Below are 72,089 nucleotides of genomic sequence, written 5' to 3' on the forward strand. Positions count from 1 at the left end.
TTCATTACAGTCTTTCATCCCTATGGAGCTGCTTTAAGTTACTAACAGCTAGTCATGAAAAACGGTGCTGCTTTGTTTCCATGCTTGCATGCCTGAAATTGCATCTTCTCAAAGTCAGACAGTGTTGTCTTGAAATATATTCCCAATTTGTTCCTGAGTGTGTTGATCTTTTAAGTCAGAAATGTGAAGCATCAGAGTACGATAATAAAGCTACTAAAAAAGTGCATCAGCAACTAATTTGTAATTGTGGCTCCTGTTTCTAAAGAGTTTTTAAAGAGAATTTGCAGAGCCAAAGCCACAGCTTGCTGAAGAACAGTAGATATAATCATTATTTTGCTCAAGCTGTTGACCTGAGTTAGGAACTTGATAGGTTGTGCCTCAGGTTGCACTTATGCAGAACAGCCATCACCCAGGGGGTGGCCCTTGAAAATTTATAATTGTGCAATATAATTACAAAATTCTATAATTTCCTTGTGTGTGTTCTCTCCTATATCTTCTCCTTTTTTTGCCCTTTATTTTTTCTTTAGTCATGTTTGATATAGACTGTCATGGTCCTTTAACAAAGAAAATTGTCATAGCCATGACCTGATGATCTGAAACTTTTCTTTATTCAACACAGCAGTACTCTCTATTTACAGATATCATCTCTAGCATGTTGCTGTTAGTTCACTTCTTATATTACTCCAGCAGGTCTGGAGACACTGCCAGTTTCCTTTGCCTTTCCTTCCTGGGATAAGCATCTAAACACAACATTTCCTGGCTATTTCTCACCATTACTATGAAATAAGATTAGATTCCTGCTTTTATCTTGGCAGCTAGCTTTAGATATCCGAGCCATTGCGTGTAACTGAAAGTGAAGGCCTCAAGCTGTGTTCTCTTGGCTGGTAAAATACTTCACCAGCAGCTGGTTTATATATACGTCTTAAAGTGACTTGCTATCATTGGTGAAGTGACCTTTCATCTGAAATTACAGAGCCAAATTCTCACCAAACAGCAATCATGTAATGACAAGATATCAGTTTGTTGCAGTTGAGGATACAGCCATAAAAAATAAAAATAAACCATTCATAGAGCTTTAAAAAATAATCTGTTACAGTCAAGGTAGATCAATGCAAATTCATAGAAATCACATAATATGAAATGCTACATTAATTAAATTGAGTGAAAACAAATAATATTTTTCTGATCCGAACTCTTAACATATATTAAAACACAATCAGATTCTCTCTTCTTTGAAAATAAATTAATGGAAGAAATAAGATTAGAGCAAAACCAGAAAAATCAGGATGCGAATGCCCTAGGTCTAATTCAGTAATTCTTTACATGTTGTGCAATTGTAGACACCCACATGTATATATGGAAATAAAATCTTTTCACATCAAGATGAGAAAGCCTTTTGCATCAATCTTGCCTCCATAAGTGACAGTGAAGTGAAGAGAACAATGGCAGTGCCTTCAGGAATTCTGACGGCTTGTCAGGATGGCTCCGTGAAGGCAAGTCAGCACGGCAGGTCTCAGGCCAGATTTGACTTTATTGCTAACTAGCTTTAAAAGGGTAAAATAGATTAAGAGGATAATAGAATCTTTATTTACTGAAGGGAAGATAAATAGCTGTATGCTTTCAAAGCCATGTTTCAAGCTCAAGGTGCAAGTGGAAGTGCGGCAATAGGCTCTGAAGTTCCTTACTCATTGCTCAGGGTACAGCTGGTAGGTGTGCCTTCCCAAGGAGACACGTTTACAATTGGATAGGATGCTCTGCCCTAGCCCAGGAGGTCAGGATTGCTCTCCCTAGCTGAGAGAAGAAGAATGGGAGCAGCTAGGAGAGTCAGAGAGGTTCACAAGTGAAGTCCAGGGACACACCCCTGCTTCCCCCAAAGCCTTGTGACTGAGGAGTATGCAAGTCTCAGAGTAAGAGGGCTCTTGAATAAGATCTAGCACCCAGTTGGTGCCAGGGTGTCTGTGCTGAGGGCTCTTCAGGGCTGGGAGAAGCAGGTGGTGGGAACAGGGCTGGAAGAAGCAGCTATGAAGCATATCCTTGTTTCATAGGCATGTGGATAGCTGAGGTTGTGGCATCAGAGAAGATCACAGAGAATTTTGCATTGGGGTGCAAAGGCAGCAGACCTCAGAAGGTCTTAGTTTACTTTGATTAATTTGGTTCAAGGAGCAGAGAAAGAGCTGCTGATCTGGGTCCATGTTGCTACTTACCTGTGGAAGTACAGGAGAACCATTTTTCTCTAGTCATGTGTGGTGTAGACTGCCATGGTCCTTTAACAAAGAAAATTGTCATAGCCATGACCAGCTCTTATGGCAAATGCAAGGACACTGGCCTCTGTGACCTCCTTGCTCTGAAATACAGCCAATTCCAGTGTAAGGCACACGGGGTGGGAAGGTCTAGAGCCTCAGGGCAGGGTTGATTCAAAGGTATAGAACAGAGGGATTTGCTTGTATTAACAGCTGATAAATATTTGGGTAATGTTGTATACTAGAAAAATAGGCTTTACTTTAACCTGAGCTAGTGGCACTGGAGATAAAGTAAACATGGAGGGTTTTCTGCACTAGAAGCAAGAGAAAACTGACAGGCATTGAGGAACATTTAGTTCAGTCCTATGCAAAGAGAGTGTGGCTAATGTCCAAAGCACCTCCAGAAAGGTCAGGAGGGAGGTAAACAGAGAGCTGTGATGAAAGGACAATGGTAATCAGTCTGCTTAGAGTGCCAGTTCAGTAGCATTTGCAACACTGAGCAAGACAAAAAATTACAAATGCTTCTGCAGCAATAGTAGAAATCTAAAAATGATAGAAAAAAATAGAATGGTTGGCACCAGTAGCAAACCTGGCAGAAAACACATCACAGAGCCTGTTGAAGGGAGGTAAACAAGATTATTATGGTGCTAGGACATCAATTTCATAAAAAGTAAAGAGGGGATAAGAGGGTGTGAGAGAGGCACAATACAGGCGGTATAATGCTAAGTTCAAATATAATATTGTGGGAAGTTCAAGTATAATATTGTGGGAAAAGAAGAGAACTGAGGAATCTGTTGGTGAAATCCAGCACTTTGATAGCAAATAAATAGCATTTTCTTCAGCAAAACTGAGGAAGTTGCAGTTAAGATAGATAGCAATATAGTACTAAATAATAGTTGATTTTAACTGTCTAGATATAGTTCAGTGCCTCATAAGGATGTGATGAAAAATGTTTTATAATGCAATATAAAGTTCCTTCCTACATTAGCCTGTTTCAGAACCAGAGGAAAAAAAAGGAACCCAGACATTGCAGTAAGGGCACAGGATCTCACTCAAGAGTTACTAGTGGGTGAGCCACTCTGTAACTGATATAGTTGAAGTTAATTTTGTATCATGAGAGAAAAGAACAAATCCTGCAGATACCCAATTTCAAGAAAGAGCACGAAATAAAAAAAGACATTAAAAAATAAACCAAGATGAACAATTCAACCAGCCAACAAAAATGTCCTGTAAGGAATAGTTCTACAAGCAGGAGCCTGGAGTATGTATTGCAAGACAAGTTAAACTGTGCACTGCAGTTCCAGGAGAAAATGAAGTCATCAAATGCAATCTCTTCCAGGCTCAGGGGAAAATCTATCATAGAGAATTATGGGAAATGGAAGAAGTTATTATCTTAGGGAAAAAAATGGCAGTTAAAATATGGCAGTCGCACACAAAGGAGAAGAAAGAAAAGTCCGTAATACATGATACATAAAAAAGATTAAGAGGAATAAGAGAATGTGACGAGTATCATAAAAAAAATTGTAGTCTGTTGTACCAGAGAAGTGGTGTTTAAGCAATGCCATCTTTAAAGAGAGGTGTGGATAGGCAGGTCCTGGGGCCTACAATCTGGTGAATCTGCTCTCCCCCCATAACAATGCCGCTGAGTCTGTGATGAGTAAAAAGTACCTGACCATACTAAGAAGGTGATGTTTTGGGATGGTTCAAGTAAGGGTTATTCCTGCTTCACTGTTTCATCATTCTGGTGTGTCAGTAAATCTGTGGGAAAAAAGGGGCTAAAGCGGTCTGAATGCACTTACTTTCTAAAACTTTTTGACAGTTTTTTTAACCAAAGACTCCTGAGGGAATAAAACTTCTTTAAAGTTGAATAAAAAGTCCTTTTGTGGATTGAAAGATGGTTAGATAGGAAACTGGAATGGTTTAATACTCACTTTTGAAGAGGTCAAGAGTTGGTACAGGGGTCAAAAGTGAATCTGTATTCAGACAAGTTTGGTTCAAGATCTTCATCAGAAAGATGATGGAATCTTGAGCCATCTGGAAAAGGGAGTGAATTGTGAAATTTCCAATTTCACAGATGATTGTAAGTTATTTTGGGAAATCAAATACCATGCTGCTGGTCAGGATCTTCAATAGAACCACAGCAAGTAAGTAGGAAAAAAAATCAACAGATTAGCTTGAGAGTAGATAACTTTAAGGTAGAAAAAAAAATAATCCAAATCATGTTTATATGATGCTGTGCTCAGAAATGAGAGGTACAACTCAGAGGAGTGATTTAATTTATTGTCACCAGTTGAGTGAAATTATCTGTATGAAAAGAAGTGGCATCATCAGGAACAGTACTGAGAAAAAACAAACCAGTATTGTAACAAAAAAAGTATTCTTTTATTATTTGAAACATGAATATGTCCATATCTTGACTATTGTGAGCATGTGAGGTTTCTGCATCTCAGAAAAGTCACTGGAGTTTGAGAAAGTACAGACAAGAGCAACTAAAAGGAGTAAGGGTGTAAAGCCATTGCATTAGGAGACACTGAGGAGTCTGTGACTCTTCATTTTCAAGAGAAGACAACAGACTTTGATAAAGGTTTGCAATATCTACAAGATGATGAATAAGGTATAATGAACTGTTATTCACTAATCCCACTCTACCAGCTGATTGAGCAGAAAGTGAAGTCAACAAAAGGTAAGTTTGAACCAGACAATTAATAGGATTTTTTTACACAGTGGATACAGGGCTTCTTCAAAGTTTGGAACAAGAAGTTAGGAAGAAAAATAATATCAGCAGGATCATAAAGAATCACAGGAAAAGTTGTGGAAATCCAGTGTGGGAGAAACAGATACCAAAGAAAATAGTCAGGGACATGCTATCTAAATCTCACACAGAGATTTTGGATGCTTTGTATCACCAAAAGGAAGGGACTACTGCTACTCGCAATTAGTCTCAAAAATAGCATCTCCTATTACTTCTGTTAGAGATAGATTATTGTCCTTAATTGGCTAGTGTTCTGTGTCTGTATGGCATTTCTTTTTTGTAAATGCACCACAGTTTGATATGAAGTTTCTTTCAAAAAATATTCTTGATTTTAAATTCTTTCTTTCCCTTATTTTCAATAACTGATTCAAACTTCACTAACAGAACCTGAACCAAGAATAGAGATCTATTTCCACATAATAAATAATATATCAAATAAGAGCTGGAATTTAGAAGAAGGAAGGAAGGAAGTGTTGGAAGGAAGGAAGTGTCGGAAGGAAGTGTCGGAAGGAAGTGTCGGAAGGAAGTGTCGGAAGGAAGGAAGGAAGGAAGGAAGGAAGGAAGGAAGGAAGGAAGGAAGGAAGGAAGGAAGGAAGGAAGTGTCGGAAGGAAGTGTCGGAAGGAAGTGTCGGAAGGAAGTGTCGGAAGGAAGGAAGTGTCGGAAGGAAGGAAGTGTCGGAAGGAAGTGTCGGAAGGAAGGAAGGAAGGAAGGAAGGAAGTGTCGGAAGGAAGGAAGTGTCGGAAGGAAGTGTCGGAAGGAAGTGTCGGAAGGAAGGAAGTGTCGGAAGGAAGGAAGTGTCGGAAGGAAGTGTCGGAAGGAAGTGTCGGAAGGAAGTGTCGGAAGGAAGGAAGGAAGTGTCGGAAGGAAGTGTCGGAAGGAAGTGTCGGAAGGAAGTGTCGGAAGGAAGGAAGTGTCGGAAGGAAGGAAGGAAGTGTCGGAAGGAAGTGTCGGAAGGAAGTGTTGGAAGGAAGTGTCGGAAGGAAGTGTCGGAAGGAAGTGTCGGAAGGAAGTGTCGGAAGGAAGGAAGGAAGTGTCGGAAGGAAGTGTCGGAAGGAAGTGTCGGAAGGAAGGAAGTGTCGGAAGGAAGGAAGGAAGGAAGGAAGTGTCGGAAGGAAGTGTCGGAAGGAAGTGTCGGAAGGAAGTGTCGGAAGGAAGTGTCGGAAGGAAGGAAGGAAGGAAGGAAGGAAGGAAGGAAGGAAGGAAGGATCTTCCTACTTATTTTGGAAGATTTAGCCAAGTTTTGCTCTTATTTGATCGTGCTGTAAATATTGTGGTGTTTAACACAGTATTTTCAATAGGCTCAGTAAAATGGTACCAAGACTACATCTACTTAATAACTGTCCTCCCTTCCTGCTAACAGGTTTCCATCCAACACACATTTCCATTTCTCTACACATTATGACAGCCCGTGTCTGTGTTTGGCCAGTGTAGGCAGGTTTTGGCATTTCCTCATTCAGTTGCCAGATTAATAATAGAAAAATCAAAAATGCAAGTAAACTCTCCACTAGTAAGTCCAAGTATATTTTGAGATAGGCTTAAAAATTATTTCAAAACTAATGAGACAGTTAAAAAACTTGTGAGATTTTTAGTGGAAGCAAATACAATTGTTCTTATGTTTTTATATTGGGGGTGTTGAATCCAGTCAAGTTAGATCTTTACACTTTTCCACAATCCTTGCAGTATTGGACACTTCATTTTTAAGGAAAATGAAGCTTCTCATTGCTCCAGGAAGTGGAGCTATGAAGATGTCAAAACCCTAGGGATGTGGTAGCAAAGGTGGCTTCTACATGCACCCCAAAGGAGTAAAAAGTGTCCCAGGAGGAATTGCTTCCATATTTGAGTTTTTAAATATTATTAGCTCTGTTAATAACCTATCCATAGACCTGCAGAACAGCAGAAGCAACAGGGGCTGCACAGCCTGAATTTCTAGTTAGCCCTTTTCAGAGGATAACATGCTAATACTTCATGCTTTTATGCAAACCTGCACAGACTCCTCACAGCCTGTGCATAATCACATATGCAAACCTTTAAGCTCTCAGCTGTATTTTTTTTTCCTTATATGCACACATATGCTCAGTTCCCATGTTTTATACTGCTTCTGTGCACATTTTTACATCTTATTAGTGATTTTGAATCATCTGTAGGCAAAAAAGCAGGAAATAAGTTTTGAAATAGGGCAGACTGGTATGACCTTCAGCAGCACAGGAACAATTACCTCCTCTCACAAATATATTAACAAATGAAATGTTGCAACTTTCTCTTCACCTCACTGATTTCACAGGGATGCCAATGAAGTAACTCATGACTTAATGGAAAACAATCATGACTTTTACTTATTCTTCTACTGGCACCAAACCCCAGAACAGGATTTAAACAAAGAAAGCCTTATTTCTTAGAGCAACCCCATTCCACTCCTCCAGACATGTTTATACATGCATAAAATCTCCCTAGGGAATTATTTACTACCTTTTTTGCCTTTAATCACACAATCTGCAGATTAAAGGGAAGAATGTTGTCCGGAAGTGTACCTTATTATTTCATGGTGACTGAGCACCATTTCTGTGAAACCTGAAGTTCCCAGGACAAATTAAAATGAATAGTGTTTGCTCCTATTAGTGGGTTCTGGAAGACAAATCAGTATCTAGTGTTTGTGAAAAATGCTTTCAGAAATCATTGGCAGAAATTAAATTGCTTAATTCTGCATAACTTTTCATTCAAATGATAAAAATGAAAATATGCAAGGTGTTCTTTTATTTTCTGATGCTTGGACATTAAAGGGCTGTCACCACTGTGAAACACCTAAAGCGTAAGGAGAATTAGAGTTTTGTCTTCACATCCTGTAAGGGAGAAGTTGGAGTTACACTTGATTTTTGATATAAATATCCTTTAAATACTGATTGCAAATATTGCCACTTGGTAGGTACAATCTACAGACAGGACAAACAGATGCTGAGTCTTAAAAGTGCTGTTGAAGTCACTGATATTCACATATGCTCAAGAATTCAACCTCATGCTTTTGATATATACACTTTTCTTTCAGTGCTGATTGCTGTGAATAGCTGATAAACTCTTTTGTTTTGTATAATATTACCTCAGTGTTACACTTTCCTCAATCACATTTTGAAAATGTGATTTCTATTTTTCAGAAGTACTGTCTTGAGAGAATATATAAATGTGACTTCTATTTTTCAGAAGTACTGTCTTGAGAGAATATATAAATGTGACTTCTATTTTTCAGAAGTACTGTCTTGAGAGAATATATAAATTAGGGGGGAAAAGGGGGGATATAAGCATATTTAAGTATGACTCAGATAACTTGTAATTAAAATGAGAGACATTTATAGATAAAAAAGAATTTATTGTCTTTTTCAATTACTATCACACAAGATGGCTGCCATTCTGGGCTACATTCCTGGGTATCTCCTAATTGAAATACCACAAAAGTGAATGCAAAATGAAGTATATCTATATAAAGAAATCACATTTTTCTTTAGGGAAACCCAAGATGTGGATGCAAAATGGGTATTATTGCCCAGCTCAGTGTTTGACAGAAGAGGAGACAAAACAAATGGCACTTGAAGATGGAAGAACTCAATTAAGATAAGAATTCTGGCATAATGCAAGCATCAGTGACAGGGTCAAGAAGGAGAATAGTGTTAAAAATCAGGTTGGGTGGAGCTTTGAATAACTCAATCTGGTGGAAGATATTCCTGCTCACAGCTGGGGGTTTGGAACTGTAGGTATTTATAGGTCCCTTTCAACCCAAACCATTCTGTACTATTCTGTGATATTCCAGAATATCACTATTCATTTAAAAATGGTGAGGGCACAAGAGAAGCAGAAGTCACAGCAGTCACAGCAGTCAGCATAAGAAAAGATGACTGGAGAAATAATCTGTAAAATATCACAGAAAATCACATTAAAATATTCCTGTTTGTTAGAAAGTTTTCATCACAAGCCAGTAAGATTGTGTGACACAAGCATCAGTCGTACTATGATCAAATACTGTGGGCAGTATAACCTGTTACTGATTTTATGAGAAAAGAAATCAAATAGATCTGAAAAATAATGTCAGATTCTGAACTTAACTTTCTAACTAAGGATCATAAATTTATCCTAAATAATACAATACCTGCACTGGTCACATTCTTATTTTGATAATTGAATGAGGACTAAAATTTACATGTAGATTTGTAAGAACAATCGCATGCTTTCACAGTACCAGCTAGGCAAATATTTTATTTCATGTTTATATTTTTTCTCTTGTTTAGATAGAATAACATGTAGTAACCACAGAATGCATTATGTTGGAAAAGACCTCTGAGATCATTGAGTCCAACCAGTGACTGAGCAGGACCTCGTCAACCAGACCATGGCACTGAGTGCCAGGTCCAAGTCTTTCCTTAAAAACCTTCAGGGATGGTGACTCCACCACTGCTCTGGGCAGCCCATTCCAATATCTAATCACCTAACCCTCCCCTGGTACAGCTTAACTCTGTGTCCTCTGGTCCTGCCACTGGTTGCCTGGGAAAACAGGCCACGTCCCCCCTGGCTACAATCTTCTTGAGGAAGTTTTAGAGACAGCAATAAGATCACCCCTGAGTCTCCTCTTCTTATCTTCTTCATCATTTCCTGTTATCACATGTATAGAAAAACAAAATTCCACTTCTAACAATGCTTCCTGAAAAAATTACAACTCAGTTAAAGGAGTAACCAGAGCCAGAAGCCAGGAATTTGTAATGGCATTCACAAAAAGGATCATACTGGTCTTTCTGCTCCCTCTAGAAGTTTTTCTGAATATGCAAATGATTGTCCTCTTAGATCTGTGTATGCAGGAGTTATGCCCATGGAGTTACACATCTGTAAGTGAGCAGAGGCACAAGAAGCCTAGCTGACTCTATGAATGGCTAGATTTACATTTACATGGAATAAAAATCTTCACTCCACAGAGAAACTGGATCATCTCAGCACTCATTGTCATAGCAGATTAACATAATCAAAAGATCATAGTACTTTTGGTTGAAAACTCTTCTGAAAAATCTAACAATTTGTGTCCCAGTACTAGGAGCTGCAAGTTGAAAACTTGAAAATCTGGCCCCTGTTTTGATACGTTGATGAGAGCAAGAGTTTCAGAAAAATCTGGTCTGTGCTGTCATTCTGAATACTAAAAATACAGCTTCATACATGCAACTCACATCACTTCTGTATTTAACTGTACCCAACACAGCAATGCCACCATATGGTGTAGTCCTCTTAGCTACATCAGTATTTAATTGACAGCACCAATGGGAGCCCATGGAAATAGAGTGATTATGAGTCAGTATGTGGATAACAATGCCAGGTACAGACACCCTCAGAGGGAGAGTGGGAAATGCCTGAGGGAATTCATTAGCTTCTAACATCCTTTCCCATTACTTTCAAGCCCCTAATTTCTGTCAGTAGGACTCACCAGCAGGTTCATGTCTCCTGTCTTTTGAAAACTGCAGGATGAAATTTCCCCACGCACAGCTTGGAATAAAACAGGCCGTGTGCAGTAGAGCAGGCAAGAAATGTGTAAGACTAAATGTAGTTTGCACTCAGTTTTTTCTGCCCAGGCATCGTACCTCTTAGGGGAGAATACTATGCAGTGAGTATGAAAACTATCATCTGTTGTGCTGGAATTCTCATCCAAGTACATTGGAAGTTTCTACTAAATTCTGGTTTGGTTTTTTTTATTGGAACATTCATGAAACATATAGAATTTTTTTATCGACTTACAAGAAAAGAAAAACTCAAATCTCATACAGATTATTTTCCTTCTTACATACCTTATCATTTCTGAAAAAGATTTGAGACTGGGAGTTAAAATTGTTCCACCCTGTTTCTTAAAAATCTACTCTGACACTACTTGCTGTTCACAAAAGATCACAGAAATCAAAGAATATACTGAGTTGGAAGGGACCCACCCATCAATATCATGGAGTTCAACTCCTGGCCCTGCACAGGACCATCCCCAATTCACACTATGTGCCTGAGTGTGTTGTCCAAAAGCTTCTTCAACTCTGCTATGTGAGAAACCTTTTCCTGATATCCAACCTAAACCTGCCCTGACTCAGCTTCATGCCATTTCTTCAAGTCCTGTCACTGATCACGAGAGTGAAGAGATCACTACCTGCCCTGGTTCCCCCCACAAGGAAGTTGTAGACCACCATGAGGCCTCCCCGCAGTCTCCTCTTCTCCAGACTGAGCAGACTGAGTGACCTCAGCCATGCCTGATACAGCCTCCCCTCCAGACCCTTCACCATCTCCACGGCCCTCCTCTGGACAATCTCTAACAGCTTTGTGTCTTTTTTATACTGTGAAACCCCAAACTGCACACAGGATTCAAGGTGAGGCCACACCAGTGTGGAGCAGAGCAGGACCATCCCCTCCCTTGTCTGGCTGGTGATTCTGTGCTGATGCACCCCAGGACAGAGCTGGTCCCCCTGGCTGCCAGGGCACTGCTGGCTGATGTTCAACTTTCCAGGTCCCTTTCCATGGTGCTGCTCTCCAGCCTGTTGCCATTAATATTTTGGGGATAAAAGCCCTCTTTTTATTTCCCTCCATCGTTCTTTCCAGCTTTAACTCCTGTTGAGCTTTAGGCACCTGAATTTTCTTCCTACAGTGATAAGCAACAGTTCTCTATTCTTCTCATGTCACTTGACCATACTTCCACCTTTCTTTTATTTCTTGATTTCCAAGAGAAATTTCCCTATTCAGCCAAGCCAGCCTTCTCCCTCACCTCCTTGACTTGCAACATTTGGGACTTGCCTGTTCCTGTGTCCTGAGGAGGTAATGATTGGGGTGGACCTCAGCAGTGATGTACCCCAGCAAAAAACATTTTCCCCATGGTCCTTATTTACTAATTCCCCAAGCAGCCTAAAGTCAGCTCTCCTCATGACCAGAGCTGAGGTTTTCCTATCACTTTTCCTCCTGTCAACAAATTTTAAACTCAATCACTTTGTGGTCATTGTGGCTGCTGTGGTCACCAATCTCCACTCACGAGGTCCTCTCTTGTGACAAGCAGTAGATCAAGAGGGGTTTTTTTCTCAGTTGTCTCCCTTAGGACCTGTTCCATAAAGTTGGAACAGGTTTTTTGAGAGTCTTCTGACCCAGGTTGCAACACCTTTGTGATGTTTCCAGTTATTTCTGTGAAGTTGAATTTGCCCAGAAGGACAAGGGCACTTGACTTGGAAGCCTCCTTTAGTTCCACAAAGAATAATTCACTGGTGTCATTGTCCAGGCTGGGAGGTCTGTGATTGACTCCCACAGTGACATCCCTTGATTCCTATCCAGAGGCTCTCAACTGTGCCATTGCCAGCTGTGGGCTCCATATGTCCTAACCCTTCTATTACACACAGTGCCACCCTCAGCCTCTCCTGCCCTGCCTGTTCCTCCTGAAGAGGCTGTAACCACCCTACAGGGCTGTTTCTTAAAACTCCAGTCAGAGGACTTCTCTCACCAGGTTTCACTTATGCCAGTGCGGACCTTTGCCCACCTCATCACGTCTGTTCTTCTAGTTCCTGGGCCTCATACATGTTGTAGAAATTGCCAGTACTATCTGTTAAATTTTAAGAATTAAGAGAATCCTTCCTCCTGATATGTGAAGTGAGCTGCTTCCAGCCTTCATCTTCAGCAGACCCTTGACTAATTACCCCACAGGATTCTGAGTCCACCTGCTTCTCCACTACAGTCAAGGTTTGAGACTCCTAAGTGTCTTGAGCCTGTAGCTTCTCTGAAAATAGCCAGTCAATCTCTTGCTCGTTCACTCAAATACAATGTGGCTTATTCACTTTCTCCTGTAGCTCCTTCCCCAGGTGGCACAGTTCTCCACCACAGCACACCTGCAATAGAACTCTGTCAGCCCCAGCCTCAAGGAGAGGCTTCAGCCACCCCTGGAGCCTGTGTCCTGGACAGGTCCAGCTGCTGTCAGCAGGTCTGGCTGGCTGGCAGCCTCTGGCACAGCTGCCTCTGTGACTCCAGAGCTGAGGGGCAGGAGCTCTACAGTGTGTCAGTGCAACTGAAGAAGTTTTCACTGGAACATTAATAAGGCTGAAGGGGTCTTTTTGTGCTCTTCTTCACCACATACCAAGTCTGTTTATCTGCCTGTTGGCTCCTCCTGGGTGGTTGTAGAGGTGCCCTTCCTGCTTGCCTCACCTGCCTGAGCTGCCGTGCAAACACCTTGCCACGCCTTCACTGCCATGCCACACTCCTGCTTGTCCCACCCTGGATCATTCATGCTCCCTAGATCCATTTGAATTTCCCATCTGCTCCTGGAAATGCCCCTTCATGCCTGCTTGGCTGCCCAGGGCCTCCAGAGATGGGTCTCAGAGCTGCTGCTCAGGTGTCCTGAGCTCAGGAGTGCCCCTGTGCAGCTCAGTCTAAGCCTCACCCTTGGGCTTGCCTCAGTCACCAATGCTGCCCCCACTGCTGCCGCTGCTCCAACTGACCCAACAAATGAGGACAATACCAGACACTGAAATTCTTTTAAGTTTTGACATTTAAATAGAAGATTGAAACTGCATTAACTCCACTGGACAGCTCCACTTTGGGTATCCATTCTACCTTGTTTCCCTTCACATTTTCAAGTAGGTAATCAATTTTGTACAGTTCCTGTGAAGTGCCATACACTTTCAGAATGCATTTGAAGTGTATGTACACTTACAGTTTGCAGTATGCCTGGACATCCTTTGCACTGAAAGCTGATCTGTTAATGTGCTGTAACAGCTATCATGGACTTCTTCCAGAGCACATTAATGTCAACAGAGGATTCACAATAAACACTGAAATCCAGATCAAATCCTGTTTCCTTACTCTTGCTGTATGTATGGACACAGATAAATAATCTGTTCTCACAAAAATCTCCCGAACTCTTCTGATAGGTGCCACCTCACCTGTTTGTGCTGAGGGATACTTCAAATAGCATCTTAGTAGCACTGGCACAATGGATCTGCAGACTATTTCTCAGACAAAGACACTGTTTATGCCCCTGGACACTCAATTTTCTTTCTAAAAACATTCTGGGAGACCAAAGAGGGTTAAGTATAGATGACTGAAACTTTTAATAGAAAAAGAAATTGAAAATCTTTGGTTTCATATTTGCAAACTCTCCTTGATTTACCGGTTATGTTTATTTTAAAAAGAGGGATCCTATGATGAAAATCATGCTTTTTGCTTTTAGTCACATGCCACTCTAATCATATATGTGAAAAAGCTTTTTGTCTTTTATCTTTTTTCAAGTAACAAAAATACTATATCAGCTTAAAAAATCATTGATTGATTTCATGCCTGTTTCTAGAAAGTCATGAAAAATTAAGTTTTAAAAGGATTTCTTTCACACCTATTCCAGTATCATTAACTGAATATTTTTCAAAAATCTCCTTTGTATATATACAAAAGCCTTAAAATTTTGTGTGGTTTTTGATCCATGGCATTCACCAGCCATAGGAAGAAAAACATCAGAGATAGAAAAAAATATGCTTTCATGGGCATTTAGTATTTATACATTTCATATAAAGAATCTAGAATTATTGCTCTGTGATTGGCTTTCCATAACAGTCCAAGCAAGTATCAGGTTACCTCGTAACATTTTTGACATTTTTTCTGGAACTAATTACTACAGACTAAAAGAAAATTAATCAGTACAATCTGACTTCTCTTAGTCTTTCTAAACTTCACCTGTAACCTTCTAAAGATAATGGAAAGGTGCCTGTTGACTTCAGCAACCTGTAGGTTGAATCTTATTGAATACTTATTCCTGAACAGGCAAAAAAGAAAAAACATGGAGAAACAGTATTATTTGGTGCTACATTTTATTAAGTCTACTCTCTCAAAAAAATTTTCACCTCTCTCTGGGTTAACCACTAGTGTCAAGGAATAGAAACAAGACCAGAAGCACAATAACTGTGCTCCAAGACAGTTATTTAGCATTCAAAAATAAGGTGCACAAAATGAAAACAGTGCAAAAACAAAAGCGAAGTTTTACACTTTATTAGTAATTGGTGTAATAAGGATCTCTGGGTCACATTTGGGTCATAACAGGTATCTTAACGTCTCTGGTAATGCCTGGGTTTGTGAAGTGCTGTGACATTTGGCATTACAGATTGGGATTCATGATTCATCTCAGTATTTTGGTATTGTCAAAAATCCCTCAAGAACAGAATGCATAATTTGCATTGGCTGTGGAAGAAGAGATGTTGCTGTTCTAGCACAGGGGAAAGGCCACCTATGGCTGATCCACTGCTCAGCCTACAGGGGCAAAGCAAACTGACACAATTCCAGACACATTAGAAAGAGGACAGTGTGTTCAAAGCCAAGGTAGGTCTTTAGGAGAGTTTTTAGTCTTTTGAGGGTGAATTTCATTACAAGAAATGAGAGCAAACCATTAAAGATGGAGGCTGAATCATTCAAGGTGCTCTAAAAGAATTAGATATCCAGGTACCAAGCTTTCCCAGCGCTCTCAGAAATCTGAATATGTGGAGGGGACTTTTTTCCCTAGATAGTCCTAACCCCTATTGCAAGCTGGGGCCCTGAGAAATCATAGTTCCTCCATTCCATGGCTGCTTACAGGGTCTATTTTCTTCTTTAATCTTTTCATTGCTGAACTGGTGTTGATTGGAAACTCTAGAATCAGATATATTTGGGTTACATTCTCAGAAAGATTCTTAATTTTATACCTTGCAGATGCTTAACACATTCATTATAAGTCAAACTTGAGCTGTAAACATATTTCTGTCGTAGTTCAACAATTTTGAAATATCTAGATTTTAATTTTAATTTTAATATCTAGTTTTAATTTCAAAATAAAATCGGTTGACTTTCAACATGTCAAGGATAAGTGTCTATGCACAAGCACTTTTCAAATGTTTTGGAGTTACCTTTGTTCATGGCAGCTTGAACTATGAAAAACATGACAAAGGCATCAAGCTGATGTAAACTCATTATCTATGAATAATGTAAAACAAATGTGTCAGATTTGTACTTCTGGGTGGTGAGGATAATGGAATTATTTTCCAAGGTTTAAGCTAACTTATTAAGTCCAAAAAAGAAAGATTACATGTTGATGATTTTGTATTGAAAGAGCTGCAAGGAAAATTTCAGTATTTACATCCAAGATGCTAAATTCTGGGACAAGAGTGGTTTTAAGCCGAGCTCCAATTCAGTCTTTTTCAGAAGCAAGGATAAATACAGGATTGCTTGATGTATTCAAGCATGGAAAAATGCAAGGAGGCTGAAGCTGCTTTGATAAAAATGCCCTGTGCCAATGTATTGGCCACATCTCTGAATAACAAAAGAAATATGTGTCTCAATAACAAAAGGCATGGCAGAAAGTTTTTCTAGTTTTTGAAATTGTGAAAAACTGATTATTTCTTTTCACTTATCAATAATTTGATTAAGGTACATGAATCATGCTTCGAAGCTCTATTTTTGCAGTAAATAGTGGTTGCTAGAATGGTCTGACACAGACCACAGAACTGTGAAATAAAACTGGGTGGATCTAGACAGTCTGTGAATGAGAGCATTAAAATTCAAATGGCATTTTCCTGGGAGCAACAGAGGGTTCAGATAGAGTTTATTTTCTGAATGTCTAAGCTTCTTTAAGATGGCTTAACTGCTAATGTTAAAAGTGGTGACTGAAGGCGGTTAGGCTCAGCTGGTGTCACACAGCTCTGTATAAAACAATTACTTAAAGCTATGCTTTAGTTTAGATGGTTGAACCCAATAATTTATATGGCAATATCCTTTGCATAATCACTATGGATAAGCAATTTTCAAGGTGCTATAAAAGTTGGCATCTGGCAGAGATACACCATAACAATGTAGTACAGTCCTGTCTGAAGGCTGTGTGACTATCAAGACTATCTTGAAATTATTAATGAGTGGCTCTCTAGACAAAGCCCATTTGGAGTGCCCATTTAGTAATTTCTCTGTTTTGGAAACAGGAGTGCCCATTTGGTAATTTCTCTGTTTTGCTGTATTTAACAGGTTAATGGTATAAGTCAGCAATCTAATTTGATTTTGAAGGATTAAAAAATATTTGCCTAATTTTATTGCGTATTAATATCTTATTAGTTTTGGGAAGACTTTATCCCCAATTTTTTATCTCCTAAGAGTTTACCAATACCATAAACCCAATGTTTATTCAACCTTCAGTCAGCACTGCCTTAGAGGATTATAAAGCTGAATAAACCAAGCTATTATGCCTTTCATTATTACAGCTTTGAACACAATGATCTTGTTCCTATTAAAACAAAAAGGTAGACCCTTCTTAGAAAAATTAAGCAGAGTTTGGATTAGGCATCTAGTTTGCAGATAGTCCTAAATTATTGATATAAAATATTAAATTTATCCTCACAATCAAAAGAAGAAAATGCAAAATTCATGGTTTCATGTCTGGAAAGAGATCAACAAGCTTCAGTTATTTGAGAATAGCTTTTACAACTTCGTAAGCTAAATAAACTTGATTAACAGAATAAACAAAGACAGAGAGAGAGATGTGGCTGTAAACATCACAAACAACTCTGGTTGCAAGGACTTGCAGTGCAGTCAGGGAGGAGCAGTGGGTCTGCTGCAAGTGATCTCATAGTGCAGCAGGATGTTTGGTGCTTCCTGGCACCGAGAACTTAGTGTATGATGGTCTTTAAATGCACAAATAGTGAACTGACTGAAAAGTCTGAAGAGGGTTGAAATTTTTCAACATGGCCATTATGAGGTCAGGTACTTTCTATTTTTCCAGCTAGAATGAGGGTAGACTTATGAAATTGTGCAACTAGTAAGACATACTCTTTATCATGAACTAGCCATCCATTACACATTTAGGAAGGTAGATGATGTGTATAAAAAAGCATATATATAAAATTTGAGTGATATTGTGACAGCACTGGAATTGAACTTAAGATTTATAGTTGGCAATGCAAAGCCCTCTCCTCCTAAGTGAAAAGGCATGCTTTTCATTGCCATACTGTTAACAGAGACATCAACCTCTAAATACAACCTGTCTATCATTTTGGCAGGGAAGTGTATGATACTTAAAGAGTTCAAGCTTATTCTTCATTCTAAGATCCATAAAACTTGAATTCCTACGTACATTCTCACTTGCAAAAATGTTTTGGACCAGACCCAAAGAGCTTTCTTAGACGAATACTCCAGGATGACCTCTGACTGTGTGTTTAGTGTCTCAGAGTGTTGGTTTTCTTCAACACAAAACCACTTAAAGACTTTTTATGTGCAGTTTCCCAAGAAATTTTCTGCATTTTTTCACTTTTTTTTGGTGGAAAAAATAGACTGCTTCACTTTGCTAACTGTTATGATAGAGCACTGAGGAGTTTAAACAATCTACACAGCCGAGGAAGTAATTGTTAAAATACAAAATGCATGTTCCATAATATATCCTTATTATCATATGTTAAGTGTTCAAAAAGCCTAATATTTCCTTGAAACATTGTTAGTGTTATGTACTTTGCAGCTGTGATGAGGTTCTTTAACTATCATATGTCCTGAAACCTTGAAATAAATAACTTCTAAGTTGATTTTACAAACAGGAAGAGGAAGGAAGTAATAATTTTAACTGTACCTTTCATTATTATATTGAAATAATGTTCTGCTGTACCTTAGATAACTGATCAGGACTAAACACTACTCATTCCTTTTGGCTGGGATTTTTGGGTTGGTTTTGGGGTTTTGTGTTTTGACTTTTTTTGGTGAGTTTTATTTTTGTTTGTTTGTTTGGTGTGGTTGTTTTTTGTGGGTTTGTTTGTTTGTTTGTTTGTTTGGGGTTTTATCCTTTTTTTCAGGAACAAAAAACCAATCTCCTCATCCCTAAAAGTGTACAAAATAAATATAATGGAGTAAATCCATTATGATACCAATCACATGCTACATAGCTGTTAATAGTGGATTTGTGCATATAAACTGTTTCTGAATCTTAACTTAGAATAATTATTTCAATCTTTTTAAAACACAGGAATAAAAGTTAAAAAAGTGATATTATTTAATTAAAAAGACCAGGAAAATATTAAATACTTTTTTTTTTTGCTGTAGAAAAAGAAGACTTCTAAAGATTAAAGAGGTCTAATATTCTTCAAGATTTCTGTAGCTGCTTTCCAGTTTTTAACAGGAATACATGCACTATGCCAGTTAAAAACAAAAGTAAGGGGAATTATTCAGCGGGGGAAGTCTCAGTTTGGAAACAAAAGGAGATTATAAAGCGGGAAGGGATCTGCCCTCCCTGCTGGGTGTGGTGGCCCTGGGAGGGTGCAGAGCCCCTTGGAGCTGGGGCAGCGCCGACAGAAACCTGTGCAGGTGTGTTACAGGTGGCTGTGGGGGCATCAGCCTGGCAGCAGGGACACAGTGACTGGACCTGGTACAAAGACAAAGAGATGCCAATGGCAGGGCCAGGAAGAAGATTATGTAGCTGGAACTGCACAAAGAGGAATTTTATCCTCTTTAGCATTAGCAGTCCTGGTTGCATCTATCTATGCACAGCCAACACGGCTGCTGTTGTCTTTGCCTGGCATTTCAGCAAAAGGGAGGGAAGGAGGGAGCAGAGGTTGCACACAAATTGCAGCCTCCAAAATTCCTCTATATAAAATTTCTGTTTCTGGCAGGATGGATGATCTTTTTAAACACAGTGTATGCTAGCGTCCAAATACACTATTTATTTCCTCAGCATCATATGGGCTGCCTTGTGATATTTTCTTGAGAATAAATACAGACTGCAACCATCTGTGTCTGGACTCTTCTCCCATGTCTTCCCACAGTTATTTCTTCTGTGAGCTATTCTAGCTTTCCTTTTCTTTGTAGGTGCATGTATATTAATATACAAGCTATAAACCTCCAGTTGGAAAAGAAAATGTGTCTCTTTTTAAAACATTTTTAATCCAATTTGCTCTTAATCATATGAAATTTTAATCTCCCTTTATGACAGCTGACACTTGAATGCTTATATTCTATTTGATGAATTGTAATTATTCACTTCCTTTCCACTGTGCAGAGACGTTATCACAGTATCTGCTTTGCCTAAACATGCTGGATGACGTAATATAAGAGACAAGAAATAAAAATAAGGGAACAATTTTCATAAGATCAATAATACAAACCCCTAACTTAATCTTTGATTTATTTAAGAGGGAATCTTTGCTAGGCACCAGTTCCTGAAGACAGTTTTCACCAATTCCTATAAAGGTTGTCAACTTCTCGAGAAAGTTTTGCCCAATGTTTCAGAGTGTTCTGAAAAATACTTTGTGTTGACTTGTAAGCAGTTCCTGAGAAAAGCTATAAATTACGTCATAGGTTTATTTTTGTTTTCTGATGAAGTTTTTAGGAAAGGTTGCTGCCAGATTGTAATGAGAAACATCGGGTTTATGGTTTCACCAGAATCTGCATTAGTCAATGGACCTTTCTGACCCCCACAAAGTGAATTATTAACTACTGGCTTAAAAATTTGAGAGCTAATTATGTAGCATGTCTTCCACTTAATTTCCTCAGTAATAACGTGTCACACACAATTTTCTCTTCTACACACAGAGAAACAATTGAAAAAACATACATAATATAAACAAACTGTGTCTCCTGTGGGCTGGAAATAAGGGAGGGATTGATATTTGTAGTGATTATTAATATCTTTATGGTATCAAGCACAAAGGAGTCAGTAAGCATGAGGAGTCAGTAGATAGCAGTGTACTTGTGAGAACAAAATTAACAATCAAATATTCAAGATAGAAGGAAATGAAGGTTCAAATCTGGTTCTGGAATATCCTATTTCAAGTCAATGGAATTAAAATTGATTAACTTGAACCTGGTTGTTACAGGTTATAGAAATGTTGATTTTATCCCAGTATCCTTTTGGAATGGTTTTGAGCGACATAGTGTTAGCCTTTATTTTTTCACATTTTTGGTAGCTTGGGAAAAGGTGACAATACTTTTGATGTGATTTGACCCAGATTAATCTTGAAGAATCCGCATGGAGGAATTTAGAAGAAAAGTTAATGCCTTACAAAATAGGGCTGAAGTACTTTTTTTGTGTTAAGGGACCATTTTTACATACATCTAATCTACAAATATAAGCAGTATTTGATATATAACGAATGTAAGTTTTTTTTGCTGTGTTAATGCTCTCTTAAACAGGAGTAAGTGATTTCCTTCATCCAACATCTTTCTGTGTATGAAATTCCTGCAGGGGAGTATCATTTATTGTGTGTTATGTTTGAACATGAATTGTTTGGACTTACTTTAGCAGGAAGTCTAGTAAGTAGTTTTGCAATATACACAGTGAAATATAATGCAGTAATCTTCACATTTGGAAAATTCTTTGTATGTACAAATGAGGCAGATGAACAAATTTAAAAGCATAAATTTTTATGTAAACTGTATCATCCACAACCTTATTAGAAAATAAGAAGAAATAAATTTGATAGCTTTGATATTGTGAAATAAATTCTATATTTCGACATTATAAAATGATTGAATTGAGAGGAGAGCTTTTCAGAATTGCTTTTTATAAAAGGTATTAAAAATGTACTAAAGAAGGGAAAAATTACGCACAATTTTCTGTGGATAAATTCAGAAATAAAATCTAGCTGAATCTTGTATCACAAAGCTATTTCATTCTAACCATCTTCCCATAATTGCCTGTTATGTACTTACCCTTCCATCTTAAAGAGTTATTCCCACTACTTTTTTCCAGGAAGGCTTCATAGTTGTCCTTTATATTTTGCACAATGTAAGTGCTACAACCCTGAAGTAGCAATTTTACAGCTAAATTTTACTTTCTGTATCTCTTCTGCTAGTTCATAAGTGTTATTAACATTTGATATTCTTTTTCTTCTTCTTTTTAAGAAAATCAAACCTTTATATGGGCTCACCTTGACTTAGTGATACTTATGACTTTGAATTTTGTTGTTCTTCATGTTTATGATGAGAGGGAAAAGGCCACCTCTACACAGAACTACTGAATTTTAGTGTGAAGTTCTGGAGAGGTGACTCTTTTTTGTTAAAAATAAGACTTACTGAAGGCCTTTTGTAAGAACATCTCAATTTTCCGCTTCCTTCTATATGTTCAGATAACACATTAGTCAGCCTGAAAGGCTGTGTGTAGTCATCTTATCTGCTTATTCATCAGCTGTCACTGGAGCAGCTCTGCACAGGTTGGGCATTTTGGGCTCTTCCTGTGCTTGGTGTGCGGCTGGGGCACCCAGCTCAGTGCTGCTGCTGCTGATCCTGGTGCGCTCAATGTTTAAAGCAGACCCTTTATTGTGCCTCAGGCACCTGTGGAAAAGGTCATGGCCTCCTCTGTGTCTGCCCATTGTGTCTACTGTCCACTGCACTCTGTAATAATTTCAGCTAAACACTATTTAGGAAATCAAGGCTAGTAGAGATCTTGGTGGGAGAAAGGACTTCTGTACTTGTTTATTAATTGCATCCACACAGAAACTGAACAATGGTTATATCATGAAAGCATTCTGTGCACTGTTGTATTTACAGACATTGTCTCTGAAAGGAAAGAGACCATTATCTAATATTTGTAATATTTTAAATCCATCCTTTATGTCATTTTTCAGATCTAATTATAAATATAATTCAAGAGAAATTTGAATTATATTTATATAAGAGAGAAAGAGAAAAGAAATTGCTGCAGAAAAAAATACTCAAGCCCTCAGAAGCTGCAAAAAATCCCACCAATGCCTTTGTTTGAGAACTGTGTTGTCGAGTATTGGCATACATAAATATCTGCAAAATATCTTTTTGAATATTTTGTGTGCGTTTTATGTCCCAGGCATAGAAGATTTGGATGTATTTGCAAATATGGGCTGAATTATCATCTATACTTTTGTTTTAATGTGATTTTGTTTTTTCATAGTCTGGTGAACATCCAACAGGAAGCTACAGATCTAAGTTAAAATCTACTCTTTTTCTAGTACAGATACAAGATCTGAGTTCACTTCTCAGAAAACTGTTATTGTAAAGCTTTATGAGCTGACCACCTTCAGATCCTCAGCTGATGTAAATGAAGCTCTTCTTGAGAAAAAGTACATAAATATGACCAGTCAAGAGTCTGGCCATTCAGAGAAAGGGTGTGAAAATTTGGTTTAAAATCATAATGAAATATTTAAATATTTTTGACACTGCAGTGCTTACCTCAAAGTGTGTCTAGCATAATTATTTGACCACTATCTTGTGACTCCCTAAGCAAGGAAAAATGAAAAACAGGCGTTACCACATTTCTGCAGGACAATCCTCAAAAATAAGTCTTTCATGTCCCTCCAAGGTAAAACAGATGACCCCTGGAATTTCTGAACCAATTCTTTTGCAAAACAAAATGTTTTTGAAGTGAAGAAAATAGGGATTCTTTTTTTTTTTATTCAGTGAGTGAGAACTACCTAACAAGTTCATAAATTTCCAAAATGCAGAAAGGAAACAATTAAACTGAGTATACACTTCCAGATCTGGTATCCTAACATTTTATGCTAATTGCCATGTAAAAATTTTGTGCTAGTTGGAATTTTTGCGACCATTGACTAAAATTTTGACTAAAAGAGAAGAAAGGTTTTACTGGACAAGAATCCTAAGTATGTGATAAAAAGATTCAAAATATCCCCATTGGAGTAATAAGACTCAATTTCTGCTTCAGTCAAATTCTGAAGTCCAAAATAATCTATTGAAAATAAGTGTCACTAATGGCTCGAATACTCCATTGTTAAATTTTCATGCAAGGCTTCCATGGTAGAAGATTCTGCTCAACTGAAGACATCCTAATTTCATAACTTTCTGCCTAAATTTATTGAGAGTGTATACCCAGCTTTCCTTCACAGCTGTAACAATGTCTGCCTTGAGTTCAACAAATAAAAAGGCCAAAAAGTAGCAGCAGCTTTTTCTATGGACAGCACCAGACTGCTTTTACACATGGATAAATCTTTCTTTGGCGTGGTGGAGGTGCCTCTTTTAACAAACTCTATTGCTGACAGGAAAGAGCAAGATTTTACAGCCTGAAGCCAGAGGGAATTCTGCCTTTGACCGGAGTCAAGAGCGTATCAGAGCACAGGTTACATTCCCTCCCACAAGGCTCTGTCAGATCTGAGGCACAGTCCTTGTTTGGGGCTCTTCCTGTGCAATTCTTCTTTTGCTTTAACAAAACCAGAAAGCTTTGACTCAGAATATCTTAAACAATAGCTCACTGAAGACTGGTTAGGCGTGTGGGTTCACTTCCTGGCTTCCAGCTAAACTTTGTCTCAAAAATTGCACTACAAACCAGTAATGGCATTATAGATCCAGTACATTTGTACAATATCTTTGAGTAAATGGACACATATGTGAAGAATGATTATGTATTTATGAACTGGAGAGGAGATTGTGCTGCAGTTGAGATTAAAAAAGATATTGCTCATAAAATCCTACCAGCCAGGGCTGTATTGTAAATTTCTGTGAATCCTGGTTATATTGTATAGTCCTAATCCACTCTATTGGGCACATACAGCCTAAATCATGAGACTTCAATTTCTCAGCATAACAGATACAATAATTGGGAATTACTCTTTCTTTAAAACCCTTTTGAAGGAAAACATCTTTTTGACTAGGGTGAGCATATCCTTATATTCTTTTTTTTTTTTTTTTTAAAGTATTTCTTTGTAAAATTCTATTGAGGAAAATCAGAGAAATCCCATTTTTTTGTGATCTTTGGTTCCTTTTATGTGTTTATGTTGAAGAGATTTCGGTATGCAAAATTCTGCAATCTGAAAATATGGCAAATACAATTGATGAAGCACTAATTTTCATGCATTTGTCAGCAATTCAAATTCATTTGTGCAGTGAAGAGCTTTTCAACTAAGCTTTCTGGTAAAGGGTAGAGGGAGGGTAGTTCATTGTACTCACCAGAGAGCACATCTTTCATCCTGGACTGCCAAAGTACTCCTGAATTAAACTTTCTGACCATCTTTTGAGTTAGTTAAGTAGCAGGTAGGTGAACTGACCATTTTATTTCAGCACTTCTGTGTGAAACGTGCATAAAAGGGAGCTGATCCTGCAGAGGGGTGAACAGTGCCGTGTGGGATCCATGGAGCTTGGTGAGCCCTGGGTCCTGCAGACAGGCAGGACTTCTGAAGGCAGTGACTGCAGTCACAGCACTGCACATCATCTCCTGCATTTCCAAATGCCAGCATCAGGCTCCCAGTGCCTGCACCTGCTCACAAGGATGCTGTGCTGCTCCCTTTGTGCCTCACACACTTCATGTGCCTTACTTGCTCTTTGACTGTTTTTCTCTCACCTTAAAATGTAGGCAAGATTTCATTAAGTTTGTTTTAAGACATGAATAATGTATAATATCAAGTATTTCCCCCTGAAAATACATACATGTCTATACATAAATGTGCATATGTTGTCTGATTTGCTGTTTGCTGTGAATATCATTCAGTATCATATTTTAGAAAAATCTCTTGGCTTTTACTGGGGAAAGCACGATGGGTTTTGCCAGATGTGTAGTTAGTCAGAGTAATTAAATCAGCTGGGTTTGCAGGTGGTATGTGGGAGAATATTTCTTGGTTTATTCTCAAGAAAAATGGATCTATAAAATTCAATCACATTTTCATGTTAAGGATTTTAGCAAAAATTCAGGGCCATATAGTTGAATAAGAGGAGAAAAGAAATATTAATTTTTATCAAGACCAGAGAAATCTGTTTTCCTAATCAGATTTCTCACAGGAAAGTTTATTTTTTATAGTTGCCACCTCCTTTTCAGATACTGCTCATCTCTGGAATTCCCCCACAGTTTTTCTCAAGGTCATTTTCCAGTGCTCAATCAGATGATTTTCTGCTGCTTCCCCCTCAGCATTGCACTTGTTTTCTTTCCGAGGTGTTAGGTTTTTATCACCAATCAGTGCTTTTAGTGAGTCACCTCCAACACCACATATGAAACCTTGTTATGGTAAAGGTTATAAGCCTTCAGTCTTTTAGGTCCTATAAGGGAGTCTGGTTATTTTTTTTCTTTTTTTTTTTTTTTTTTTTTTTTTTTTTTTGTTTGTTTGTTTGTTTGTTTTTGGGCAAGTGTAAGTCCAAACAATAGCCCAAGAATAATGTTTCAGAAAAACATTACAAGAAATAGAAGTACAGCCTAAATTAAAATACTTGAAATAGTTCTGGTAATGTAAAATGTGACATATATCATGAAGTAAGTAATATAGAGTGTTAGGCTAAACATTTTCTGTATCCTTTTTTACAATAACCTGAGATGTTAATGATGAAGTGATGCAGTCAGATGAAGCTTTACCTACTAAATCTTTTAACCCAGCAGTACATGTACATATATTTCCTGTCCAGATTTTCACACAGAAAAACTCTGGTAAGAATTGTTCACATGGCAGAAAGGGGAAGAGTACAAATGACATGTCAGTTGCAATTTCAATGTTCATTGCAGTCCCTGGAACATCCCTGGCATAAAGCAAAATCACACAAGTGGACCAGATGTCAGGAATGTTAATGTGTGTCTTTAAGGTCGTATTTCATTTTCATTCTTTTGAAAAGAACTGGGTTTGGTTTCTGGGATTTTAGGAGGGAATAAAGAGATTTTCATTACCCAATAATAACCAGTGTGAATGTGAGAAGCGTACTTAAAGGAATTCTCAGTATAGTATCACAGCTGCTGTAGCTGCCTCTACTCAGTTCCCTCTGTAACAGTTAATCAATATAAACCTTTTAAGAGTAAAAACCAGATCAGTTTTTCAGTAGTTTCTTTCAAGTTTACAAAGCATGAAGCTAGATAATATCCACCATTCCTGTTTCCAAATTTTCTAAAGAGAGAAGGTTTTAGAAAGATTTTGTATATAAGTTGCTCTGTTCAAAAGCTGTATAGTATTCATTTGTCGATTTACAGTGGCACAATATTTTAAAATTCATAGAGAATTTAAAATATGTCTTGCCAAACAAGGAATGATTCCTTTTGTTAAACATATATGTTAGATTAAATGCCTCTCTTCATACACTGCTTATTACATTAGACAGAATTCATTCTGTTGTAAGAACAGACAGCTTGGTTTGATGGAATGTGCTTCATTCAAGGGATAGAATTGAATAGTTTGACAAAATGCATTTTGTGGATGGATTAGGCACAGGAGAGTGAATTGTGGCATGTTGTCTAAGGAAAACACCGAAGAATTGATTTTAAAATGTTGAGTATGGAATGGATTGGAGTAGTTTAAAACATGCACATTATTGATCAATCGGATTAAGAGGCCTGACAAAAAGTAAAAAGTGCCCACAGAACTCATTCTCTCAATGGGGATATTTTTCATCTACCTGCATCCTCAACAAATTGTATTTTCTTGTATACTTCATGTGCACTTATCAGCACAATGCCACTTTCTCCCAATTTCTTTCACCTCTGACAATAAAAATGGTTTGGTGAAATTCCTTGCTGTGAAAGATTTCACAGGCAGTGCACAGCTCAGCTGCTCCTGTTTGGTACATGTTTTCTGGCCTAGAGAAGGATCACAGGGAGAATTTGGGCAGCTGGGCATTTGGCTACAAATCCATCTGCAGCAGATTCATCCTTCTAATTGGGTGAGTAATGTACAGGTAGAAACCCATCAAGGTCAGTGTTTTGTGTTCAAAGGCCTGACAGAGGCCTTTGAGGGGAGCAGTGAAAGTCCTGTCCCTGAAACACCTGATGTTGGTTGGACACTTAGTAATGGTGCTCAGGAAATCCCAGTCACTGAGAGAAGAGCAAAGTTAGCTGGAGCATAATGAGAGCCCTTGGAGGCTGAGGCTCAGCTCCCACCCACAGAGCAGCGTTTGCTGCTGCTGCTCAGGATAAATTCCCAGCACATGTCTGCGTCAGGCTGGCCCTTTCCTCTCTGGGAAATGGCAGTCTAGCAGCTCAGGTCTGTAACATTTAGCTGTAGGAAAATTTGGTTCATATGCACAGCATGTGTACCTGTTTTATGAGTACACTTAAGGAGCTTTGCTCTTCTCTAGAGAAACACTAGTCATGTTTCACTTCTGCAAGCGTTGGGGAGGTGACTATAGCAAAAACACAAAAAGGGCATGGATGCAGCCAGTTCTCCAGAAAACCATATAAAGAGCTTCCAAAAGACGAATTGGTTGTGACTGCAAAATTCAGGCACACCTAATATAAAAGAATAATTATTTCCCCTTTTTTAAGCTTTACTCCTTTTGTAAATACTTTTAAAAGTCAAATCCCAACACTCTTGCCCAGAAAAATCCAGTGATATACAGAAAATTACTTTTCCTATTAAGTGATATACAGAAAATTACTTTTCCTAGTATGAGCAAATGAACACAATTGAACCAAGTTTAGGTGAGTTCAGTAACCAAGTGGGCCAAGTTTAGGTGAGTTCAGTAACTTCTACATGGGATATATTCCAGGTTGACATAGTAGCACTGTCTGGGATCTGAAGTCAGGCATGACTAGATCCTTGCAGACCCACTTGAATAGTATCTATGAACCTGTTGAAATTTTAATTTGAGAAAAGTACGTTGTTGGCATATGAAGAAGCTTTTTGATTTTTTTCCCCCTCTATTTCAAAATTGTTATCACGACTGTTTTGTATCAAACGCTCTCATAAGAGTTCATAATGCTGCATAATAGGGGTAGGTTGAAGTGTTTATGAATTGTTAATGAAAAATGTTAACTGACCAAAGTTAATAAAGATTCATTAAAATTCATAAAATGGTTCATGTATATTTCATTGCGAACATAAAATGAGATACTTTTCCAAACATGCTTGTTTCCTGAAACTTAAAATTAGGAATTTTCAGAGGCATTAATTAGTGGAAAGCTGAAGATAAAGGTTATGATGAATGTACAGTTTGAGCTATTTTGAATAACTCTTCTGTATAAACTCATAAATTATTCAGTACAAACCATTTATGTAATATTTCTTAAAGGTAAAAGAAGCATACTTTCAGGGTTGGTTGCCCTTTCCTTAAACAAAATAACTCTGTTACATTACTGGAACCAAGTTACAGAAATAAATTGATTTTTCCCTCCAGGGCAGGCATCTGTTACTTCCTAAACTAAAGAAATGCTCAAGGAACATATGGTTGAAGGGATTTGGCAGGGTTCTGTTATAGAAGAAGAGATGTATATGAGATTGAAACAGGAAACATGAAAGTACCTGATTCAGCCAATAGATTGCCAGCATGTTTTATCTAAATTTAAGTCAGTTTCTGAGTTAAGAACAATTCAGCTTCTTGCACAGAAGGAAGTCAGGCCTTATCAGCTGGGTAACAAACTTTGCTTAGACTTAATTCTGCCTAGTTGGCTAGGCTATGGTCCTGGTCAGATGTTCAGTTTCATTAAATTAATGCCTTGGGGTAAGGGTTAAGGGTTACTTTCATGAATAAATATTTCAGAAGTGTACATATCACATCCAGAAAGGCTACTGAAATAGCATGTAAAAGCCAGTGAAAGCTGGGTATCTGGCTCTGCATTTGAAGTCCACTGTTCATTTTGAAATAAAGTCACCAAAATTAATAAAATGGGGATTTTTCTTCCTTGAAAAGGGAATGTGATCAGAATTCAAAAATGTTAATTAAAACATTGTGCATTTTCTACAGACTGGAGCCTTTCAGTCTTAGATTATTTCCAATTACTTTTATTTTTGAACTCTGTGAATAAGTGTGGGATAATATCATAGTCATTATGCCCAGACAACTTAATAGAGCCTGGCAAGTAGATTTGTGGCAAGACTTTTCTGGAATGGTTGCACTTGAAAAGGAGTGGGTTTTTATTTTTTCTGGAGCTGGTAAGCTAAGTTTCTGCTCTCTTTCATTTGTCCTCTTTGTGATAAGGGTTATGACATCTGCACTATCAACCCTTTTTTAGATGCATTGCTACTTGCCTTTGAATGAAAGAGAGAGGAGTCAATGACCTTCCTGTTTTTCTAATCTGTGCCCCTTTGCAATACAGATCAATGGAAAGTGAGATGTTAAACTTCCAATGTCATTTGCCAGCATACTCATGAATGACTATCAGGAAAATAATTATAAGAAAAATCTAAATTCCAGTGGAGTAGAGATGCTATTTCCAAACAGGTATCAGTAAGTTGTAGTCCATACTGCTTTTCTGCAGTCCATACTGCTTTTCTGCTTAGAAGTATCTGGTCTCTTTAATAATTTAAGGAATCTTGTGTTTTCAACCCAAGGCATATTACTAACAACCTCTGAATGCTATTGCTGGAAGGGCCCCTCCCAAAATGTGCCTTTTTCCCCCATGTGGAATAGGCTGCATCATGACTTGTGCACTTGTTTTCATGCAATATTGAATGTTTGAGAATCTTCACTCTTCTGAGCTGCAAGAGAAGGAGGCTGGCAGGCACTTGGAGTGTCCTCAAGAGAATGGGTGTGCTGCAATGAGAAGGGTCAAAATTTCCTGGCAGCTGAGAGCAAAGAAGATGTCAGTCAAGGGAAGCTGTAAGATAAATGCAAGGCAGAGGTTTAACTTAGCAGAATAATTCTGTTGTTTTAAAAAAGACCTTTTAATCAGCAGATTTCAAAGGTACTCAATATCTGCATTTTACTGAAGGCACAGAGATGTGAGCTAAGCCAATGAAATGATGCAGAAACTATGCCAGAATTGGAGCATGGGCCCCTCTAATCTCAATTTGCAGCTTCTCTTCTAACCACACCACCTCATTTTGTCTCCAAGTAAGCTTAAAAAGTGTGAGACAATAGACTGAAGTGTTTCTGGCTTCCTGTGCTGGATCAACTGCAGCCTAGAATGATATAAGCTTTTCCAGAGCCACAACAAATGTTTTCTTTTTTCTTTCTTTGGAGCACACTTTTTTTTGTCTTATGTTTCCATCACAGAGATTTTGGCCACAGGCTGTTTACAGGTTTGATTGTCATTACCATATACATGTATTTTCTTCTTTTTTTTATTAAGATTCCATTCCAATTTGTTGATTTACCACTACTAAAAGCCTTAAAAAAAAATATTTGACCTACCACTGGAACAATTTCTGCCATCTGCATATTGAATGACTTGAAAATGTCCAGATGAAGAATTGGATGTGCTGGGAGATATTTGGACAGATATTCAGCACTTTCAAGTGCTATGACATTGGGTGTAATGAGCAAGACTGGAGAAAGTTTGGAATGTAGAATCCAATCCAACTGCAGTAGCAAGAGTTGTGTTCTCTGGTGGCCCAAACTGTCAAGGGCATCAGAAATGAAAAGAATTATATGAGATTTTATCTGATGTATCCAGAGAGTTTTTGCAACTACTACTGTATTTCTACTAACATTCACTCCAGTCCAGTAGAGCAAAGCCTGATGCCATTGGTGAATCTTAACTTTACACAGCATGAGAGAGCAAGTTTAAGGCTTACCATTTGGGTTATGAAGTTTTCCAGTTTTGTTTCGTGTTAAGTTTTCATCTCCTATTTAGGCACATTATATGTGAAACCCTCTCTACTGCTACAAAGGCCACCCAAAAGCAAAATGGCACATTCAGCCATTTCTCCTTGCAGATATGAGTGAATGCCTAAACACTCAGGTTTTGGTCGGCTTGAAACAAACAGATCATTTCTATAATTTTAAATTTACAAGGTAAAACCCACCCCATATATGGCTACTTTGAAGACAGGCCCCAAGCTACTGAAGACTTAAGTCTTATCACTAAAGAAAATATTTTCTTTAAATGGGGGCTGATCAGCATTCAGAACCACATCCAGATGGTTACTCCAGGCTCCTGTGTTTGCAGAAGCAGGAGAGAGTGAGAAGTAAGGCAGTATTTCCAGGCAGTATTTCTTAAGCCATAATTCTGTGCATACACTCAAAATGTTTCCCATTTTACAAATACAGAGCTTGTACTTGCAGCACATCAGAACTCTTAAGGTGACTGCATATATATAGAAAATGTCGTCCTATTTAATGGGAATACCAAGATTAGAGTGGTGAATGAGGAAAATTTTGCATTTTTCAATTTTGAATTGCTTTAGGCATGATAAGAAAGAATTGAGTATTTTGAAAGAGATAAACCTTAGGTGATTGAGATGATTAAGAGACACATATGATTGCAAGTGAGAAAGAGATGTAATTTCTTGTACCCTAGTGCAGTGCTCTGGCATGAGACAGAAGTAGAAGCCTGTTTTGGCTTTGTTTCAAGACAGATATGAGAAAGTTAGGTGAGTTGTAAAGGCTGTGGAGGGAAGATCATTGGATGTCATCAGACTACAGGACCATGGTGTGAAGCAAGTTTTGTAAAGAATCTTAGAGATTTCTTTGTGCTAGGAGGTTATGTACAATAGAATCCTGTGTGGAGCTGACAATACATGTTGTACAAAACCACAAAAAACCCAAACCAAAAAAAACCCAGCCAGCCAACCAACCAACCAAACAAACAAAAATAAACAAACAAAAGATATTATTAACCTGAAGCTCCAGCTTTCAGTGATGAGTTGTATGGAAAAGTGAGTTTAAAACTTTAGAGAGTTTCAGAAAGAAAAGTGATAACACAATAAAATCTAGAGACCTAAACTGTGGTATCAAATTTAATGAATGGCTCCATTTTTATATGAAGAAATACAACATTAAAGAAATGGATGGTACTCGAGCCAGTTAGGACACAGGGAATGGCAGTTCATGGCTCAAAGAATTTAAATGTGTTGCATTTTTCTGGTGGTCAGAGAGTTTTAGTGTAGACTTTGCTGTCATCCCTCATGACTGCAGTGAACATATATGCTGGTAGCCAATATTTAGATTTTCCAGCACTATTAATGGCGATGTATTACTGCTTTTGAAGTTCTGTTCCTTCAGATACCCCAGAGATTTGATTTAGGTTTCTGCTTTACATAGTTTGTTATGAGAACATTAGAAGAACATATCTGCCTGAATGAATGCCTTCTTGTATTTTTCTCTTGCACACCTACATTTTGATTGCATTTGAGTAATTTTATGTGTATGACAATATCAGATTGAGCACTACCGTTAGGTGTATTGAAAAATAGGAAAAGGATGATTTTTCTCCTTGTGTTGCTTTGTGTCCAGTAAAATGAAAAATTTTGAGTCATGTCTTTGTGTTTCACCCTCAGAACTTTTTCAATGTGTTTTCCATTGTGTTCAGCTTTACAGGATATTTAAAACTGCAAAGTTATCAGAAGTTCCATTAAATTCTATCTGGTTTTCTCTGAATAACAAAAATGTCTCTTTCCTTCTGAATTCTGAATCTTTGGTCAGTTTTAATCTATCTTCTCTTGCAGTGGCTTTTATAAATTTCTTCAATTTTTTGCCATTAAAAAAATATTTCAAAAGTATACATGTAATATTTCGCTGAAACCAATTGAAAAACTGTAGAGCTGAACACAATAAGCACTGCAGTGTAAGCCATTTCTTTCTTTTGTTCAGAAAAGAACCCTGTCTTCTTTGCCTCACCCTTCACTATTTTGCTATTTTGGTTCAGCTTGGGAGAGGTCAGTACAAGATGATACACTCTAAGTCAGAATCGCAAACCATCTTTTGCCAAATAATACATTTGTAAATTTTATCTGGTATGCACTTCACATAAGTGCTTCCTGCAGCCATCTGATAGTTGGAAATCACACTTATACTTTTGATCCTTCTTAAACTTTTGAACAGTATTAGGCATCCACTGTTCCTCTTGTGCTTCCTCTGTCTGCAATGAGGTATTTGCAAGATTTGCCATAGGCTTTCCTGCTTCCCCTGCTACTTACTTCATAATGATGGGATATTATTCTTCTAGATCTCCTGGCTTGTCATCTTTTATTACATCTAGTTGCCAGACTTTGTACTATCTTGTAATCATAAAATCTTAGTGCATTTTACCCTTCTGCTCAGAAAACTCAGCTCTGGTCTCCAGTGTGTGATCTTCCTTCTTTTGTTTTCTTTTTCAGCACTAAGGCAAAGCTGTATTTACAATCACAGTGATGTGTAGGCTTTGTTTTTCTTATGAATTCCTGACTCACTTCACCCCAACCATTCATCTCAAGATTGAGGTATTTGAAAATTGGGCAGTGATATGGCTTTAAGAAGAAGTATTATTTATTTGTTTACATTTTAGGAAAATATGTCTAAGTTGGAGTAATGCTGTTGAAAAGTCCAATGACTGAGCTGTCTTTCAGGTGTTTTTCAATACCTCCCAGAATAATCTTCTCCAAACCTCCCCAGGCACTGAAGTGAGACTGACAGGCCTGTAGTTTACAGCCTCTTCCTGGCAAGAGCCCTTCTTGAAAACCCGGACAGCGTTTGTCAGGTTCCCTCAGCTGGGACTGCTCTGGATTCCCAAGACTGCTCAAAAATCGAGAGAGCTTTTGCAATAACATCAGCCAGAATCTTGAAGATTTTTGGATGAATCCTGTCAAGGCCCATAGATTTGTAGGGATGCAACTGAATCCCACACAATTTCAGGGTCAGCTGGGGGTTGATCTTTCTTGCAGTCATGGTCCTCTAGCTCAGGGTGCCAAGACCCCCTTGGTCTGTCATCCATACTGAAGTCAGAGGCAAAGAATGTGTTAAACACCTCTGCATTGTCATTGTCCCTGCTTGGGAGGTGGCCATCCTTTTCCTGTAATGTGCTAATGTTATTTTTACCTATTGCCATTAAGATATTTGAAAAAACTCCTTTTATTTTCCTCCACAATTCTAGCCAGCTCCCAGAGAGCCTCAGTTCCAGACAAAAGGGAAGGGGCTGTGAAATGGTTTGGAAAGATAACTTTGCCTCAGAATGAAAGGAATAAAAGTGAGTGATGCATGAGAAAGCACATGGACTAAGAATCAGATTTATCATTAAAACATTCCTATTATGGACCTGCTGTGCTGCAGTACTGGGAGTACAAGTCCATCTTGCCTATTACAGGAAGATTGACTCTGGATTAACTAAATATCATGCAAAAAGCCAGAAGTGCTGCCACCATCAAAGCTATTACAACATCCCAGCTTTTCCTTAACATTTGGAGGACTGCAGAAAACAGGAAATTTTGAACAGGTGATTATACAGCTTGAAGTAGATGAAGGTCAAAGTGTTGATTTTCATATGAAGATGCAGATATTAAATCAGAAAGTATTAGGGCAGACAGAATCATTGCAATCTGTCTGCTTGGCTTATTTTTTCTGTGCATTCCTAAACTTCTTTATTGCCCAGCTAATCAAAGATATGTGTTCTTGATCCCAGTACAAACTTGTCATCCAAAAACAGGAACTGCATTTACAGATGGATAGCCATCATCAATGGCTAGAAATTAAAACTAATATTAAAATATGCATATATTTCTGTAATGTGCCTGAATGTATTAATGCAGGAAATGCAACATTTTAATATTTATCAGAATTTTTCAAAGTATTGATATGTCTTTTCGGGATATTTAGATTTAATGTTTTAAAATCTGTTCTCTGAATAGTTCCACTCTTCAGACTTTTGCTGATGTTGATTAGAGCTAGGGCTTTCATACATCCTGGATGAGGATACCAACTACTGGACAATTTTAAAAAAATATGTTCATGGTAGGATGTAAAGAAGTGTATTTATTTGTAAGTGCAACCTGCACTTTAAAAGAGGGAAAAGGGAAAGCTACCTTAATAACTTTAAAAAAGTAGTTGTTATTGTCTTAAAAGGCAGATTCTGACCTTTTGTTTAGATGGATGCCAGTGGTCATCCTCTGGAAAGACACAGTAATTCAGGCTATGTATTCTGTTCTCAGTATTTATTAGTTCTACTTTCCCAGCATGCCATATTTTTAAAATCAGTCTAGAGTGTGCATGATATTTAGGAAATAGTAAGAGACATTTGCATTTTTGGTCCTAAGCCTGGCATTTCCCACTGACTGCTGTAGGCAGTATATTCAATGCAACATCAGGAATCTGAGGCTCGTGGGTGCAAACAGGCAATTAGGAGCCTCTGTTTCTTATTGGGGATTCAAGACTTCACCTGATCTGCCTTGTGGCCAAAATCCTGTGCTTTCAAGTCCTTATTGAATGTAGCCCCAAGCATTTTTTTTCCAAAGGCACAAAGTAAATCAAAGATGGAGGAGGGTCCTGAACCGCTAATTTTCATTGCGTCTGTATACATGATGAATTTAATAGCACCATTAGTTTGTGCTGAAATAATTTCCATTCTGTTCTTCAAGAAAGGAATTATATTGCATGGCTCTATTCATCACTGAGAACTGAAAGATTGTTATGATACAAAATGCTTTGTACTGGTCATAATTATACAGAAAGACTAGAAATAAGACTAAAATATTTCTGTTATTTGCCATCATTGTAATTTAACAATGTCTGTAAGAAGTTGACTTAAAAAAACCCACTAAAGGTCCTTGATTTTTCTTGAAGACATTGTACTACTTTATCCCTTTTTGCAAAATTCCTCTAGGAATTTTGTAAGCACTGCTTTAATATTTTTTTTGTCCAACCTATCTCATAAAAAAGCAAATTTTACAGCCAGTAACATAAATAGTATCCCAAGGACTTTTATAAAGATTTTGAGCAATACTTATTTGTTCTGTAATGTAGCAATTGGCTTTTATGAAACTATATATTTTGTCATATAACCAATTGCTTTGCTGTAAATGCATTCAGCAGTAGAGAGCTATCAGTGGTCAAAGTGTTTCCAAAGGTTTTTGCTACAATTAAATTGATTCTGCATGGTGTGTATATAATGATAATTGCAATGGCACTATTATTAGAAGGAGGTTCTTTGGGGTTGATGACTTGGAGGTCATTTTAAGATAGAAACTTTTTCATTATTAAATCATTGGTTTTTATGTGAACTACAAACTACAAGACAAGACTTGAAGTTTGCTCACAACATGCTTATTTTGTTAGTGGGGAAGAGGTGATTAGGGTTCAAGAAATTAATCTCAGTCTCTGCAGGTGACATTTTTCATAGTTCTGCTATCAATTCCTGTTTGACATAACCTTTTCATTTTGTTGCCAGTACAATACTGGTCTCGTGCCCCTCTGTACTTGGTCACTGCACATTTGTGCAAGAGAGGAAGGACAAAGTAGGTGAAATCCTGTGGGGTTGTGCTGACATGGAGAGAAGCAGCAAGAGGACAAAAGACTGTGACAAGGTGATAGGACTTATTTTTCTGGGACTGTACACATGTTCTTTTTCAGAGGGGCATTTATTAAATTGTTCTTTTATTTGAACCTCCCATGGCAAATCAGAGACAAGTGAAAATGCAGTGACTGGTTCTAGGCGAACAAAACAAACCCAAGGTCTTTGAAGTTCCTAAACACCCTTTTAGAATTTAGAGGAGTGTTACTGGACTACAAGAGAAAAGACCTTCATAGAAGAGATGAGACTCAAAAGTCATGGTTAAAAAAAAAAAAAAGAGAATAAGAATAGGGGTAAAGTTGTCATTTCATGGGAGATTTTAGCTATTAAATTGTTTTGCTACTAAAGAACTTCAAAGAATATTGAATAAAGAGAAACTTTTCCCATTGAAAGTAACATCAATAAACCAGTTAAAACTTGAGATAATATCACTTACTGAGCCGTTTCATAAAATCATTACTCTTATCTATTAGGAAGAAAGCTATAACAGTTGTATTGACAAAAATTCCTTTTAAGTATAATTTTTCATAAGCTGTCCAGAATTCCAAGAAAAGAGACAGAGATATGAAATCTTCTAAAACAGATAATGTTTGCAATAGCAATGCATTGCAAGGCTTATGTAGAAGTCATCACAAGATGGTTGCCTGTATGGAAAATTGCATGTTTGAAACCTAACTTTCTTTTGGCAGAATTTTCTGACTTCTGGCTGAAATGAAGGCCCAGCTTCTTCAGCTCATCCCTGATAACCTGTCAGTGCTTCATGGGAGCTGGGGAGTTGCATGGCTGAATCTCTGACAGTTGGTCTCTCCAATATCCTGAGATTCTTGGTCTTTTGATATTTTTTTGATGTTTATGTTTCTTAAGCAGTTCACGTCAACCAAAGCAAGGGATTAGATTTTCATATGACTAGCAAAGAAAGGACAGAGCTGGGTTTCCTTAGCAGTGTTTGGCCACATCAACACATAAATCCAGTTACTCAGCAAACTGATAAAGAAAAAGGAACAGATTTAGGCACAGACAAGGGAGATGGGGAGATGGTGGCTGTAAGCAGAGGAATGGGGAAATTCTGGAACCTTAAATAAGGAACCTTTCCCAAAGACAGCAGTTCAAATAAGAGAATCTGTCTTACCTGCAGGTACCTCAGCTCCCTCAGCCAAAAGTGTGGGTGTCTGGGCAGCTATCTCTGTTCCCCTCTCTGGTCTAGAAGAATATCCAAGACATGTTTTTTAGCAAATTTTGGAAGCAGGACACTAGACTAGATGGACTTTTGGTCTAATAGTACAGACTGTGCTGTTTATTCTTCTCCTTTACCTCTCTTTCTCCATGAATATCATCTTTTTTACCCCTTAAACCCTCATTCTCCTCTCCTGCACCCAAATGTTCTCTCCTCCTCTCTGACAGCCCTCCCCAGGTTGCCTGCTGATGTCTTGTTTCCTTGCATCAGGTATCCTCCTGCTCCATGCCCTCTCTGCTGCCATTGCATAAATCAGTTTTTCACATGCTTCTGTAGAGGCTAAGGTTACACATAACATTACCACTAAATTCCCTCTCCTTACTGAGTGGAGTTCACTGGAGCATCAGATCCCTTTGCATGATTCTGTGCTCAATAAAATCAATGCTAACAAGAATTACAGGATTTTATTCTATGCATACATTTCTCTGTTTATTCACTGTAAGGATTTCTGCACAAACTGCTTATAAGTTTATGCATCTCCAACAATTTCAAATTTCAAGTAAGGAGCACATTATAATGCAGATAAATTGAGAATAGGTGCCTTTGTCTTGCCTCCCTCTGTATTTGGGAATTCTCAAATCTCTCAGTGTAAAAACCTCTTGACCTACTTTTCCTTGAACCCTGTTCTGCAGTCCAAGGCAGAACACACAAAGAAAAACCAAGACAAACATCCCTCAGAACAATGATTTTCCCCAGTTGGTTTCCTGCATGGCTATTTGCTCTGTCACTGTGAGTCCTGATCAGCAGAAAGCTTTGTCCTGTATAAAGTTTCTGTGAAGCTAATTTAGGGCACAGCAAGGGCCTCATTTAAGCAAAACTAAACCCAAGCAATGCACAGCAATCCAAGTGTTTTTGTTTTGTGTCAGAGAAATGTATAAATATTTTACCATAATTGCCTAGGAGGTTATCATGAAATATCTCTTTCTCTGGAAAACAGGAAATGATCTTTGCTGAGGTCCATGTTGGTGTGGTGTTGGTGCAATTAGATTCACGAGACAGCAACACTCAAGGCTCTGAGTTGGGTCATTTTTGATTATGGTTCTCTTTTATTAATTTCTTTAGTTTGGTTTTGGTTGGTTTGTGGGCAGGGCTTTTGCTGTTGTTGTTTTTTTGGTTGGATTTTTTTGGGGTTTTTTTTTTTTTTTTTTTTTTTTTTTTTGGGTTTTTTTTTGTCAGGAGCATTTTTCTAAGTCTAAAAACTTTTAGTTTCCTCCTAAAGGCTTAAAAAGAAAAAGTCAAAATTTTTTTGAAACATTGAAACATTTCTGTAAGTGGTAAGATGACCTAATGTAATTGTAACTAGTCTGTAGCCCCATGGAATACAAAAATGGAGTTCCTGGGATCTGTTTAGCCCTAATGATTGAAGAATATAGAAACAGCCTCTTACATAAATCTATGTGATATTATACAAAGGCTTAGCTTCACATTTCCTTATTGATTAATCTATTTGGCAAAATTTATGAGTTCTTTACCAGACTGCAGATTCGTTGAGTAAAAGACTACTACTATAACATATGCAGAATTTTCTGTCATTAGTAGTGTTCAAATGTAGTGTTTAAATAAATTGCAGTTTTTCTTTGAATTGCACTTTGTTGATTTATCTGCAAGTACTAAAAATTCAAATTTGTCATGGCTTTCAAATTTAAGGGAACTTTGCCCCATATCCACTAATCCTACCAGGATTTAGTTCGTAGATGCTTAATTTTTGAAGCCTAAGCAGTGAAAAATTTAAGCATCATGGCATTCAATAGGACTGTTGCTTTGTTCCAGGCTTAGACATGGTATTAAATACAAGTCTGAAGGGATGCAAACTGCTGTGAAGACTACAGTAGATGAATTAATTCAGTATTTCAAATTGACATGCTGGTTACATGAAAAAAAAATATCAGCTCTGATGTCTACAGAGAATGTGCAACACACCATAAGATCTCAGCATCTTCTTGATAATTTTGTGTTAAGTATTCTCTGGTCAGGATCTTCGACTTCTCCCAGAGATGGTGATTGCATTGTAATCCTTCTGAGCAGATAATGTATAATTGTGAGTGTGCTGATCCCATGAAGTCAAAGTCAGAACACACACTGGCTGTGCATAAGGGTCTGTACATGGACTATTGTCATATAGCTGAGACTTAGAAATGTTTTATGTATTGAATGTGAATAAACATGATCTTCTGAATTTGGTATTACTTCCCATGGTGGGGGGTCAGCCCCTAGTTCAGGTTTTGCAGTGAAGAAGTTGTCACTAAAATAACTATGGTGACTCATACAACTGTAAATACCCTCCCAGTAACACAGTTTGTGACTAAACCTCAACTGAAGATGAAACCCAGAGCTAAACAAAATTAGCATAGCAAAGAAGAGCAAAGCAAATGACCAAACCTTGCAGACTGGTACAGGAAGATACAAGCACGTGGAACAGTCTGAGAGGTGGCACCATGGCCAGAGAGAAAGGTGTGGCAGGGCATTCCACTTAGGCTGTGGCTATGTCTGCACCATTATTGCTTCCATAGCTTCTTCCTTTAGCACAGCAAGCTGCCCAAATTGCTGTGACTCACACTGGAGGTCAGAACGCTGCTGACTGTAAAGTGATGCCATTTAGTGCTCTATCATGTGCCCTCTGGGCACATATTACACAGCTCTGTGAAACTGGGATGTTCTTGTAAAGCCCCTGTAAGGGCTGTGCAGCTGTTTTGCCAAGTGAGCATTTAGGGTGGCAAGTGTTTTCACAGTTTTCAATAAGGGATAGAAGGAAGTTCTGTACCTGTAGGTAAATACAGGCCTGTCAGTCAGTGTCATTGGTCACAGCCAGCATGGGTTTGTGAGGGGAAATTCCTTCTTATCACAAACTTATATGCCTTTTATGGCCTCATTACCCACCTCCTCGGTCAATGGAAGCCAACTGATACAATCTTTAAGGATGTCAAGTTTTTTGACACTGTCTCTCACAGGATCGTTCTGGAGAAAATGTCCAGCTCACAGCTGGATAAACACATGATGTGATGGGTGAGCAGCTGACTCATGGGTAAGGCACAAAGGGTTTCAGGGTGGCATCAGGCTGGAGATCTGTCACTTGTGGAGTTCCACAGGGCTCCATCTCCAGCCTTGTGCTCTTCAACACTCCATAACTGAGTTGGACACAGGACTTGAATCTGTATTGAGGAAGTTTGCAGATGGTAGAAAACAGGAGCTGGTGACTCCCACGAAGGCAGAAAGTCCCTACTTGAGGGACATCAACAGATCAGAGGATGTGCTGCAGGGGCCAGATTCTGCACCTGGGATGGGGCAAGCCTGGATGTACAGACCATCTGGGGAATGAGAGGCTAGAAAGCAGTGCTGCAGGAAGTGACCTGGGAGTTGCTGGTTGCTGGCAAGTTGAATATGAGTGAACAGTGCCCTGGCAGTCAGGAGGGCTCGGGTGCATCAGGGGTCTCTGTGTCCTGGGGAGCATCAGACAAAGCTTGGCCAGACAGCTGAGGCAGCAGATTGTCCCCCCTGCTCTGCTCTGCTCTGCTGTGCTCTGCTCTGCTCTGCGGTTGCTTCACCTCAGGTCCTGTGTGCAGTTCTGTGTGCCACAAGCTAAGGCTATAAAGCTATTAGACAATGTCCAGAGGAGGGGTACTAAGACCGTGAAGGGTGTGGAGAGGAATTTGTATAAGGAGAGTCTGAGGTCACTTGGCTTGTTCAGTCTGGAGAAGGGAGGAGGCTGGGAGGCCTCATCACAATCTACAGCTTCCTCGTGAGGAGAAGCAAAGGGTCAGGCGCTGATCTCTTCTATCTGGTGACCAATGAGAGGATCCAAGTGAATGGCCTGAAGTTCTGTCAAGGGAGGTTTAGGTTGGATATTAGGAAGAGGTTCCTCACCCAGAGGGTGGTTGGGCACTGGAACAGATTCTCCCGGGAAGTGGTCACAGCATCAAGCCTCGCAGAGTTCAAGAAGCATTTGTACAATACTCTAAGACACACAATGTGATTTTGGAATTTTTTTTCTGTGCAAGAGTTAGACTCAATGATGCTTCTGAGTACTTTCCAGATATTCTCTGCTATTCTATTATTCTCTGATTTCATTGCTACTCTTTCTCCTCATTTTCAAGTGTATTTTTAAATGTCAGTAACTTGTTTGCTTTATAATTCTGAAGAAAATAATTTTCAGAAGTATAAGAGTTCTGAAAAATGTTGGTAATATGTCAGCTCCTTATCCATACGTGTACATGAAGCAAATATTGACCTCAAGAGAATAAAAGTCAGCAATCATCCATAAATAAATTGATCTGACAGCAAGTTCACATAGTGCTGCAGGCAACATCTTGAAGCAGGTTTGCCTGTAGTGAAATTTGAAAGTTTGGAAGAACGCAGTGTGAAAACAACACCTACAGTTTCATTGGGTTGGAAATGTCAGCATATCACAGACAAGAAAATACTCGGTACTTTCTGTGTTGGGCATGAAGGAAAGTTAAAGATGGAATAGCATGCAGGTGCTGAAGTGTGGTATGAATCTTCACATTCCTAGAGAAAGGTCATTTAGGTACAAACACAGTGCCATCCTTATGGGAAGCTTTTTTTCTTGAAAGTAAAATGTAACTTGGTATTAAATGAAATACAGGCCTGTGATGAGCTTTAATTTGAGACAGTAGGCAGTAATCAATAGTTCTATATTCCAAACCTAATTTTATATTAAAAAATGGTTGAATTTAAAAACAAGCTTGTGTATCGAGATAAGAATCTCTGACTGTATGTCTGTGGGGCAAAAATTTATCCTTGTGACAAAAAGAGCTGCATTGACACTTAGGAAATGTGTGTTTCAGTCCTGATCCTGCCTCAGACTTCCTGTATTATCTTTGAAAACTTAGTTTTTGTTTTTAACTGTAAAACTGGGATGAGACAATTTCCTCTAAAGCATTCTTCAGTTTATAAACACTCTCTATGAAGGACACTTGCATGTGTGTGTCCTGCATTGACCTGGAGTAAATGAAGGTCCTAAGACATACTGTAACAAAAATAAACACTATGCAAGTGCAGAAGGTGCCATTTAGTACAGAAAATGCTGTTTTGACAAAATTAACAATTCTTTGGATCTTGGCTAAGATGTTCATGACATTTCCACATGGGATTTTTCCCATTTGGAGAATAAGTTTTCCAAAGAAAAGTTCTCATAACATATTTAGCATACACACATTTTCAAAAGGAGATATTTAAATTTTACATTTTAGGAGAAATTACGTATATGTTTCTTTCTTCTGAATCAAGAACAAAACACAGAAATGTCAATATATCAATTAAGTGGAGAAAGCTAGCATTTACAATATGAAAATACTCCTCCATATTCTATTGAAATTATTTTTTTACTGAGAATTCAGTTAAGGCTTCCTTTCTTCTGAAGAAAGTTAATTCTAAAGTGCATTCAATATCTTGACTTCATTATCTTTTGTTTTCTTTTACCCTAACGTTGATGCTTTTTCAATAATTTTCAGCTTACTTATGTGTGCATGCTCTGTAGTAACCACTTGAAAATGTAGAGGTATTTACGAAAATAAAAGGAAACTAGTCTGAATAGAGAATCTTATTGCAGAATTATCTTTACAATGCAGAGTCTTGCTTGCTCTTACAGTGCATTTTCACTGTGATTTATGAACAGTGTATGCACAGCAGTTGCTGTTGAAGTAGTATGAAGGAAAATTAAGTTTGTAAGGATATCCGCTGTGGTAAAACTTTAGTGAATCATGGGTAATTCAAAGATAATATCATGTCCTGTTTCCTTTTTATTACCTTCTGCAATCTTGTCTTTAGGATGATTCTTTTATCTATGGTAATGCCTATTTGGTTCTACAGGAACGGTTTCGAGACACTCAGCCTTAAACTGGCACTGAAATTTTACTTGTTTTGTTGTGCTTTTGGAATTTAAAATTTAAAAATGCAGAGATTGAAAAAAACAGCAATGTCATGCATATCATTCCTTACTCTACTAATGAAGCAGTGATGAGAAATAATAATTTAAGTCATTACTCCTGAACATTAACAGGTCTAAATCTGGAAAATTCAGAGAAAGGAGAGGGAGGTGTTGTTTCACATAGTCTTCAGTCTGGCAAAAAAAATTTCAAAGGAAAATATTTTTCAAAAGGTTTTTCTTTTGGGATAAATAATCGCTGGCAATGAGCAAGGACCTGGAAAAAGTCATATTCCTGAACAACATTTTAGAGTGTTTTGGAAATGTTACAAACTGTTAATAGCTTTTGCCAAGCAAAGAAGGAAGGACAGGAAACTATGACAAAAAAGGCTGCTGGAAAATAACAGAAAAATCATAAATCCTCATGTAAGCTTATGCCCAGACAAACAGAAAAGCATTTGCCTCTTCTGGGTTATTTTTGTGTTTGGTTTTAAAACCAATACTTGGATTCAAAAAGGACCAAAAGGACCTGTTAAAATTTCTGTAAAACTCATGCTTCTGTAAAAGACATCCTTTTATTCTACCTCCCACAAATGAATTTGAGTAATAAGATCTCAGGTATATAGGACATTAATGTACTTTAACTTCTTAGAATAGAAATAATGGGGCTCTTGTTTCCCAATTTGAGGCAAAGAGGTTTATGGGATTTTATTTGCTTGCCTTTATTTCTGATGAACTAAAGGAAAGTCAAGGGTGACACATTTAAATCTGAAAGTGGCAGTAATCATAACAGTGATTTCCTGTAGAAGAAAGCCCTGTAGCTTAAATATCATTCCTGTCACAGGTATGTCACCCACAAATACCTGTCTTCCTCTTCTGGAATAATGATAAACAGAACATTCCTTAAGAGACTTATCAGTAAGGGGCTAAACTTGTAGATATTCAGTAGAGAGTCAGTGCAGAGAGAAGCTCCAATAATTCAGACTTCTTTTAAAGGAAAAAATTTAAGTCAATTATGTAAGTGGACATTGTATTTCAGTAGCAAGAAAACCAAAGTCTTTGCACAAAGAAATGGCTAATTTATAATTCTGAAGTGAAATTTCTCATTAAAAAACTGTATGAAAATGCTATGTGAATGGATAGAATTTTCATCTAATATTACACTGATACAAATGTGTTAACAATGAAAGATATTTTCCAAAGTCAACACTGTTGTGAAAATGTCCTCAAAACTATAAAACATTGATATCAGTGCTCACCCGGTAGGCAAGAAGGTGCCCTGTTTAGGTGAATAATATTAAATCATAAAATCTTCTAATAGTCTGGCTTGGAAAGGGACCTTAATGCCTCTCTAGTTCCAACCCCCTGCTATGGGCAGGGACATGTCCCACTAGACCAGATTGCTACACCCCATATCTAAGCTGGCCTTACACACTTCCAGAGGTGTGTCATCCACAACCCTGGGCAACCTCGCGTAGGAAAGGTTGTGCTCACCTGCACAAAGTGGGGGAATGGCACAGAGCAAGATCTTCTCACACATCTCAGTTTTGTGGAGTAAAACAATAACACCGAGGTTTTCCCAGCATTCACAGAAAATCATAAATGTGAAAAAATAAATTCCGCTGGGACAACAGCAACTTCTTCATTTATTTCAGAAGAGACAGATCTTTGCCACAGGAATTTCCTGATATGTTTTATGCTAACAGCTAAAAAGAATCCATTTTCTGGGTGTTGATTGTTTTGGGGCTTTTTTTTGGAGATGTTTATGTGTCTCTCCAATAAACCAGTTGTTGTGAATGAAAATATCCTATTACTTGGCTACTGTTGTACAAATATTTTCTCTTTTTTACACTACTTATAGAAATGTTTTTCTTCTATGTAGTGATATTTGTTTCAAACAGTACTTTACATTACACTGCATTTTCTTTAGCAGGGTGGATTTCCTGCCACAGCTTCCTTTTTAACCTCTAAAACCTATGTCACCAAATTTGAAAGAGAACAAAAAAAAAGAAAGGGCCCGATGAGAAATAGACGAATAAGAATTACTGAAATACTGTTGAGAAAGAGGTATTTCTGCCTTTATCTTTCCTGTACCTGTCAGTTTGTGAGCCCTGAAGGACTCACTGGCAGTGGCATGTCAGAGAAAATGAAATTGCCCTTTCAGGAGTGAATCAGAGACAAAATTAGCACTTTAAATGCAATTTTAGTAGGCGGTCTCTAAGCATATATTAGCTGCTATTGCTCAGAAATCTCCTTGTGATGCTTGCAAACCCTCAGTCCAACCAATTGCAAGTAAATTAGGCTTCTTCCAGAGCACCATTTACATTGCTCTATTTTTTCTGTCCTTCCTCACATGGACATGCACTCCTTCCCTACCTCTCTGACTGCAATCTCACCAGTGGTTTCAAAACATAGAATTTCTTCTCCCACCTTTCAAGTGAGGTGAGCTGCAGGATAACACTGTGTAAGAGAAGGGGAATGTGGAAGCCAAGCCATCTAAGCCATTTGCTGCATTTTCTCACTAACTAATAATAGAGTTTTCAGGCTTTGCCTTGCCAAATGTCACAAGACAAGGAACATGGAGAAAAAAGAATTGGAATGAAGGGGGCTTAAAAATATCACATAAAGAAATATGTGCTGGTTTCCTTTTATTTCTCTTGCTGCCTGACCCTCCTGTGCCTTGCAAATGTAGGGATCAGATTTAAAAGTGTTTTGGACAGGCAGGCTCAGAAAAAAAGGAATTTATTTTCTTTCCTATACAACAAAAATTAGGATTTCTAGAGATTTTTCTGAGATTATTTTTTAAAAATGTAGGATGCTATTCTAACAGCATTGAGAATAATGATATTGTGGTCTAATTCCATTAATTTAAGATTATTTATGTTGGGGATTTTTTTTCCTTTAAAATATCATAATAAGAAGATATCTTTATGAGGCATTATTTTCTTATGGTCAGTGGTGCAGAATAACAAGCTTCTGTGGTAGAGGTAGTGGATGACTTCACATTCACCTTTTCATCCGATTCTAGTTTTTTCTACTTTTTTCCCCAGTGTTTTCTTTCTCAAGACAGCTTGTGTACAAATAGGATTCCCACAGATCTCCACCTTTCCCCTGATGGGGGCTGGGGAAGGAGGTGAGGCAGGGCACCCTTTTGGGCTCCTCTCAGTGGATTGCTGAGCAAAGGTGCACATTCTGCAGTCAAGCACAAGGCATAAATCACAAGCCATAATCTCACATAAGTATATTTCACATTAGTAAAATGAGATGTCATCATACATATACGCCCTGGCCCATTCATTGAACTGAATATATAAATTTTTATCGTATAGGTTACTCAGTATGGGGTAAAATCAAGATCCCTTCTGGTGCTGTTCAGTCTCAAGTGTTGGTACAGCACCTTGCAGCAACAGGATAAATGTTGGTTTTATTTTACTGCTGAAAATTGGCCAGTAATATAGAAATTGTGTCCTGAAACTGCAAAAATTTGTGTTTATGGGTAGACATCATACTGTGAGCAGGGCTGTTGGAAGTGATGAGGCAGTTTGCTGTCAATGAGTTTCCTTAGCCTTGCAGGTTTAGGATCTTAGTAATTTTTGTAAGATCACATGATACATGATGATTTTCAATGTTTACTTGCAATGTTCACTTTCAATGCTTACAGCTAAGAGTGAAAACTCTTTATTTATTCCTTTCCTCTGTCTCTCCATTCTTGAGAAACAATATCTGCATCTCTTCACAGCTGCAACACATCCTCAGCAGCATTAATGCTGAGGGGAACTCTGGCCCTGAATAATTGTAATTTTCATGCTGTTGTCACTTTCCTGTCCCTGACACAGAGAGGCTTACAGTGTTTTGACAACTTTCCTGTGTTTTCTCCAGCTTGAAGTTTCCTTGTCTGTCACTTGCATGATGCATTTTAATTCTGAGATGTGTAACTGCTAATGCATCGTTACAGCCCAGACTGAAGCCCTGAAAAACACATTTATTAGAACTTGGAAAGAGTTTGGAAAACAGAATTGATCTACTTACTCTATGCATTCTGGTCCTTCCATCTTAAAAAGATTCAGATGAAGAAAAGTATCAAAGTATGAAAAGCTTCCCTACAGTTGTAAGGAACTTTCTAATTTGAAAAAAAAAAAACTCACTGTATGTGATAAAGGTCAGTAACACATTAATAGTGTAAAGAAGGGGTTGTTTTGTGCCACAGTCAGAAACAAGAAGACTTAGTGAAATAATAAATGCAGCACTTAAAAGACATGAAGCACTTTTCCCCCTCTATATGTAATTTAAATGATGACAATTTGCAAGGAGGTCAAAATTATAAATTGGTTCAAAAAGATATTAGGCAAATTCATGAATAATAACGGTATGAAATACAGTGGCCCAGAGGTAACCTCCAGCTTGAGGAGTCTTGAAATTGCTGATTACTGTCATCTGTCAAGAAAAGGGTCATAACCATATGTACTTTTTTCTCCCACAAGCACCAGCTACTGTCTACTGTAAGAAAAAATCTGACCTGGGACAGGAAGTATGCCCATTTTTTTTGCTTGAGATTGATGTCCATGAGTTTTAAAATAACATAGAAGAAGTAGAATTCAACTACAAATGCATTAATATCAAGGAGTATGAAGAATTATACACAATGTTAAAATGACATGCAAGGAATAACAATAGATTAAAAGGAAAATTCAGCCTAAGTGAAATTCTGAACAAAAAAAATGTACTGAGATTGGGAACAGTATCTTCCTAGAGCTACTAGAAACAAAAAACTTGAAAATGTACTCTCTGTGAGAGAGAATTCTGAACTGACATCAGATGGCATAAGTTAAATGCCACAAAGAATGAGTTTATTTCAGTGGATTCTGGTTTTGTCATGACACACACAATTGGTCTGAAGCTCTATTGATCAAGTATGTTCTGCATTGCATTGAACGTATCATCATAGAATGGATGACAAATTTCTTTACATCAAACAAATCTGTTTTCTAATGATGCAAACTTGAAGTACGTTAGCCTCAGGGATTTTTCCTTGTATTACTGAGAACAGATCTGGGCCCAACACTTCAAGTTTTAAAGATGTCTCCAGGAAAAGTTTCTTTCTGTTTTAGAAACTTTTAGGATGGTGAATAAGCAGTATTTACTTTAAAGACCTCTCAGAAATCTTAAAATTTATGCAAAACTTTTCATGACTACCAGCATTCCCATAAAAGTGAATGTTATTTATCAGAAATATTGTGCTTAAACTTTGTCTTGGGCAACACCATTTCCCCCAGAAAAAAAAAAATAAATCACTATGAGGCTGAAAAACAATCAGGCAGAAGAGACCGTGAGGAGATGGGTCAGAAGGAGACAGATGGGTCTTGTTCAGACTTGTAAGGTGCAGCTAGATCACCCACTTTTTGCCACATGTGGCAAGTGCAGATATTTACACAACCAGAAGATCTTTCTCTAAGTTCAATCAATGCAGTTAAGAAGTTAAAACACAACTTATGCACTTTCTGTCCATTAATGAGATTCAAATACCTGCAGGTTGACATTAGCTCTAATTGCATGTTTGGGAGTGAAATTTTCTTCTTTCATCGCACGGTCTGTTTTCAACAAGGTGTTTATTTATGGGAATGTGAATGATTCTACAAATGGTGATTTAGAGGCTAAATTTGAGCCTATTTGAAATATTACCACATGAATTTCTGATCTATTTGCTCAATTCCTCTTTCTTGAGATATTTTTAAAGTGTCCAAAGGAGGTAATATAAAATTTATTGTTTTCTAATAACTAGGTCACCTCTATAGAACACATTTGAAGGTCTTTCCTTTAGTATTACACCAAATAGAAGAATATAGAATTTTCATAAAAAGGTGGAGTTTGCTGATGACTCAAAATTAGTGGTGAGGCAAACAAATCAGAAGAGACGTCTTACAGAGAGCTGAGAGCCTGGGACAGGCTGGAGGATGTGACAGTGGTCACAAGAGTCTTCAGGGTGAGAGACGAGAATGTTGACCTCATGTTCAGAAGGCTTGATTTATTATTTTATGATATATATTACATTATATATATATCTATACTATACTAAAAAGAATAGAAGGAAAAGTTCTCAGAAGCTAGCTAAGCTAAGAAAAGAATGAATTACAAAGGTCTGTGTCTCAGCAGAGAGCGAGACCCAGCTCTGCTGTGAGTGCTCAGTAAATCCAAACATCCACAGGATACCAACCACGGATGCACCTGTTGCATTCCACAGCAGCAGATAACCATTGTTTACCCTTTGTTGCTGAAACTTCTCAGCTTCAGCAGAAAAAAATCCTAACGAAAGGATTTTAATGAAAAGATGTCTGTGACAAGAGGACTGTGCTCACACTCTCAGGTACAGAGATGAAGGTACAGATGAAGTTTAATAAAGCAAAATTCAATGTCCTGCACCTGCGTAACCAAACAGATCAGGGTTTGTGAGACTGAAAGGGACATGGGGGTCCTGATGACAACAGGCCACATGAGTCAGCAATGACCAGTGTTACAAGGAAAGCAAATCAGATCCCGGGCTTCATCCACAGGGCCATTACTGTCAGACCTAGAGAAATTATCATCCTACTCTATTCAGCCCTTGTCAGGCTGAGAGGAGACTTCATGATTGTCTACAACGTCCTCATAAGGGGAAGTGGAGGGACAGGAACAGGGGAGGGACAGGAACAGGGGAGGTCTTTGTGGTGACCAGTGACAGGACCCAAAGGAATGGTATGGAGTTATATCAGGGGAAGTTTAGGCTGGATATTAGAGAAAGATTCTTCAGCCAGATGCTTTTTGAGCACTGGAGCAGGCTCCCCAAGGCAGTGGTCACAGCACTAAGCCTGGCAGAGTCTAAGCACCCTTCAGACAATGCTCTCAGGCACATGGTGAGACTCCTGGGGATGGTGCTGTGCAGGGAGTTGGACCTTGATGATCCTTGTGGGTCCTTGCCAACTCAGGATATTCTGTGATTCCATGATTCTAACTATGTCTCCACAATTTGAGGAAGATGCAGAGAGATGGAAGAGAATCCAGAGGGCCACAGAGATGATCAAAGGGCTGCAGAATGGGTGCTTTAACAAATCATGGTATTCTAAAGCAGCTCTATTTGTCTTTAGCTATGTTATCAAATACAAAAAAAGTTCCAAAAGTTTCTTGGTGGATTGAAGTTGGAAAAGGGTGTTTTAAGGTATGAGTGTTACCTTTTGATCTATTTTTCTCCCCAATTTCTATCCCATTTCCAACTAATGAGTTTTAAATATGTCAGTTGCCAGCAGCAATAATAAATTATCTTCCAGCATATGGGGCTGCTAATCATGATTTTCTTGAAATCTTGAAATTGTGATCACCGCACTGATCCAGCACTACACAGTATTCATCTGAGCAACCCAGCTGACATAATGAAATGTAATTATTCTTTTCAATTGTTCATTTAAAATGTAATTGTATTTTTAAATTACTGTGCAATTTAATAAAATCACAGAGTATAATTGCTTTCTTTCAGGTTGTATATGTTATAGAATATTATAGTTTTCTAAACTTCTATGCATTCTTCTGTCTTCAAACTTGCGGTCAGCATGATTTCAATTAATATCTATTTATTGCTCATTCTGAGTCATCTTGCTAATTTATCCATTACCTTTAGTCTTCAAAATTGTCATAGTTTCTGAAGTAGCCCTGGTTGAAGTCCTGTGAACCTTAATATTGCTTAATATTAAGTCTTCACAGACTAAACAGAGATGCTTTCTTGGTTGTGACTAACAGTGTTTCCCGAAAGGCATTGCAGAGCTGAACTACAAATGGAGAAGAAATGAAATGGGAGAAGAGTCACAAGCATTCCTTAAAAATATTCTATGGATAAGAAATAGATTGCTTGGTGTATTGGGCTTGTCTGGCAAGGTTTTGGTAGTGGGAGGAATACAGGACTGGCACCTCTGAGAGGCTGTCAGAAGCTTCCCTGTGTCCAGCAGAGCTAATTCCAGCCAACTCTAAGATGGACCCACCACTGGCCAAGGCTGAGCTCAGCAGCAGCAGTGGCAGTGCCTCAGGGATAAGACAGTTAAGGTGGAAAAAAAAAATTGTGCAGAAATAATTGTAGCCAGAGAAGAGAGGGAGAAGAATATGAGAGAGGAACATCCCTGCAGGCCCCAAAATCAGTGAAGAGTGCAAGGCAGGAGGTGCTCCAGGTGCTGATCAGAGACAGCCCTGCAGCTCATGGTGAAGTCTGTCCCCCTGCAGTCCATGGAGGTCTCCGTGGTGGAGCACAGAACCATCTGCAGTGCATGGAACACCCACACCAGAGCGCAGGCCTGAAGGAGGCTGTGACCTGTGGAAAGCCCACACTGGAGCAGCCTCCTGACAGGAGCTGTGAATCCCTGGAGAGGGGAGCCCCTGATGGAGCATGTTTGCTGGCAGGACTTGTGACTTCATGGGAACCCATACTAGAGCAGCCTGTTCCTGAAGGACTGCATTCTATCAGAGGGACCCACACTGGAGCAGGCCATGAAGAACTTCAGGGACCTGTGGGAAGGAGCCACACTGGATAAGTCTGGGGAGGACTGTCTCTCATGGGAGGTGCCACACAGTGGAGCAGGTGAGTGGTGCGAGGAATTCCCCCTGAGGTGGAAGCAGTGACAGAAATGTGTGATGAACCCACTGCAACCCCTATTCCTCATCTCCCTGTGCCACTGAGTGGGCAGAGGCAGCCAATCAGGAATAAAGCTAAGCCCATGAAGGAGGGAAGGGTAAGGGGAAGTTGGCTTTAAGATCTATTTTATTTCTAATTATCTTACTTTGATTTTCCTAGGTAATAAATTTAACTAATTTTCTCAAGTGGAGTCAGTTTTAGATGATAGTAATCAGTGAGTAACCTCTCCCTGCCTTTAACTCATGAATCTTTTGCTGTATTCTCTCTGCCCTGTGCAGCTGAGAAAGGGAATGACAGAGAGACTTTGGAGATCACCTGGCTTCCAGAACAGGTCAAACCACTACACTTATTTTCTGGACTAGCCTGACTTAAGTGGATGGTAATTTTACCTATGGAATATTAAATAAACATCAGTTCTTGTTGATGTTTATCTGTGATGCTTGATATGGTGAAGTCTGTTCAGGCGAAGTCTATGGATCTTTACCAAATTACCCATGGACAGAAGCAAGGGCTTCACACAGTGAAGAGGGATCTGCAGGAGACTTTATCAGACACTGGGTTATTTCTCCTGATGTATTTTTCCTAAAGTGGGAAACATCCTCCTAAATCCATAGTGATTCCTGCTTCAGAGTCTTTACAACAAAGGCATTGATCTTGCTGCAAAAGAACTGAACTGAGCATTTCACATTCAATAAACATAAATATTTATGCCTTGAAACTCAACTAGTCAAGAGCTAACATCCAGGAAGAGAAATTTTTGAAAGAACAAGTGTTTTGTTTTGTTTTCAAAATAACCTGAAGAATATTATCTGGGAAATATTTTCCATGGATTGAAGCAAAGCCAGATTCTTCTCTTCACAGCCTCCTGGCACTAGCAGTAAATCCCTGAATACTTCAGATTTCCTGAATGGTTCTTTCCTCTAGCAAAATTAGTCTATGTAATCTGTAAGAAGAAAACAATCCCCTTTTCTGTGGAATGGGGAAGAATCATGACTGTGATTCTTTTGCATCAACTCAAGAAATGTCCATCTGGCATGACTTTTAAGAACCTCATAACTGTAGTGCAAAGGACCTTCATGAAGATCAATTAATTCCTCCTAATAATACTCCAGGTGTTTAATCATCTCTACTTTACTCAGACCCTAGGAGAGTAATAAATATCAGACAAAAATGATTGATTATACATTGAACCACATTTTCAGAGGAGTGTGCTAATGATTTAACCAAGTTATCTCTCTTACCTCCCTGTGTTCTCTGAATTTCTGATTTATTAAAAGAAAAAAGTGACCTTGTGATCTTTCTACAAATATAAAATATTAAATGCTTTATGCAATCCTTTAAGGGAAAGTGAAAGAATAAAAGAACTGCAGAAATTATTTTTTTAAATTACATGCTTTTATAATCCCTTTTATACTACCTGATTTTAGGAGCTATATCAAAATAAACTGCTGAAGGATAAACCAAAGGGAATAGACACAAGCCTAGAAAGACAGGAAGTCTCCCTGTGGGGAAGTATTCTCTATCTCCATCAAACTGGAAGTTTCCTTTTCCCAAGTTTTAGAATGAGGCTAAATGGAGTCTCCAGGAAGGGGTAGAATGGGTTCTTAGTCATTGGAAATGCAGAGCAGTAGTGATATGCTGTGAGAAAACAGATGAAATCCTCTCCCAGAAAGAGCTGGTAGTCATTAATTGAATTCAAATTTGGTCACAAAACTATGAGTCTTTTTGTTCTATAAACACATCTTTCAAATACTTGCAAAAAGAGATGCCTAAATAAAGCATTGTTCTGAAAATGCTATTTCTATGCCTTTTGAATATGTGAAACACCAGATTCTGAATGAAAGCTCCTAGGGACATGAACAATAATCTAAGACTTAATTGTTAATATGAAAAAAAAATCTGGGTTACCATAAAGAAGGAACATCATCTAAAGAGTTTGCCCACATAGTTCAAACTTACAGTCAAGTATAAAAATCCATGCACTCAGTTTTTAAAGCTGAGTGTAGAGCTGTCAGCCTAATGTCTTCTGTCTCTGGCAGAATGATAATTTTATTAAATAAATACTGGCACAATATATATAATGAAATTCTATAGTTTAAAGCTGACAAGATGCATCTGACTAAATCTGTAACCCTTTTACTGCATCCAACCCTATGCAGTTTGGATTTGGCTTCTCTGGGACTATGCTACAGAAAAGCTCTGAGATGCAAACACTCTGAAGGTCCATGTGTTCCCATCACAGGGAACAGTGTATACAGGAGCTTTTTCTGCCCTTGATAAGAGAAGTACTGTGTGTATTAGCACAGTTGGCCTCTTCTCACCTTTCTTGGGAAGGTTCAAGAGTTGGTTTCTACTGATGAAAACCACCTTTCTGTCATCCCCTTGAAGTTAGTTTTTTTAAATGTACAAGAACTTTTTGCCACAGCTTTGTGCTGTGAACTCATGTTGAGACAATTACCTATGATGACCTCCAAGCCCCTTTCTGAATTATTTATTTCCAAGACAGAAATGTGTACAACCTGCACTCTGGGTTCCTAGCTATCTTGTGTTATATTTGACTATAGAAAATGTATAGTCAAATATACAGTTGTGATCATCTACCAAGTGATTCAGGTCTCCCTGTAAAAGTAACAGCACTATTAAGTATACTCTTTGTTCCTATTAGTTATCATGTTAGCAAAATTTTTGTGGCTTTAGCATGGATAAAAATAGGGGACAAGAAAAAATTCCTTTTGGACTTATGTTTAAAGCTCCATTCCTGACTACATTGTCAGTATGATTTGTATTTTGAGATCCATCAGGGATCTCAAAAGTTTTGAATAATTTTGCTGTGTTTTAGTTCCAAGGTCTTGAGATTAAAAATCAGAAACAGAATTGTCCTAATTCTAAGACAATCACAAATATATAAAAACATAACTTGATTATGTCCCTTAGACCTAAAATCCTGAAACAAGAAAGGAATAGTTGATTTGAAAAGACCTACTCTCCACAAATTCACACTGACTGATTGTGAACAGTTTCATAGTCTCTAAATTTAATTGGCAGACTCAAATTTGTTCCATATTTGTTTCCAGGAATTGCTAAGTGCACTTGAATTCCCACAGCCCCTGCTTTTATTCAGTTTTTAATCGTGGCTCTCCTCCAGTCCTTTTGAAATTTCTATCGTTTCAAGTGTCTGTTAATTATGAAAAGTAATAGATATGCTCAGAAAGTTTCTCAGAAGCTTCCTCTAAGACAATTGGATTTTGTTTATTCTCTCCTACTGTTTGGTTGGCAAATCTTTCAATTTTTTTCATTGCAAATGGAGTTAAATGTTTTGTGCCCTTCACAGCTGAGTAAGGAATATATTTTCCTTTCTTGTTGGTATGAAAATTTACCAACCATTGCTATTCTTCTACATTTCCTAACTGAGGTTTTGTAATTTGTTACTTCTTTAATCCTCGTTGTCTAGTTTGCTCCTTACATGAACTTTAAATATAGATGATATTATATTACTGCTTCTATATGCCTTTTTAAAACACTAGGGCTAGATTAGTTTTCTTTGTTTGGGTATAATTACCTGCAAAAACCATTGCAGGTTGATATATCCTAATATAAGGGATGATATATATCCCATATATTGGGATATATGTTATACCAGAAGAGGAAATGGTGCATCTCGGTGAACCTGTGACAAACCTGATCCTATCCAGATGTAGTCTGAATGTTTTTTTGTAAAGCACAAATTTTTAATTTGATTTAATTAACTTCTATTGATTATGCAACAAAACCATTATAAATTTCTTGTTTAACACATCCCACTTGGTTTATCAGCCAATTAACTTGGCAGTGCTTTAAGACTGGCTTTTTAAAAGTCTTCTAAATACATATTCTAGTGGTCAATCCTACATTCCTTGTGCTTTATGTAAACGTGGTATCTAGGTCTTACAGCTAATATTTGGGAAATTTCTAATTCTAGGTCCAACTGGAGTGACAGATTGAAAAAACAGAACTAGCTCTGTTCAGAATCTATAAGGAAAACTTGGTCCTGAGACTTTCAAACATGAGGAAATGTGTTTGCTTTCATTTCTTTATTTATTTATATGAAATAGCTTTGAAATAACTTGACTCTATTGGCCTTTGAGATAGTGGATCTTAAATTCACTTAAAGCTTCATTCAATACTGCAAGGCCAGTGCATTAATCAAATCGCAGGCTTGGAAAACACACAATAAAATTTTTAACCATAAACTCTTGGTGCCAGTGGGTCGGAAGCACCCACTGTTAAGTGCTGTGGCTTTTGGCATCACTGCTGAGGAGTCAGCCTCCAGGTGCCACAAAATCTTATCAGCTTAAAATATCCAAGAGCACTGTTTCTCAGCTGTAGTGCTGCAGCCCTTAAGCTCATCACAGTGGATTTATTATGAGGTTAATTCGGCTAGTTTTGAGAAGAGGTTTTTTGGTCATAGCAGACCAATTTTCTGTTGTTGGCTGATTTTCACCTTCCTCAAACCCTTACCTTCAACCTTCATATATTCAGTGAAGGTATAAAGAAAATGCAGGACTATCCCTCTGTTTATTTGATGCTGTGCTTTGTATTTTCTTTCAATTACAATGGTTTCAGTCCTAAAGCTTACTTATCACCTCTCCTCTATTTTTTATTTCCTCTCTGTCTGGTTTTTGCCAAGCAGACATCACGGCACCCCGGTCCCCCACTTGGATGGAAGCTTTTCCTCAGCACGGCAAACATAACCTTACAGAAGCCTCTGCTCTCTCTAGGACACACATACCAGAGGCATCAACAGTGCATCAAACAAAAGCAGTGGGGCATCTAGATGTCAATCACAGCCTGAGATTCTTGCAACAGCAAACTCACTGATGCTGTGGGAGGCTTGACTGGAGCTCCAGGAGGAAAAGCAGCAGATGTGATAGGATGAAGGGCTGGCTGGCCCTGCACAGGGGCTCAGGGCTGCATCCCCACCTGGGGATGATGGGCTGCTGTGTGAGGCTGTGCCTGAGGCCACACAGACCTTTCCTCCAGGACAGGGAGGGAGCAGGCTATGATTTTAGACTGCTCTTTTGTGGGCAGTTTATTCTTTTTCTACCTCCATAAAGAAGTAAATTTCATAGCAAAATCCAGCTGTACTTTATGAGCTGCATGAGGTTGTATTTGTGTCCTTTATGTGAAAAATTAAAGACCTCGTAAAAGTTGGGTAACAGAGGAAGAGGAGACAATTTAATACTTAATAACTGACTGAGTATGCAGAAGTTCTGTATTCAGTCCTTTAGAGATCTTTGGGTCCTTGACTTTATATATAAAGCTTGCTTTGCATCCAAGTGACTTTACATATTGAGGTGAAGATCAATATCAGTGGCTACCAGCAAAGTAAACTGCAGCCATGCAGGTTCCTGTGTGGTGCCACTGGCATCATAAAATCTCACTGTGCACCTCTGTTCTCCACTGAGCTTCACTGTTTCCCATCAGTCTTGAATTAGCTATCATCAGAATGCACGAGGTCACAAAGGAGATATTATTCTTGCTTTCAGTAGGGTAATAGGTTGTTTTACAATTAATATTTAATGGAAGTGAGTTTGGAATCTCCAGGAAGTCATTAATAGTTGATCTGCTTAAAGAGGGGGTTATTTGGGTTCATCCCATCTGCAGTAATTATAATACATGTTGCTTGTGGGCAGCAACCATTCAGGATAGTGGGTCTGTAACCCTGAGGGGAGCAAAAGCCTGGCTGAATGAGGAACAGGTAATTCATGTAGGATGGGGAAAGTGCTCTGTGAGAATAAATATAGTGTATAAAATCACACCTAAAGCTATTAATCTATGTATTTAAACTTAAAACGAAAAATTATTTGGGAAAAAAAATCCATTATTTAGACATGCCTTTATTGTTGTGTTCTGAAGTACAAACAGGGTACAAAGCTAAAGCCAAATTTGCTCACAGTGCAGATCATCACGCTTCAAAGCAAGAAGCGCTGGAACTATATCACAAAAAAACAAATGAAAAAATATAAAAACCTTAGGTTTAAGCAATCAGTAGACAACATCAGTGGATAATTTTTTATAAAAACACAAATACCTCATTTATGCAAAACCACGTTTTGATTGACTGCAGCAATTTGTGATGTTATGCATGCCAAGTTTGGCAAATAGCTCCACCCCACCATAAATACTATTTTCTAATGGGAAATAGTTCATTTTGACAGTTTATAAACTAGGTATTTTGATTTTTTTTTGTTTTGAATCAATCATTCTAAAACAAAATATACATCTCAAAAGTTTATAGATTTTTCTTTAGAAGTTATTGAAGCTGAAATGTTTCAGTTTGGGTGGAATAATCAGGTGTTTTGTTTTGGATTTTTTAATTTTTTTTTTTAATTTTAGACAGCTTATGGACTTTTAGTTGCAATTTTTTCTAAGAATCTGAAAATTCAGGCATTCATATAGTAAGCATGGGGTAACGACACTCTGAAGGACCAGCAAAAGTCTTCATTTCACCCTAGATACTGAAAAGATTGAGCTTTTACAGCTTGAAATCCAGATGATATCGGTATTTATGGGAGTGAAACAAGAATATTTTAAACTTTTATTCAGTTTCAACATGGAAAGTCCTTCAGAGTGACTCTGGGTTATTAAGAGGATGTGAACATAAAACTGAACATTTATAAAAGGCCCCAGACCTCTCCTGTCCTTTGCATTGTTCTCAGCAAGCTTGGCTGCTACTGGGAGCACATGGTGCCATCGAGTTTATTGTTCCTTATTGATCCATGTTGTCTTGGTTTAGGGCAAATTTGGGAGGAAACTTTCAAATGGGGTCTTTTAAGAAAGCAAATTCAAGCAGTCTTTCTTTTAATATACGTTCCAGAAAGATTTTTTTAGAGAAAAGTGGAAAAAAAATTTTATTTAACAAGCAAAGCACTCACAAACATGAAAATATGAATAATATTAAACAATAGAACTTTTCATTGTTCTGAAGAGAATGCAAATTTAGAGGTTTTTTGTAGGTCAGAGATTTTTTCATGGGTGTGTCTTCAGCTTTCTCTCAGTCTCTCTGGGGCTTGGGTGTCTCTCTCCAGGGCTCGGGTCCAGCGTCCTGGCTGCAGTGCAGATGGGGAGCCCCTGGATGACAGTCCTGGTGTTCCTGCGCTGAACAACAGCTGAGCAGTTCCAAAATATTTCTGGCCTCAGCTAACTAAAAAAAAACAAACAAAAAAACCAGCTAAAAACAAAGGAGAGCTCTCTCCCCCTCTGCCCATGCTGCAGCAGCAGGAATTCCAGGAGCAGGAATGTGTGGGAGCAAGTGCAGTTTCTGCAGTAAACTGTGTGCTTCTTCTCCCCCCTTCACTCTTGGAACCAGTCTTAAAGGTGCAGAACTCAATATCCAGCATAAACAGAACAGACAACTGGGGATACAAACCTCATAAAATCACCCTAGGACATTCCACCCATTATCCCCATATCATCAGTTTACTACCAAAACTAATATATTTTCTAATTTTAAACATACATATACACATACACATATATGTATATATCTCATATATAGCTATATACAGATATTGCTAGTGTCATTCAGCAAACAGTGACATTTATACATGGGTTTCACTCAACAATCAAGATTTTTCTGAGGTACACATCTTGTTGTTCCATCTTTCTGCATTATCCACCACGTGCAGCTTGGTCTTTGAGCAAAAACAACCTCATGTCTGTACTTGAAGTAGAATTGATCCAAATAGATTTTAACAAATCTTTGTAATGAACCATTGGGACTTTGTCTATTGTATGCAGGGGCTCAGATTGGGTAGGTCCTGCTTGGTTGGTGGAACTTTGGGTGTTGACTAACTAGGCGGCCTTTGCTAGATGTTGCTCTTAATTTTTGAAAGATCTCCCGCCCAGTGCTTTCAAGGTGGTTTTTAACAGTCTATTGTACCTCTCCCCTTTTCCTGCAGCTGGTGCATGGTAGAGGGCATGGTACACCCACTCCATGGCATGTTCCCTAGCCCAGGTGTTGATAAGGCTTTTCTTGAATATTGAGTATACAGACTCTCATTGTCTGACTCAATATTCTCAGGGGTATATGTCTCCAAAGTGTAGGGGGATACAGTATGGGTAAATGAAGGTGGTATAGAATGTAAATCTTATCCCTCAACAAGTTGCAGCTGAACCAATTACTAAAGATTAGAAGCAGGCCTAATCTTAACAGGCCACACCTAATGTGTAGCTAAGAAGTACAGTGGTATAAAAGAGTGGGTTGGTGGGAACTGGAGTCAGGTGATTACTGCAAGGACCAGGAACAGGCAGTGCTTAGAGGAGTTGCCTATGAGGAACACTGAGGAGGTATGAAGCTCTGGTGATATGGAATCCTTGCACTATAATGATAAGAGAACTCTTGATATATAAGATAACACCCAAGGACTTGTCTTTCAAGGGCCAGGATGGTGTTATAGGCCATAGCATGAGGCACAGGGTAGGTTTCTAACAATTTTGTGGTGGCTTCTACCATTGTGAGCACATAGTGCTTGCCTTGGTGTGTCTGGGGCAGTGTGATGCAATCAATTTGTCAGGCTTCTTTAAACTTATATTTGTACCCCTGCCCACCATCCCACAGGGGCTCTACTCCCTTGGCCTGTTTGATGGCAGCATGTGTCCCACAGTCATGGATAACCTGAGAAATACTGTCCATGTAACCATCCCTTGGTCTTGTGCCCATTTATAGGTGGCATCTCCACCCTGATGACCTGAGGCATCATGGGCCCATTGAGCTAGGAGCTAGTAAGGAGATTAAAGAGGGCCTTCTTCAAATCTCCACAGTACAGATCAAAGATTCTGGTACCAAACATAGACATCCTCCAGACAGAAAGAGGAGGTATAGCCCGTGATGTGAGCTGTGGTTCTCCTGCGTCAGTGTGGGGAAAAATATGTGGGTTTGACTTCAAAATTTTAGTAGTCAGCCTGTAGTCCCCTAGGATGCAAGTAGGCTCTGATTACTGACTTCTTTGTGTGCTAGCTCTAATCCACAACAAGGACAGGTGTGGAAGTTGAGCTGCCTGAAAGAATCAAGTTGAAACTGGGGGAATGTGGTCTGTAGTTAACCTAACTGATACTCATCTTAGGGTGAGCATCATTCCAGCAGCTTTGACTCCTGGGAAAGAATATGGTAATAGAACTGTTCATATAAGGTTGTGATTCTAAAAGGTTCCCCAGTTCTTCCCCCTGATCAGTTGTCATTTGATGTAGAGTTTTACATATTCCTAATCATTATTTCAGGTTGGACCCTTACCCTCAACTCCACTCTCCCCCTCTCAACTGACCACACATATAATATATATTATGTCCTGCCTATCCTGTTTTTGGAATTAGTCTGTTGCTTGGCTTCTCCCATTTGTTGTTGTTGTCATTAAACCCTTTTACTTTTTGGATGATTCCATCGCACCCATTGATGGAATTGCCACCTTAGTCCCAGCTGACACAGTCCCAGAGTCACAGACCCGAAGCTACAAGAAATAGAGAAAGCACTCTGTGCTTCAGTCATCCTAAATTTTGTCTCAGAGAGATGTTCTTAATATTCTTGGCTCTTATAAATCTCTAGCTTGTCCTCCAAAGGAACTTAAAAGAACGAGACTCAAGGGGTGAGCTCCAAGACTGGACCAACAGCTCAGAGCAAGGGACTGATCTCTGCTGGGCCCTTGTGGCTGGTTTCAGCTCCTGTTCCAAGAGGATAATGAAGAAAAGCTGGATTTCAGTAAAGAAATGGAATCTTTATTCATCAAAAGAAGCCAGTATTAAAAACCTAGAAAACTAATCCATTCTTTGTATTAGAATAGATGTAGACTCATCAAAAAATATAGTTCAAATTTATAAATTAATCTGATGGCAGTGATGCAGATTAAGAACTGATGGGTTTTTCATGGCTTTTAAAAAATTCTTTTAATATGTTTAGCCAGCTCTCAAGATCCCAGGATATTGCTTTCTTATCACTGTATTATCTCTTGGTATATTGTTTTTGCATCTTAAATTTCATTGTTACACCTTGACAACTTGGAATTTGTGGTCTCATATCACCACTAAGTTATGATGGTTTTGCTGTGTGATATTAATAACTTTCCCAGCATTTGTTGAACTGAAGGACCTGCCTTTGTATACCAAAGAGGGAAATAAGAGAAAATATTCTGCTGTTGTTGCTGATAGAAATTGACCTTTGCGTTGTGTAGTTTCTGAAGTCTTCCAGTTCTGAAGCTGTTTGTATGTCCAAAGTGCACCAGAAACCCCAGGCTTTGGCTGAAGTTTCATGAGGATTACAAGAAAATCTGCTGACCTCTGTCAGCGTACAACACAGGAAAAGTGTCAGAAAATGTCAGGAACTACTGTGAGCACAATTGATGAGAAATCAGTGAAACAAAAGAAATATTACTATAGATAGTGCTAATAAGTACTATGGTACTGTGTTTAATGCATGTTTTTAGATGATCTCACTCTCATACCTGGCAAATGCATCAGGTATGTGAAATGAGTCTCTGATTTAAAAGAAATGCAGTGTGATCCTGACTTCATTAAAACTGCGCATTTTCCTGTGTTTAGTCATACCTGTAAGTACTTGAAGTAAGATCCTGATGCAGAGACACACTTCCATATTTGTAACTTCTTTCAGACTGATCTTATAGAGTTTCAAAAAAGAAACAACTGAAAATTGAGATGGTATTGATTGATGTTACATGATCTCCAAAGCACCTTTACTGTAAATTTCTAAGATTTATTTCTAAGGCAGAGCTGCTTCAGTGCTGAAGGCAGGAATCTCAGGATTTTGCATCTACAAGTATACTTTAATCACTGTGCTCCTGCTTCTTCACCTCTTGGATCTTGTTTTATGAATATGGAGAAATGATTTTGAAGAGAAGAATTTTGCTGCTACTCAGAGATGAGAACTGTGGGTTTGAACAGCTCCTCTGGGCTCCAGATAAAGGCAGGCAGCCCTGATTTCTAATTTACTCTTCTCTAACTTGACATTTTGTCATAGATAGATAGATTCAGCAACAACACCTGTTTTATAGGTTTTGTGCCAAATAATAAGTGGTTTTGAGGATTCTGAGCCTGGAGATGATTCCTCAGAAGAATTCCATAGAGCATGTCCACAGCACTACTGCCTCTCCAGGCTTCTCTGGTACCCTCTCCAGGGACAGGGCAGGAGGAATCAAGCTGAGCAGCTCTTCAGGCAAGCAGTTTCTTTGGCTGCAACGCTGTGATCTGAGTGTGTAATAAACTTTCACCCAGGCCAGAGGCAGAGAGAGCTTAGGCCAGGAGTTCTGTACCTGGTGAGCACAAATTTCCCTTTTTGGTTTCTGTAAGACTGGGCATGCAGAAAGCTCTGCTCTCAGTTTGCACTGCTGTCCCTCAGCCTCCTGTCCCTGCCCTTCTGAGGACAGCCCATCACCATCCCCATCTAGTTGAGTGTAAACAAACCTTTTTAGGTCATCATTTTGGATTTAGAATTCCTAGTGTCCTCCTAAATCTTGTTTTATATTCTCATGTCCTTATTCAACTCTAAATCAAAAGAGTGTGTATATCTTAGTATTAAAGGCTAAAGAATCTGATTATCTCCCCTGGCAGTGAACAGTGTCTTGAGGTGATGTGCAAGTCATATTTGAGTGCCTCTTATTTAAGATGGCAATCTTTCATTTGCCTTTGCATTTTGTGATTATTTTATAATTATGTCATTTTTTTTTCCTCAGTTCCATGGGACTAAAAATATTCCTTCTACAGGATAAAATGAGCAAGCAATTGAGGATTGTGTGAAATAGAGGCCAAATTCAGGAGGAACAATTTTTTCTAATATAATATTATCTGAGCTCTAATTGTCATTTAAAATCTGAGCGTTGAAGCTTGGAAAATGTAATTTATTGATAAGTCACATGATCTCCACATTGGTAATGGAAGTTTTGCTGGCTAGGGAAAAGGCTTGTGACTCAGTTCTCATCTTTTGCAGTATGGGAAGGGTGGTGTTTGCAACATGATGTAAGGTTATGGAAAAAAAAACTCTGGCATAAAAAAATTTATTCAGGGTAACAGACTGAGAACAATTGCTAGCAATTGTAATCACAGAATCATAAAATCATAGAATATACTGAGTTGGAAGGGAGCCACAAGGATCATTCAAGTCCAGCTCCTGGCCCTGCACAGCACCATCCCCATGAGTCACACCATGTGTCTGAGAACTTTGGCAGAACACTTCCTAAGCTCTGTCAGGCTTGGTGCTGTGACTACTGCCCCGGGGAGACTGTTCCAGTGCCCAACCACCCTCTGAGTGAGGAACCTTTTTCTAATATCCAACCTGAACCTCCCCTGAAACAATTTCAGGACATTACCTTGGGTGCTCTCACTTGTCCCTAGAGATCAGAGAGCAGTGCCTGCCCCTTCTTTTCCCCATCATGAGGAAGTTTCAGACTATGATGAGCCCTTCCCTTCAGTCTCCTCCAGGGTACTGGCCAAGTGCCCTCAGCCACTCCTCATACGCCTTTCCCTCCAGACCCTTCACCATCCTCATGGCCCTCCTTTGGATGCTCTCTAATAGTTTAATGGGTTTTTTGTATTGTGGCACCCAAAAGTGCCCCCAGGGCTTGAGGTGAGCCTGTCCCAGCCCAGAGCAGAGCAGGACAATCCCCTCCCTTGCCCAGCTGGCCATGCTGTGCCTGATGCCCCAGGACAGGGCTGGCTCATGTTCAGTTTGTCATCAACCAGGACCCCCAGGTGCCTTTCTGCAGTGCTGCTCTCCAGCCATTCTTCCCCATTCTTTATACACAACCAGGGTTTGCCCCATCCCAGGTTCAGAATCTGGCCCTTGTTAAACTTTATATGGGTGGTGACTGCCCATCTCTCTAATCCATCAAGTTTTGTAGATGATCAGAAGGGTATTAGCTGCATAACCTGCAGTTTTGGTTCTTCCTTTGTTTTCCAGTTTTTGTGGTAATGGAGCTCTTCCCTAGTGGTTCATCCACTGTTATATAATGGCAAGGAAAATCAAAATACATAAGAATTTTACAAGCAAGAGAAATCCAGCATTCACTCAGTGCATTGCTACAACTGGCTTTTGTTTTCGTCTTCTTATTGACATGGTTGAGTAAATTTGACTTTCTGTATTAAGGGCTGAATTTGTCTGCCTTGTACTTTAGATTTTTTTTTCTGTAAAAACGCCTTACAAGAGGGAGAATTGTATTTATTTTTCTCTCTCAGATATATCTGTGTCCATTTGTTTCGATCATCTCTCTAAAGAGATGCCAGAAGGCAAGTGCAGCACCTTTCCTCATATCTCAGGCTGAGGAGGAAGAACAGATGAGGGGGTGATCTGTGCTGACTTAAGCAGGCTCCTGTATATGACTCCCTGCTGCTTTCCCTGGCTCTTTGTGCCCACTTGCCCCAGAGGTTCGCAATGTGCAAAGGCAAAGATAAGAGGAATGTTTACATGGACACTTTTCCTCTGGAAAAAAAAGTCATGCTGCAGTACTGGAACCACTGTTTTGGTTTTGATCTCTTGCTTTAAATTTTTCTGTTATTATTTTTATTTCTTGTTTTTAGGTGGATGATAAAACTGATTTATCTAAAATCAAGGGTCTTCTGCCTCTTTAATCAGTGAGAAGGAGGAGCCAGCCCCAATGCAAAGGAGTGGATATGTTTATTGTCAACATCTGTAATCACTGAGGTTATCCACTTTTTCCTCTGTTTCATTTGGGGACATTTGATTTTAGCTTTATTTTTATTTATTGTCATTTTCCCTCCTGAATCACTAACACCCTCTGAAGGTCGATAAGTCCCAGTAAAGATCAATAAATGCTTTGAAAAATATTTTTTTCTGTTTTTAAGAAACTGAAAACATAAAAAAATTCAGGTGCCACTGCAGAATGTTACAAAGGCTTGATGGAAAGAAATGGGGGCAGATTTCAGGGAATTAATAGCTAAATCTGCCTCAATGTCATTCACATAATTTATAATGTGAGGATTTAGTGAAAGCATAATGTAACTGCATCTATTTGATGAGTGAAGAAATACTGGGCTGTGTTATATGACAGAATGACAATATTTTGTACAAATCTGCACAGAATTTATGGAAGGAAATTCATACTTTAACCAGACATTGTTTTTCATACAGTATCATATCCATCCCTGTGATCGTAGAGGGTGTTCCTACAGAATGAAAATATTGTCTAGTGAACAGTTTTGTTTTATTTTGAGCATTTGAAGAATCAATAAGTGTTTCCATCATTGGAACTAAAAAGACAAGTATGTGTACAAAGGGTAGAAAATTCTAATAAAAATAAAGTAGTAGACTGGAGAGGAGGAGAGAATAAAGAGCTGTGAAATGTGCTGTTGGCTTATTTAAAGAGCTAGCTGAATTCCCCAGGTGAAAAATAGACAGCAACAATCTACCTAGCAATGATAGTTGCAATTATTATATGATTAAATGGAATATGAACAAAATTGTTTTGTTTGGTTTGGTGGGGGTTTTTTAACTTTCATTATTTAGTAATGTGCTTTAATGCTTCTGATTATGTAATCTATTTTTTATTAGCAATTTTATGAACTATCTGCTTTCAAATGCTCTGTTTTTGAAAAATTCACCTGTGAACATCTGAGCCTGTATGCAGCAGGTTAAAGGTAGTCTAGGACACAGTAACTTAACAGTTTTGTTTCTTTGTATATCATAAGCGCTGCTGAAAAAATGGGCAGGCAAATGAAAACACTTCTATTTGTTCTGATAAAGACAATATTATGCATGCAAATGGTCTCATTGCCCTGGAAAACCGTCATGATGAGTTTCTTGGTTTCCAAACTATTCAGGAGTAAAACATCAAAGAAATAATATACTTCTAACATTAACACAGTTCACATTTCAAATTCTGCCTGGACTGCTTGGTTGTTTTGTTTGCTGTTATTGAATTCAAATTGTAATGTTTTTCATTGCTGTGAGAAATATTTCCCTATTCAAATCTTTTTCTCCAAATATGTTTCTCTAGGTACTCAACATCTAATAATGAAAAAGTGTATGCTTGTTCTGTCTCTTTTGTCTTCTCCTTTGATGTGTTATGAGGATACGTTTTACTTTTATTGTGTTTTGTAAATCTGTTGTTAAGACTGAGCTGTGTGTTCAGTCACTTAGTGTGGAGACTTTATATTTATTATTCTCCTCCAGATGATAGTTTGATTTGGGTCCTGTTCTCATTGCTTGTTGTATCCCTTAAAGAACAGAGAGTTTAGGTTGTTCTTTTTCATGTTATTTGTTCTCCTTTTAACATTGGAAAAGAAGTGTACTGTTGTGTTCATTCCATAAATAGAGAATTTGGTGAAAAGGAGCTAATTTTTTTTTCCAAATTTGAAGCCAAGAGATGTAAAGGAATATTAAATCAAATAATACTACCGAATATCAAATAAGTAAAAAAAAAATCAAATAAATCAAATACACAGAACACCAGAAGCCAATGGCTGCAGTACATGTCCACAAACAGCATGGCATTGAGGCAGGGCCTTACAGAGGCAGGGGGGGCCTGTGGCTAACTCAATGTTGTTAAACATCACCTGGGTAAAACCCTTACACAAGCACACACACAAGGAATCTTACAGCATCCTCCACTGCCCAGTGTCTCCTAGATCTTCCCTTTTTCCCCTCCCTCACCATCCCTATGTCTATAAAAATTCAGTCTTTGCATAAACTAGTCTGGTTGTTATATGGTTACTGCAGCAAAGTACAGTTAACTATTTTTTGCATTTCATGATCTTGGTGTTTCTTCTGGCCACTGAATAATGTGTCTCCCTCCTCATTCCTCCACCACAGTGCTCTTCTCTCATTCTTCTGCCTGATAGTCCCACCTGCACTGTGAGCCCTCTTTCTGCTGTGCTGTTGAGCTGCTGGAGTAGAGCAACCACCAAGGTACTTTTGACTGCCTCAGGTTGGGTGACACTGGGTGTGAGCTGGGAACAGAAGTCATCGGTGTAGTTATGCCTAAGGACAGAAGTGCATCCACCAACAGTGACAAGCAAAGCCTTAGCTGGTCCTTAGCATTTGTTTAAATAGGACTCTGTTTAGAAGAGTATGTGGCATTGGAATAGATGTCATTCAGTTCAGTGCAAATATCTATCACTTACTACACTTAGTGCATACATGTATGATAATTCTCACCTGTTTCCATTAATGAAGTGCTTTCCTAAGTTGTATCTTCACCTGGCTTTCTGCAAACTCATCTTCCCACTTGCTCCTATGGATTCTGTGATATTTTCTACTCTGTCATTTGACTTCATGCTCTTCTCCACAATGATCAACACCAGCTCCACAAATACATTCAGGTCTATCAGGTTTCCCCTTTCTAAGCTTTGTGATTTCACTGTTTCTGCTGCTTAGAAAAGTTCAGCCATGGTTTCAACCATAGTTTTCAGGGTTTAAGATTTACAGACTTAATCCTTTATGACTTCCTTATGAAACTGCTCCTATGGTGTTGTTTGTTTTTTTGGGTTTTTTTGTTTGTTTGTTTTGGGTTTTTTGCTTACAAATAACACCACTCTATTCTCATTTATGTCAAAATTGTATGTCCTCTCGGTTTTTGTGTTATTATAGTACAGGATTTTCAGCAGTAATGCTTTTATTTTTCTACAAGTGTGATGCTGCATGAGAGAGTTTAAGAAGCTTTGACTGAGGTTTGGGAAATGGATATATTTTTAGAGAAAAAAGACACACACAGACATTCTTCAGGATTATACTTAACTAAGGATTTTCCTAGTTCATACGCAGACTTGAAGCCATTGCCATTTGTTCTCAAATAGTTGAATAAATGGTATTATAGCTCTCTACAAAACTTTAATTTAAAGCTGTTCTATACAGACATAATGCTATTTTTGTGTTAATTAAGAAACTTGCAGACTTACTGAGCTCATTCCATGCCACTGTTGCTGTGCCAACAGGTATTTTGTTTCATTTGGGGATAAGTTACCTGCAAGTGCTTTGTGCCACACAAAACATTTCTTTAAGAATATCAGATCAACATACAGCTGTATCATTAGAAATGCTATGAAGATGGCCAGACATTGTGCACTTAATCGTTCATTAAAAACCTAGCTTTTACAACAACCCAAAACACTTTAAAATTGCCAATACTTTCAATTTTCATAAGTTATAGTGGAAATTTCCGACATGATATTTTGTATGTTCTCAGAATTTTTACTGACAATTTTTATAAACGGTTCTTATTGACAAGAGTGCATATTTTCCCACTGTTTTTTTGCAAAAAATATATAAGTAATTACATGAGAATTCAAACAAAAATAGTAAAGGGAGCAGATATAATACTGCCAAAAAATGACAACTGAAATTTTGTACATCTGAAAAAAAATTGTATTGCATCACAGAGAAGGAAAACTTTTACTATCAGAGGTATTCACATCTGTAAGTAAATGATGAAAAAAACCATCATGTAGTTTAAAGTTAACATTTAACTGAACATGGTTTTGAGTATTATTTTCCGCTGCCATTCCCACTAGTATTTTATTGTTGAACAGCTATTGTTAATGATCTGAGATAAGGATGAAAAGAGCTGGTGATTATGTTTGTTGGCTATGCCAAAGACTTAGAAAGGGAAATAATATTTCATGAGTTTCTGGGTGAATATACCAAGCAGGATGAGATGTTTCCTGAGTAAGCAAGGATTTATAGCCTACAGCTGCAGGAAGAGGTCCCATGGCTTTGTATAACTTAGAAGTAAAATTTCTGCTTTCCAGGCCATGTTCAGTTTCCCCATGTTCATTTCTTCCCATTCTCAGTTTTGCAAGTTCCCTTTCTCTGATGGCATGAAGCAACCTTTAATGCAACAGGAAATATTGTTTCAAGATTATGTGCCCAATTTGCCTCCCAAAACTCATTCTGAAGTCAAAATACCTACTCAATCAGCTTCAGAGCATTATTCTTCTTCTGTAAGTTTTATGCAACACTGTGGTTTTCCTTTCCTCCATTTTCTGTATTCTGTCTGCCCTGTTCCCACATGGTTTCCTAAATCTGTATTAATATCAAAGGATTAAAATATTACAATTAATAAAATTATCCCTATTAGTGACAAAAGCAGTGCATTATTGAATTAAAACCAGTGGTTTAATCCTTGTTTCAATGGTGCAGTGCACTCACAAGTACAATGCATTCCCAATTTTCCTCAGGGCAGTGTTCCCTGGAATGGGGAGTAGGGCTGAGGGAGAAGTCACCCTGCACTGCCTGGGGTCCTGCAGGCACAGAGAGACACTGTAGGACCAGCCCAGCCCAGCAAACAGAAAATGCAAAGGGAACTCCATCCCTGGCTAAGGGACATGCCAAACTGGGAACCATGGACCTTTTGGGATTTCATGGCTTTCTCTTTCTGACCAACACATCTACAGCAGCTCTGTTGGCATGGATAAAAAAACCCTGCAAGCACACAAATAAATAAATGAAATGGCAATGTCATGCTAAGCAGATCAAACTGATTGTGAAATTCAGGCTCATGCAGAGAAGAACATTGAGCTATGGTTCAAAATTTGAGTAGAAGCAGATAATGTAAGTTGGGGTTCACTGTATAAAAAATATGATCTCAGATCTTTAAAGGTACTTAGGTCTTTTACTCAAATTTTATTTAATGGAGATTTGACACCTAAATACCACTGAAGACATAAGTCATTATTAATATTGCCTTAATCACTCACAAAATCTTTAGCCTGTTTAGAGAAATAGTATCACAGAAAGTCCTTGTTCAGGTTGCTGTGCCAGATCTAATGCCACAATAAAGCTTCAGAGGTTTTTAAAGTGCCTAAAAGCTTCAGATGTCAAAGCAAAAATTACATTTTCTGTGACTCAAAGACCAATAAATCACTTTCTTTTTTCAGTGCTGTTATTTCCTGAATAACCCATATAAAGCAGAATTGCATTGGGAAGGATGAGATAACAAGACCGGTGGAGAGGTTGTATATTGTAAATAAGAAGGATATGCTTTTTCTTTTCAGAGAAGTCTGCCATAGTTTTAATAGTACTTATGTATACAAGTACAGGATAATCCATTTATTGTCTTCGTGTATGTATCACTGAGAACTGCTCTCCTTGCTCAATTTATGCTGAATTCTGGGGAAAAAAGTTGTCTTTGAAGCACTTGGAAGTTTACTGTTTTGTGACTTCTAAGCTCTAAACCACTCAGAAATGAAGTAGCAACTCATTACAAGCACTTGTCACTCTCTGTTTTATCTGAAGTTTCTATTCTCAAGTGACTTTAACAGCATTAAATCAACACCATCTACTCAAGAGTTGCCAGTCTAGTA

Source organism: Ammospiza caudacuta, chromosome 4, assembly GCF_027887145.1.
Source record: "Ammospiza caudacuta isolate bAmmCau1 chromosome 4, bAmmCau1.pri, whole genome shotgun sequence".
Lineage (NCBI taxonomy): Eukaryota > Metazoa > Chordata > Aves > Passeriformes > Passerellidae > Ammospiza > Ammospiza caudacuta.